General features: G+C 41.1%; 2 protein-coding genes across 2 annotated transcripts; one reads left to right on the top strand and one right to left on the bottom strand.

Annotated features, from left to right (window-relative positions):
- Nucleotides 1-6,911: 6,911 nt before the first annotated feature.
- Nucleotides 6,912-14,643, top strand: LOC117493631 (cytochrome c1, heme protein, mitochondrial). Its single transcript, XM_034144286.1, has 7 exons — nucleotides 6,912-7,070; nucleotides 9,231-9,421; nucleotides 11,973-12,099; nucleotides 12,367-12,524; nucleotides 12,605-12,765; nucleotides 13,446-13,546; nucleotides 13,984-14,643. Exons 1-7 carry the CDS (start codon nucleotides 6,990-6,992, stop codon nucleotides 14,086-14,088), a joined length of 924 nt encoding a protein of 307 aa, XP_034000177.1. The 5' UTR covers nucleotides 6,912-6,989; the 3' UTR covers nucleotides 14,089-14,643.
- Nucleotides 14,644-22,505: 7,862 nt separating this feature from the next.
- On the bottom strand, nucleotides 22,506-59,625 carry LOC117493323 (copine-9-like; the record flags this gene model as incomplete). The annotated part of the gene is given in 10 exon segments (XM_034143833.1): nucleotides 22,506-22,721; nucleotides 24,074-24,147; nucleotides 38,313-38,370; nucleotides 40,804-40,906; nucleotides 44,503-44,630; nucleotides 56,793-56,974; nucleotides 57,847-57,893; nucleotides 59,032-59,093; nucleotides 59,203-59,256; nucleotides 59,550-59,625. Coding segments are annotated over 10 exon segments (1,000 nt in total), but the record flags the coding sequence as incomplete, so codon positions are not given.
- Between the last annotated feature and the right edge of the window lie 2,685 nt (nucleotides 59,626-62,310).

Genomic DNA, 62,310 nt, shown 5'->3' on the forward strand with positions numbered 1-62,310 from the left:
CAGGTTGTTCATACCAGCAATGGGTCTTGCTCGTTCTTTCGCTTCCCGTCTGATGAAAGGACCAGGAGTCTCTGGATCAAGCTAGCTAGTAGCTAGCACGTTAGTTAGCATTACAGCCTTGTCATTTGTATTAGCCTTAACATGAAGTAACATTACGTAACCCTAAATGTTAAACAGTAAGAGTAGTAGTCATATTTCGTGAACCCTTTGAAGAGTACTGTCACACCGGTGTGATCATTCTATAATACACAATTTAAGCCCGGGGGAGAAATGCTAACGCTAACGCTAGCGATCTTCTCTACTTCATGCTATCTGCACAAATGGTTGACATTAAACATTAAAAAGACCAGGCAGTTCAGAGAGAATCAAAGGAAGTCAGGCAGGCAGCTTTGCATGACTTTCTTCAGGACGTGTTTCATTGTGGTGATAGTGAGGGTAGTCAATCGTTTTGTTGACATGACAGTAGTGACGGCCATCTTGGTGACGTGTGTTGTTCTGTGAGACCAGAGATGTAGTTCATTGAGCGTTTCACACAAACAAATGTGTTACTTCACAGTTTTACAACACATTTTTTTTTTTTTGACTTGCAAAATTATCTTTTAAATTGACAAACATCATATGTGTAATTCGTGGCACAATTCAAACGGGATCGAAAGATAATCTTTCTCTCTCCATTGACTTCAATACATAATTTTTCCGAAATAAGGTCCCATGGAGGTCCACCGGAAGGGGAGGGACTTCGCCACTCTATTGAAGAATGAAGAAAAGTGGTCCGGTGAACCGGAAGTTAAAGAACATATTTCAAAATAAAAGACACGAGGATATAATGGCAATGCTGTAAAGGTTCAATCCTGGAACCCAGTAGTCTGACGAGGATACGTTTATTTCTGCATTCACATGCATATATGCGTTTATAGAGATTAATACAAGTATGCAAGCTCTGTGCATAACTTAATTTCGCTGACCTCCGGTTTGTACGACTTCCGGTTTGTACTGTGTCTGTAAATCCAGTGTCCAGCTTGTCGCTGTGTGACAACCATAGACTGGTGACAACGTCATGTTTGTTGCATACCTGCAAGATTTACCTGTGAACTGTCGCCCTACTTTCACCTGCACCCAGCAGCAAGCGGGAGAACGATATATCATACAGTCGACCCCTAAAACAGTTCACTCAGTAATGGAACAGTTGTTAAGCTATTTTGTCCAACTAGTCTAGTATATTATGAATTTGATGTTTGTCTAAACTGCTAAGAAGCTGACAGCTGAGTTAGAACAGAAAGACATGCAGGCCATAATCACTAGACGCTCAAAAGAGGAATGTGTGTGTAAGGCTTACATGAACTGAATTGAAACACTGTCCATTAGTTGATTAATAAACAAGACATTCAAGTCAAAGTTTTAGGCATTTTCATTTTTAGCACGCTGTAAATATGGACTATGAATGAACACATGCAATGTGAAAACACACAAATAGGTTTATTCTCAATACTCATAACAGTATCAGACACAATGACTTTACTGAGAGTGAAGATGACATGAACATAGTTACTGTATGGTACTGAAGACAAAATACAGTATATTGCATTTACCTCTTCCTCTAACTCTCTCTCCAAAATTGGCCTCCATTGTTGTGCACAACAAAGTGTTCAAGCTCAGGTTTTCTAAGTGATCTAATTGGTTACGTGGCTTTTAACATGTTTCTGGGGGCAGGGGTTTGATAATTGAGTGTGGTATTTCAGTGGCAGTGTTTAGCAAACAACACACAGGCTGTTGGTTTTGAATAATGTGTCAAATGTAAATAAGAGTGTGTAGTTATTTGGTCAATCCAGTGTCCAGCTTGTCGCTGTGTGACAACGTCATGTTTGTTGCGATACCTACAAGATTTACCTGGGACAAATGTCAGCGATGTAAACAGAAATGTCGACCTACTTTCACCTGCACCCAGCAGCAAGCGGGAGAAATGTTTCAAGTTGTACTTATGAAGTTACGTCTACAATTAGGAGGTTGAGTAATTAAGCTTTTATTTCTGTAACGTTAAACTTATTGTTTTTCTTCAACAAGTTTGACTACATTGAAAGACAGAGGAGGGACAGTATGTGCATTCTTAGTGTCAGGGTGTTATGCTACAGGTCCATGAAGACAGGCCCCACAGTGAGTTCAGGATGAAGTGTTGTTACTGTCTTAGTTACCGTCTGGTTAAACATGTTCCTGGGGATTTGGCTCATTTTAGACATGTTAGACACAGCCAATAGTAAAACATAAACTTTAATATAACTAGCACAAGGTAGCTACTCCCCAGAAATTGACTGACTGGTCTGTGTGTGCTGCACAGAGGTCATAGTTGTGTTTTGTTCCTGTTCTGTTGTTAAAAAGTTATTTTTCTTCGTTCATAGTATAAAAGTAAATCAATTCATATCAGTATGTATAAGAAGTTGTAAGTAGAAAACATTTAGGAAAAAAGATGACTTCTTATTTACTCCTTAAAATAGCACAATGTTATTAAACCAAAATGTTACCCTAAAAGAAATAATACAAAGCAAACTGAATACGTATTTATTTTGTTTCTCTTCTTACAGGTGGGGCTGAAAGACTCGACCCCCATTGAGCTGGAGCATCATGGCTGCAGGTGTGACGTGTGTTACTCTCCTGCTCCAGTCACATGACTCCCAGTGGGTCCCCAGTACTCAGCTGTACAGAGCAGCAGTGGTACAAACCAAGAACTATGGCAAGTTTGAGAATAATGTCATTAAATACTAAAACTACACACTCATCATGTCTCATACACACATCATCTCATCATTTCTATATCTTGCTTAAACCCAGTGTGTAAAACCAGGCCCGGTAGAGCACATGGCTGGGATGTCCGCAATCCAAAGCAGAGAACAATGTCAGAGAAAGTAAAGTGAGAGATTAGTAGTTATGTGAAAGTAAGCTATGCACACAGAATAGTTTATGTGTTGATGTCTCTGAGAGCTGAGAGGTGCTGGATCTGTCTGCCCTCAAAGTGCCAGGGATCTACAAGGACTTCACTGCTGCTTCTGCACCATAGGTATCCCTGTGAGGTGCCACTAGTGAACTCTGCTCTCTGTAAAGTTCAAGCTGGTAGTCCCCTTGTCATATGAACATCACCATGACAGCTAGAAGTTACACCGCTGCCCACCACCATGCTCCACCACGGCCAGATCTACCACTGGCTGGCTACAGACTACAACCATCTAGAGATGGGCGAGTCCTGATTCATCCGGATCATTAACCCGGATCCTAGAAATGAGCTGGTCGTGACGAGTCTCCCCTCTCCATTAACCCGAGTCCTTTGAGTCCCACACTTGGTGTGACGTACAAATTAAAACTATAAATTGCGTCACTCGCTACTCTCTTTATAACATGTAAAATCACATTACAACGTACCCCAGTCCATCTACCTACCCTTTAGCAAGTAGGATAGCTGCCAGAAGTGATCGTTTGGCTCAGGGGAGGGGACGCGGATCAGTGAAACTTCCTGCAGACTCGTGGGGACTCAGAGGAGCCGACGGCTCCTAACCGTAATAGCATAGCAGATCCAGAGATCCATACTCGTCATGTGCACGAGCATAGCCCCTCCTCCAGCACCCGGCTCCCGCGGCTATATTATGCACGAGTCAACAGCAGACTCAGAGATTCGCAGATTCGAAGATTCGCAAATCCTGACTCGCTGTGCAAAACATAGCAGACTCGTGCGGACTCAGAGCCTTAACCGTATAGCAGCAGATCCAGAGATCCAGCAGACTCGTCATCATGCACGATTCAACAGCAGACTCAGATTCGCTAAATCGCAAAATTACCTTTTTTTTTGTGATCAATATGTTTTATTAAAGAAAAAGACACCACTTTACACACATTTAACACATTCAAACACCAGTATTGCAATGATTACGCAGTCCATGAGAAAATATGGGGGGCATATGATTAGATATAATTATATGTTTAATAATAATAATTGTATAATTAAGACATTTTATATATTCTAACTGTTTTGCAATTTTCTATCATTTGTCATTGTTTGTTTCTTTTTGTGTGCTATGTTCAAAATAAACGTTTTGCCAAGTAAGATCCTTATTGGAAATGCAGCTATTACACGCAGGAGACTGTTGCACAACATGAGAATTTTGTTAGAAGTCTACACTGAAACTTCATTTAGAGCCGGAAACATAATGGACTTAATCAAAATCGCGGGATCCGTGAATCCAGGTCAATGATCGAGAGAGACCAGTAACCTACGAGTTAGTCAGCGGAACTTCACAGACTCAGATTTGCAAATCCTGACTCACTGTGCAAAACACAGCAGACTCGTGCGGACTCAGAGCCGTAGCCATATAGCAGCAGATCCAGAGATCCAGCAGACTCGTCCTCATGCACGAGTCAACAGCAGACTCAGATTCGCCAAATCGCAAAATAACCCTTTTTATTGTGATCAACATTTTTTATTAAAGCAAAATACACTGTGTAGCGGAGGTTAATATAACGTCAGTTTAATATGCTCGTGAAATGCAACAACTTTTCGGTTTCACCGATAGGATTTCTACGGTCTTGGTGATGCTGACTCATATGACTCAAATGACTCGTATGATCCGGATCCCTTCAATGACTGACTCAGAAGACCCTGAGTCCGTAAAAGGATCCGGATTTGCCATCTCTACAACCATCTGCATGCGTTTTTTGTTGTTGAAAGTACTCCGGTGTGAACGCGCTAATATATCTCTCTCTCTCTCACTTTGGCTGTGAGCTGCGGGCGCCTGATAAGCCAACATCCCCCACTTTCATCACTTATGCGGCTTTCACACCAGTGCTTTTCCCTTTCTAGCTCCTAGCTAGAGCTTTTCTGGTTCAGCTCCGGTTTCCCTTTTCAGCTCCCGCTCTGTTCACACCGCCCAGAGCTGCCGCTGCTGCGTCATGACGTCACCGTTTACATCGCTGATTTTCTCCCCAACGGAGCTCACAACAACAACAACGGGGGGGGGACTGCGTCGGGTCAATGATCGTGTTGCTTTTAATCATACGAAGCCAGATTAAATTAAATAACGACTTCTCCAACCTTATACTTTTCTCCAGAGTGCCGTGGTTCATTGTTTATTAATGTGTTTCAGCGGCATTTACCGACCGCTGCAGTGCTGGCTGCTCTTCCACGGGAGTTTATTCTCCCGTTAGCTCCGGGTTAGCTCACACGGCTCTAAAGTATTCACTGTCTGACTGTCACACAAGCAGCTGATACATATCCCCAGTTCCCCTTAAGTGAATGTGTGTCAGTCTGAATTGACGCTGTTTGGCATCACAACGCTGTTATGAAAGTTTCTCTGGTATAACATGGGTGATGTTAGCATAGCAACCGAAGCTAAACTGACTACTTGCTAAGCCGTTTTCTACAGGCACATTTTACCGGCGTATTTTTCATTATGTTTCTACTTGTGATAGTCGGACATGACAACCTGTGCAGCCCATGTATTGATTCCATCCGATAGCTGCTATAATAACAAACAAAACGTCTGCCTGCTCTCTACAATGATCAATAACAGCGAACGGATGGTCAAAGTAAGGTACAAATAAACAGAATCACACGAAGCCTGGTTAGTGTTGCCTGACTTTATAAAGTGTGTTTTTTTTTTTATAAGTGTGTGGTTGCCTTCTAGTCACTTTGCTCAGCGCTACTGCTTGTAGGCAGGCATGACGAGACTCTTCAGTCGACCCATGTTCAGGGGAGGTGGGTTTAGTTTCCTGCACGCCTCGACGTAAGAGAGACGTAAGCGACGCCGCGTCATAGCTCCGAAGCTCTTGCCTCTAGACCGACAATTTTTTGGAGCTGGAAGTGAACCGCATTCCGGAGCTATGACGCGGCGCCGCTGCGGTGTGAACAGGAAAAACCGGCGCTGGCGAGCCGGAGCTGGAAAAGCGCCGGTGTGAAAGGGGCATTACAGCGCCCATCGTACAGGGCAAATGGAAAATGTAAGCGGGGTGAAAAGAGTGTTATCTTTACTTAATTATGAATGTTGTTACATCAAGGCTGAAAATTCGTTTTTTTTGTATTATATTTGTATTTAATCTTGTGAAAGTGCAGATCCCCTGTCCTCCGCCAGGGGGTGCTGCAGCATCCTCAGCACCCCTACTTCCCACGGCCTGGTTGTGCTCTGTCCGGGGTTCAATCAAGTTTTCTCCTTCAAAAGTTATTCAGGGTGAAGGGCTGCCTACATCCATTGGGCTGCATGGGCTCTTCTGGGCTGTATAAACTGAGCTTGTCCTCGTGTAAATGTTAAACCGCATGATGAATCTCGATGGGAGTATATAAAAAGGTTTTTGACATAACTTAAATACATATACATTTTTTAAATAACCTTAAAATCAGACGTATAATACACAATACAATATTTTAAAAACACTATTTTGACAAAATAGCTGATGGCAGTTTAATATTTTCAATGTTTTTTGTTTGTTGTGTAAGATGTTACTTAACAATGCGAAACATGGTTGTGTAAATGATGCGTCAAGTTAGACCTGAATCAGCCCGGATATGTAGTTCCGGTCAGGTGACCTTCAAAATAAGAGTAGACTTGACACTGGGAGAAAGGGGGAAATAATATGTATTCTATAAAAACGGTCTACCAAAACAAGAAGAACATGTTATTGTTTCAAGGTTTCCCTTTATCTATAACTGCCTTCCTTTTAAAAGTGTGATGCTTTAAGGGACAAAGGTAAGCTATTACAACTACTCTCAGACCTAAAGATGTGTTGCAATGAGTATGTTTATATGTTAATTATTAACAATAATATTATAGTTTCTCATTCTTACGACAGTTGATGTGATGGGAATCGGCCTCAGTGGTTTTATTCTGTAAATGGTTACCTAGCTGAAAACCATGCGCTTCACCCATGATGGGTTTATTTTGGAGGTTCCGACGAGAAGGATCATTTGGTTTTACGCGCTAGTCAGTGCTCCCTCCGCTCAGAGGAACGCAGAGAAGATGGCGGCGCTACGAGTCGTGGTGCTATCGGGGAGTGGGAGAGCCCTCCTCAACACATCGAAATCTGTCAAGACCCCCGTGGTAGGTCGATACTTTAGTGCTGGGTCCATTTCTAAAGGCAGGGTGCTATTAGAACAGTTTAACAGTTATTAATGGGTGTCCTGACACCGGGCTAATGTTAGCCTGGATCTGTCAGTGGGGTGAGACAAGGTCACTCGTGTTCCCACAGATTTCTTAGGATGTCGGCATAGCTCTTGTATTAGCTTGTCTGATATGTGTTCGCTCTCTAAACGTAGATATCAACATGGCATCAATACCTCTGAAAACAAACGCCACATAGCCTATACAGGAAACCTGGTAGCTATCGCTTACTGGAGCAGGCTAGCCGGTTAGCTCTTCAAGTCGTGTCAACCACCCGGCAAACGTCCAGGTTCAGTAAAATAAAACGAAAAACGTAGTTAACACTGCATCAATACTTTAATCCAATCCAGAGTGTTTTATCATAGTGTTTGTAATCGTTGTTAGTCTTTCGCAAGTCATGTTGTGTTCATTTTAAGTCAAAGCTATCATCGGCTAAAGTAGTTAGCTCATCGGCTTGCTAACTAGTTAGCATTTCAAGGACTGAAAGGACTTCCTGTGAGAAAGCTGTCTTTAGCCGTTTATTGCTGTACCCTTCATCGGACGGCTAAATGTCATCTGTGAGAGTGTCCTGTGATAAGTTTGAGCTTTCTATTTTTAATCAGTGGAGGTAAATATATGAAAGTTAAATGTCCTTGTGTCATTTACTCAGTAATATCAGTTGTGACCTGCTGGAGTACAAACAGAAACTGATCAGTTTACCCTGTGTGTGAGCTGGTCAAGGTTGTTTATATTATTTCATAATAACTCTAAAGAATGACTGGATAAAAGCCATCTTAGTGTGCTATTCTTTAGTGATTACTTTTGGTCTGCTCCTTATTTTATAGGGCTGCAATTCCATTTTACTTTATTGAATGATTAATCAGCGGTTTATTATTCGGATTACTTGTTGACAAGGCTACCACAATTTCCGAAGGCAAGATTTGACACGTTTGCCTTTTTTATGTAGCAGCAACACATGTAAGACGGTATGGCTCGGGAAATGTCTTGGACACCTGTTTGGGGATAATTTTTCTGTCAATTGATGTACATTTAATTGAATGATCATTTCAGCTCTTGGTTGATAGAATGGCATTTTATCCATATATGCTGGTAAGCAGCTACTCATCTATTGTATACATTGAAACAATATTATCTTTACATTGTTCATGTATTTCCGTCAGTGCAAACTAGTGGTAAAAAACAGACAGGAAAGGATGTAGCACAGTTTCTAGGGGGTGGGGGTGGGAGTGTGTGTGTGTGGGTGTGTGTGTGTGGGTGTGGGTGTGGTAGTGAAGGACAGTTTCATAAGGACAATCACTGAGGAAGGGCACTGTTATAACAAACAGGCTTTCAGTGAAGATGTGTCTGGAGGTGAACTCATAGTATCATTTGAGAATATTGCTCTGCTATTTTGAACATTGCTTTTAAAGTCTTTATATTTACCAAAGTTTCGTCGGTGGACTGAATATCATAGGCAACTATTTGGATAATCTTTTGATCTTTTAAGTAATTTATAAAGCAAAGATGTTGAAATGCACCCGTTTCTGCTGCTTTTCTTTGTTCCGTCACAATAATCTGAAATTGTTGGGTTTTTAGACTAACTATAGGATTTTGAAATAGGCTTTAATTTATAAAACGTATATTTTAAAGACAAATCATTTTATTTTTAACAAAAAATACAGATTTTGGAGTAGGAAGGTAATCAAAGTCTACAACATTATGGCTTCTGATCTATTAACAATTAGTTTGTTATTATTATAGTTTAGAAAATAGCAAATAAAATGAGCATCAGAGACAACTGAAGTGTTTATATGATATGTTCAACCCTAGTTTCAAACCAGAAAAAAACAGCAAATACATTTGGGTTGCGAGAACCAGTAATTTCTAGGAATTTCTGAAATCAGAAGTCCTTTAGTTGTCCCACAGATGGGAATGTTGCACTTTTTGATACAATTTAATCTGAAAATATTTATATTTCTACATGTTGTTGTGAAAACGCTATTGCCGAAACTAGTTGGACACATTCGGTAGCATGGCATATCACCCAATACTACTGTACGCAAATGGATGCTTTTCAGGAACAAACATATATCTTGCTTTTCTCATCCCTCTCGTCCACAGGCCAACATGTCCTTCGCCAGCCTGCCTCGGAGCAGGAAGGTTGCCCTGAGCACATTAGGCGTGGTCACTGCCGGAGGGGCGGGGCTCGCTCTCATGCTGCATCAGTCCGTCAAAGCCTCCGACCTGGAGCTCCACCCCCCTAATTACCCATGGAGCCACGCTGGACCTCTGTCCTCTTTGGACCACGCCAGGTGTGATACACAAACACACACACACACAGTAAAACACATTCTCCTGTCTCACTTTGTGTTGTTGTGCACCCCAAAGTTCCCGTTAGAATATTTTTTTGCCGGTCAACATGTCCGTTAAAGTTGAAATCTTCTGCACAAAATGAGAAAAGTGCCGATCAAAGGTCTTCTTTGTTATTTATTGAGCTTTAAAACAAATTGATATGATTCGATATTAAACAAACTAATTATAGTAGATTAACTACATTATTCAAAAGTGTACAGTAATTTACAAAAACGCGGGAATAATAAACGGAGCGCTCTCTCCTTCTCCTGACAGCCCGTCAGTATCATGCAGCTCGCGGATCCAGTAATGAGTGACCCGACAGTAAAACTAAACATATCTATAACTAGTTTAGGTAGTCTGAGAGGTAATTCAAATAGCTACGTGTGATGTTCTAACCTGAAGTGTGTTTTGCTCTGCTCGCCGCTGCAGGGGATCATCCAGAGCTGCGTGTCGACTCGTCAGCAGCAGCTGATCTCTCTCCCGTCAGATTAGACTTTACTCGCGTTTATCTCCATATCGATCAGTTCTAGCTAATTCATTTGTTATGATGACAGTGACTTTGCATCCTCTCTGGTCGGTGAATGGAAACAGCTTGAGGTCGACACTCACATTTCCGGGCAGAAACACTCACTGTCGCTGCTTATTAAAAGACACCTAAACAATAAGCGTCGCTATGCAACCGGGTGAGGCCACAAAGTATAGCGCAGCATTATGCATTTGTTTACATGCCCACCGGAACCCCGAGGCATTACCAACAGATCAACGCACAATCAACCCATACAGCATACAGTACATCTCTTTCTCCACATTAAGTGTTAGACATTAGAATTGACTATTCTTGTCTGTCACATACTCTTTTGTCTGTCACATAAGTGGCGCAACTGATGCGGTATTGCGCTAAGGGAAAATTATTTTGACCGGAGAGATTTAGATTTGCCGGTCTTCAGCATATTTTACCGGTCATAGTCCGGTAATTACCGGCTAACGGGAACTCTGGTGCACCCCTGTTTTAATGTCTGTTGTGTTCTGGCTAGGGATGCACCAATGTAAATAATGTGACATTCGCAGATAACAGCAGCCGATTTAACGTTTTACTGATTCAAGTACTGTTGCAGAGTTCCCGTAAATGTTTTGGGGAAATCGCTTTTAGGAAAAAACCTTTTATCTGGTTTAAAGGAAACCTATCATGCTATATTTAAATGATATATTGTAGGGCCATACCTATATAAGGTATATTTATACGTTTCTGTTTTCAAAATACCAAACAGATCATGCATTTTAGCCATGCCTCATTTCGCTCTATGTGCTGTTTGCTGTCTACGGGTCTGATTCTGCTGACCACGCCCCCCTGCAGGAGAGGTGAGACTGCTCTGATCAGCTGCTGGGCTGTCAGAAGAGGGGGAGAAAAAGAGATCTCCGTCCTCCGTGTTTTATTATATAGAGTCGTTATTCATTTGTTTTAAAGCTCAATAAATAACAAAGAAGACCTTTGACCGGCACTTTTCTAATTTTGTCCGGAGGATTTAAACTTTAACGGACATCTTGACCGGCGAAACAAACTGAAACTGAAACTCTGCCGCACGGTCCCCTCGTTCCTTGGAAGAGGCGGAGAGGTGGGTGTTTGTCATCTGCTGGTGGACTAACCGGAGAGAATTACAGTGCTTGCCTCGACGGGGAGGGATTGCATTGAATTAAAGCAGCGGGAGCAAACGCTTGCCTCGGGGAGGGAGAAAGAAAGCCACAGCGGAGAATAAACAGATGGGTAACCATGGTAACTATGGGCGGGAAGTCTTCTTCGCTGCTTTTGTGGCAGACTACAGCGCCACTTACAGGCCTGGCATATGTACTACAGCGTCTCCAGCGCTTCCGAACGGCAATGGCCGTGGCTGTCTCCTCCTGATTGGTGGAGTTGGCCCAATAGCCGTAGCGCCACCGTCCTGACGTCAGGACAGTGTTCAAATCTGGATCAGTTTGTATCAGATCCGTTGCAGCCCCTTTTTTAGAGATTTGGGTATGGAGGAAAATAGAGAGGGTTGTGTTTTCTGACACTTGGTGAGTTCCCTGGAACACCGGGGACACATATTCATGTATAAAAGACGTACAAAAGTGCATTTTGCATGATAGGTCCCCTTTTAAGTGTGAAAACTGAGCGCACTGTCTCTGTTCATCTTTGTTTTTCATTCCCTTATACATTGCTTAATCTGCTTGTTCTGTATATTTATTATTTTCACATTTCATTTGATAAAAGGCGAATTAATTCTATTAAATATGGTTTGTTATCCCAAACATGACAGGTTATAATAGATTATGACTGACAATAAGGAAACCCAATACCATCAGATTCAGAATTCCTTTATTACTTTAAAAAGTATAATGTTCAAAAGTAAGTCAACTACATTGTTATACTAAACATTGGTATTGTCTGAGAAATTTCGAACTTGGTCATCCCTAGTTTCGCTCCCCGTGGTGCTTTGTAGAGGATGACCTCTATTCTCTTCCCCCCCGCAGCGTGCGCCGTGGTTACCAGGTCTATAAGCAGGTGTGCTCAGCCTGCCACAGTATGGAGTACCTGGCCTTCAGAAATCTGGTGGGAGTGTCGCACACAGAGGCTGAGGTCAAGACCATCGCTGAGGAGGTGAGGCTGTGTGTGAGAGAGGGGTTGAACCATGTGGAAAATGTTTTGTGGTTTAGGTTGCATACTTTAAGATGTATGGTGTGTGTGAGGTTTCATCATTTGTTAGGTTTCATACTTTAAGAGGTATGGTGTGTTTGGTTTCATACTTTAAGAGGTATGGTGTGTTTGATTTCATACTTTAAGATGTATGGTGTGTTTGATTTCATACTTTAAGATGTATGGTGTGTTTGATTTCATACTTTAAGATGTATGGTGTGTTGTGTTCAGGCTGAGGTGGTGGATGGTCCTGATGATAGCGGAGAGATGTTCACCCGCCCCGGAAAGCTGTCTGACTACTTCCCAAAACCGTACAACAACCCCGAGGCTGCCCGCGCCGCCAACAACGGAGCGCTGCCCCCCGACCTCAGCTACATCATCAATGCCAGGTAACTAACAACTTTTAGTCTGAGAGCGCTCACACCTGATCTCCACATGCACCAGGTGTTCACGTGTAGTGTTCCCGCAGACACGGAGGAGAGGACTACGTGTTCAGCTTGCTGACGGGATACTGTGAGCCTCCAGCAGGAGTGGCGGTGAGGGACGGGCTCTACTACAACCCCTACTTCGTCGGCCAGTCCATCGGCATGGCCCCCCCAATCTACAATGAGGTGCTGGAGTTTGAGGATGGTGAGTTGAGATGTAAAGTGTGTAGTGATTGTGAGGTCAGGCTGCTCAATCAACTAATCCTAGTTAAATTAAATAGTGATCTGTGTAGAAACACAACATGATGGCACTGAAAGAGTTGCAACATTTCAACATTGAGAAAGTACGCCATGTGGAGATGACATCAGTAAAAAGTTAAATAAAGGAAGATAACAAAAGGGTATTATACAAATACCAACAGTAGAAGTAAAATAAATGAGTCAGAACTACAATTAAAATATAACCTAGATAATATTTAGCTTTTTTTGTAAAAAACGAATTGAATTTTAGATGACTGCATTTAAGGTGACAGCAAATTAGCAATGCTAATGTTTGCAGCCGTGGCAACTTGCAATAGTTATTATATTAAACAAGTTATCTATTGTTATGCTAAATGCAACAACAATTGCAAATGAACTGTGCTTTTAATGTCACTGAATCGTTTCAATCAGCAAGATGGGAATAAGAGAAAACCTGGATGTTTTTTTTTCAATACATCACAATCAATTGCTATTGGTCTGGAAAAATTGATTTTTCAAACTATTTTTGCCTATGCATGGAGATTGAACTACTTCATATCCATGCATCGTTTCCAGGCTTGTGCATTGAACTTTGCTGCAGTTAAAATATTTGTGCTGATGGTTGATGTGTGTTTTTTGCCATAGGAACACCTGCCTCCATGAGTCAGGTTGCTAAGGACGTGTGTACGTTCCTGAAGTGGGCCGGAGAGCCAGCGCACGACCAACGCAAACGCATGGGGCTGAAGGTAATATACACAACTACACACTCTTTAGAAGCTGTGCTCACAAAATGGATATGGTGTTACTATAGACCTGCACTTAATTACCTAAAATTAACTTTTCCATATTTTCCGTTCACTAATATTTGCAGAAGTAAAGATATAGCTTGGCTTTTATTGGTTGTTTCTTGGCACATGACAGGTGGAACGCGAGCTGCTGTGTTACAGAAGTTGAACTATTGCACGTGTTTCCATCGAACACAATAAAAAAAAAAGCGCGCAAAAAATACTCATGTGTTTGCCCCCAACGTTGTCTTTGCTATCATCAAACCAAACCTGCATCAGAAACGTGTTTAATCAAAGTTTTCACTGCATACAGACTCAATAAATCAAGTTCAAACAGGATGTAAACGTGGTTTTAGTCGTGGGATTAATCTTTCTGCTCCCTTCCCCCCCCCCCCCAGCTGCTGATGGGCGCCAGCATCGTGGTCCCTCTGCTTTACTACATGAAAAGACACAGGTGGTCTGTGCTGAAGAGCAGGAAGATCGCCTACAGGCCTCCCAAGTAAACGGAAACAAACGCACCCTACCTGGGCCCTAAACATACCAGAGCGGGCTGCGTTCAATGACCCCACAACGCTCACATCACGATAATCATGTGGACAAACAACAACTGACACGCGTGCCTTTCTAAGAGGAGGTACAGAAATAAGAGTGTGCATATATATATATATACATATACAATGTTTATTCCCACGGAAGAATGCCTGTTTTTAGTTGTTGGCGTGGTAGTATGTACTGTGAGAGTTGTGGTGTCCTTGAACGCACCCTCCACACAATGCTTGTTTGTTTGACCTGCATTGAGTCGTTACTGGAGGCAGTTCACGGTCATGTCATCACGTATCAGACACTTTGTCACAATTAACTTATTAGTTGATTGACTGTCCATCTTTGTAAGATACTCAATAATCACACAAGCGCTGAGAAATGGTTGCTGTTAAAGTTTGTAACATCCCGGGAGCATAAATCCATCCCCCCGTCCTCTCCACAGCCACAGTGGATGCAGTGCAACCTCCCAACCTCTGTTTTACTGTACAAAATAAATTATCTTAAAGGAAACGTTAGTGTGGCTGTTTTTTGTTCCTATGCTTTTGTCATGTAAAAATGAAAGAACGATGAGTAAACAATCCCTGTTATACACAACAGTCCTGCCGCAAGTCCTATCTCACAAAGCTTATAATGGTGAATTATAGTTGTATAATTGTTACTGCTGTCCAGCTTCTTAAAGCCCAATATAGGAGTTTCATAAACCCAGAATACAGTGTAAAACATATTCGTAATGTATTCATTACCATGGTTGGAATTGAAATAAAATATGAAAGTGAAAGAAAGTGGTTGCTCACACTCCTTCTGTCCACTCATTAATTCAAATGAATGCCAATTAGTATGATTGTATGAAAATATTTTTGATAAATACAACTTTATGCAACATGTGAATAACTTGTTAGGGCCGCATATCCGTCACTAGGACTTTGCACATTCAAAAATGTGAAAGAATCTTAAGAAACCGTAAATCAGTAAACACTGAAACTTAATTTGATTATTTTACAGTAATAAGCGTGTTCATATTTGGCCTTTTGGTACCATAGTATCGAAGGTTCAAATCATAAAAGCACCTTATAAGTACCTTCTGAATAAGCACTTCCATGATCCGGTTTGTCAGTCACAATCGGTTGTTCACGAATGTTCGGTTCACGTTAAATGTTACGGCCGCAAGGTATTGTGGGACAGCATTATCTCCTTCTTGGGTAAAGCGTGGGTTGCGGTCGAATTGTCAATTTAGCTTAAGAATCTTCTGTGACTACCCGATTTGCATGTCTGCCCGATTTGCACTGCGCAAGCGCGAGTTGGTCCGCCATATTGGACCAATAACACCAGCTACGTACAGCAACCCAAGTAGGACATTTGACAGAGCGCCATTTCGCACAGAAGAAAAAAAACCCGACCACATTAATCTGAATGAGAGAGATTAGTTATTATTATTACAAAATAATTTCACGATTATTTGAGAATAAATCCTTTTAGTGGGTTAAGTACATTCTTAGAATAAGTGAGAAATGGATATTTTACTTCTGTTTGACAGCCTTCACACTGGAAAAATAAACTGTAAATGTATGCAATCATTTATGGCATTCATGATTAATATCTCATTCTTAACTGTGAATTGTTTTAATTTATTTATCATTAGAAATGTATTAGTCTGGACAAACTTTTTCTGTTGAGATTCCTGGAAAAGGGAAATTACTTTTCATAAAAAAAAGTTGATTCAAGAACAAAACTCTATTAGATCAGTACGGTCGTCAAATGTCCTGTTTGGAAGTAGCTGTCCAATATGGCAGACCAACTCACGCTTACGCAGTGCAAATCGGGCAGACATGCAAATCGGGTAATCACACCTTCCTATCGGACTGAAATGACCCGGAAGTACTTCAGTGGCAGCCATGATAAGAGCTGTTCGAATAGAGTGGTGCAGTGACGAGTCCTAAAACCCGGAAGTGAGTTAGCATTTTACCATTACTGTTTCCCTCGTCTCAGAGTCAATGGGATTTCTCCATAGGATTTTGGAAAATAGCTGGAAATAAGATCTGTGGTTGACACAAATTTAAGAGACGGATCACGTTTTGTTCTACGACATTAAATACATCAGCACTCAGCTGGTGATTTTTGAAGAGTTTACATGTCTGAAAAACGATGGTTGTTAACAAGTGGCTGAATAGGACTACAGAAGTTGTCGAGGACGTTGTACGTCATTACACCGAACACGTAAACACTCCCGCTAAGTTTGTTTGCCCTGTTCTGCTTGAAAGCAAGTACCTGCGCTCTCGCAAACTGTTAAAACAAACGCTTCAACTTGTACAATTTAGAATCTGTATTTTTGAATATCGATCTTAAAGGTGGGGTAGGTAAGTTTGAGAAACCGGCTCGAGATACACTTTTTGTTATATTCCATGGAATGCTCTTAACATCCCGATAGCAATGAATATCTTAAGTGCTTTGACACAAATTCCATAAAAAAATGTCATCTGTGGAAGCCGTAGTACTGTAAAAAGCACGACCAATCATTTTAGCCGACCCGGCTAAAATAACTGGATGGCCTACCTGCCTGTCAGCCTTCCATCTGTGCACAAACTTATCTCGTGCCCTCATTGGTCATGTGCGCGTTCGTGTGTGTTGGAGGAGGGGCTCTGTAAGGAAGTAGCAGATTTCTTCCGGCTGTGTATTTTCAAATTCTAGCGCACTCGAGCCGGTTTCTCCAAAATGACCTACCCCACCTTTAAGTTTGGCGTGACGTTGAAGTCGTTCGACCCTGCTGTACCCGGCTGTAGTTCGTTTATAGCATAACGTTTGCTTCTGGTGATTAGATTTATGATTAGAAAAGTAGGGTAGACATGTGGATATTATCCGGCTGAACAAAATGTGCATTTATCTAACAGGTTCGTTTTCCACAGACCTTATTTCGAGCTATTTTCCCAAATCCTATGGAGAAATCCCATAGCTTTTTTGTCGAGGGAACCAATGCCCATCTTACTTCCAGGTAAATACGTCATCCCTGCACCAGTCTAGATGATAGGAAAGGAGGTTTGAAACTTCCTTTATAACCTCCTTTAGTTTAGGAAACACTGGACCTTCCTTTACGAAAGGAAAGGAGAAAATGCTGTCCCACAATACCTTGCGGCCTCAACATTTACCGTGACTCAACATTCGTCCGTTAACGGAACCAACCGATTATGATCGAGAAATGATATCATGAAAGTTACGGTGCTTATTAAGCAAAAAATTCTGCCCCTTCCTTCAGACTTCCTTACACAGCCCCTCCTCCAACACACATAAACGCGCACATGACCAATGAGGGCATGAGATAAGTTTGTGCACAGATGGAAGGCTGACAGGCAGGTAGGCCATCCAGCTAAATAATTGGTCGTGCTTTTTACAGCGCCACGGCTTCCACAGATGAAATGTTATGTATTTATTGTCAAAGCATTTAATGTATTCATTGCTATTGGGATGTTAAGAGCATTCCATGGAATATAACAAAAAGTGTTTCTGAAGTGAATTACCTACCCCACCTTTAAGCCTGCGGGGGCAAAATGCAACATCTTGCAAGAAACAGCGTCTGAGGGCTTCTTAACATTTAACAAACGATGAATGTGTCATATCCACTTAACGGGAAGAAACTCGGCTAACTGACAATATGAACCATTTTTAGCCAAACAAAACACAAGTCTAACGCCGAGCCTCTGAATTAGCCCTGAGCGAAAAAATGCTAACGCACTTAGCACAGAACTCACGATAGAAACACTCCACCACTTATCAGATCTGCACAAACATGACATCAGCTAGCAAACTGAGATTCCAGAAATATAATTATCATCACTGAGCGACCAGAACTCACACAACGTAGCTTTACGGAGCAAACACGCGAATAGTCTTACCTTTGCTGTTGTTCTGATCAAAAGTTGTGTTCAATGGCATCAAAACGATAAAAACGCTGCTGAAAGTTAATCCAATGTGTCTGTGTCACTTTGAAATGATTACTGATAATCCATCTTCATATTTACTAGTTTGAGCCTAGGTTTCAGTTTTCAGTTTTCAGAGCGTAACATAGCTTTCGACTGCGTCACTCTCATTCCTCAATGGTAACGTGTTTTTTATGTGGAAATTCCCCTTCGATTCTATTGGCTCTAACGGTTAAAAAGAGGTGTCAATCACCGAAATCGACCAATGGGTTCCAGAGAAATGGCAAATCCACCCAAATGACCACAATGGTGTTTTTTGTGCTAAATCTCTCTAAAAAGGTCAAATGTCACTTGTTTTGCATCAATCTTGATACAGGGTACTTATTATATGTTATAGTTTGGATTCCTAAAGCTTTTAGTCTACTATCCCATCATTCAAGGGGGGTTTTCACTATAAGTAATGTTTTTCTTTTGGACTCTTTCCCACTGCTGTAGGTTATAGAGGGGGTATACAGGGGTCAGGCTGTGCTTCGTCCTCTAGTACAAGCCTGGCTCAATCAGCCGTTTCTTTAAGTTTGGACCTAAGGCAAAGGGCTGGGGCCCCAGGAAGGATGCGTCCTGATATGACCCTACACACATTCCAAAATCCAGAAGACCTGCAGAAGGTTATTTGGATAGGATGTCACATGACAGCGTTCAGATCTTACGTTTTTTTTTTCCGAATAGAAACGGTTGATGAATAGCAACCTCTGGCAGCAATGACAGCTACAAAGCGTTGCCAAACTTAAAACTAGTCAAGACTTTTATAGACAGTAACGTTCATGCCTGTCTTCATAACTGAGCTAATACTGGATTCACATGTATTCCTGCCAGTCTTTGGCCCAGTACAAACAGTCTCTCCCTGCCGCCATCTAGTGGGCAAAACAAATCCCTGCACTGTGTTCCAAGAAATGAATGTATTAGTAAAATGGGACCCGTTTTAGTAATACATAATTGTTTTTATTTAAAATTGAAATGTGAAGCCAAAACTTAGAAAGTCAACATTTCATTTCCCAGTCAGTGTTTTTTATGTATTTCCACTGAGTGGCAGTGTGCTACAAAAAACGTTAAAGAGATCTCCATCCGTAGCCTGCGAGAAAAGAATGGTTAAATCTCTTCACCACACTCAGTCATATAAGCTGGAGCTACTTCTGTCCCAAATATGAACTATCAGAGGCAAAGCTTTAATAATCACCCTGCTGTGTACGTGTACAATACGTGTTTTACTATTGCTCTGATTTTGTGCGCTAAAAGTAGAATTTGTAATTTTCTCAAATTGATGACTGTTCCAGCCATTCTTCATTTATAGAATAAAGAGATAGTAAATAAATTGCCTAACACATGATTTATCACAATATTATATGACTCACAACTGTTTTTAAATGTTCATTTGATGCATGCTAAAGTCAAAATATAACTCTGAAACAGACACTTATTTTACTCCTTATGACACATGGCCATACCTTAATGGCTGGACACACTCAAGCTGTCATCTCCAACCATTTGGTTAATTTAATTAAACAAAAATAATTAAAGGAAAGAATAAAATCTAAATAGAGTGAGTGAAAGATTACAGATGATTTTTTAAACAATATCTTTATTTGGTTTCTAAGCAAAAACTAGAAAACATTGACAAACCTAATTTCTGACCAACACTGATGGTGACAAAAATAACATGTACATATTTAGAGAATAAGAGAAGAACAAAACGGAAGGGAGGCAGACTTTACAAAATATTCTGTGCAGTACTTTAGATGTATTTACATGTTAGGCTGTTTGAACACAATGGGGAGAAGTAGTGAGCAGCATGTTGTCTGTCCCTCTGTTTAATAAACTAATACTGTACACACTGTATACAACATGCTCCATACAAAAGAGTCCAATACGCTTTGTGACTTTGGGTTGGTGTGAACCATAACACATGCATGCATATATTAAACACTGTGATACAAATATATCCTACTGTTCATCTGTCTCCATGATCATATTGGCAGTCCTTTAAAGGTCCCATGTCATGCTTTTCCGGTTATTAACCGTCCCCTTGTGTGTTATGTAGCTTTTTATGCATGTAAACGGTCTGCAGAGTCACAAACCCTCAAAGTACACCCTGTAGTGAGTAAAACTCTAACACAGAAAAGACCAGTCTATGCTGCCCCAGAACGCCTCGTTGGAGATTTCTCTTTTTCCATTGTTTTCTTCCTGGGTACAGTGACGTGTCCATGCCCAAATGGACCAATCCGTGGAGCCGTTACGTTACGTTCGCGGAGCCGTTACATTAAGTCCGTGGATTGGTCCAAATTGACCAATCCGCGGACTTCCTCACACACACACACACTCAATCTTTTCTCAGCTGCAGCTCCGCCGATTTCTCCTCCCTGAGACGGCGGGACGCGGCGAGGCTGTGAGTCTGTGTGTGAGCACACACACAGACTCACAGCCAGGCTGCGGGTGTGTGTGTGTGTTCGGGCTGGTTTCACTGTGTCTCGCTGTCTCGCAGAGGGCCACTGGGCTCATAGGGAGGGGGGGGGCAGGAGCTCCAACAAGCCGTTTAGGACAGAGAGTGAATACCTGGTGAATACACATACTATACAGAGATGCTGTATGAGAAACCAATGAGAGTTTGGAGAATTGCACAATATAAATCTATTTTAGTATACCTCAACAATGGAAATATGATCAGTAGAAATGGCCATGACATGGGATCTTTAAGCATCCTGCACTAACCACAGAAACAGAACTCTCCTCTGTAGTCTGAAGTCATTTTTGGATATGAATAGAAATACAGAACATCATTGGCAGCATATTAGCCAAATAAGCATGCAAGTAACATAGATTTCATGTTTTGTCATATAAAAATAGAGTCCTCCATCACCCATTCCTGTTAGGATAATGACAGAAATAAGGCCACATATCCGTTTCCTTTCTGACACAATATGCTAAATATCCTGACAAATCCTGCTGACTATGTTTGTAATTATTAGCTTTAGAGACCTCCAAAACTTTCATTTGTTTGTAATTCTGCCTATCCAAGTACCACAGGTCAGATATAAAGGTTGTTTGTGTATGTGAGGAACAGAGAGCCTGTTAAAGCCAAATGATGTTGGGGTTCTGCTGAAACACTGGTTCATTTTTGCTTTAATCCTTATTTAACACAATAAAAGGCTAATACAAAATTAAACCAATTTGTCAGCATTCACTTACTACAGTAGCTGAAGAGAAAAGGCAGCCATGTATCAAACTGAAGTGTCCCTACAGTAGTCAGGCTGAGCGCTACATACTCTCTGAGCTCTCATCACTCTTTCTGTCGGTGTCTTCCCTGCAGTACAAAATGAAAGGTGATACTTTCACACATTCTCTGCTACATATCTGACCTGTGAAATGTGCATTAACCCACTTTAAACAGGTACATGCTCCAGACAGCTTCAGAAGCAGAGGCATTGTTCACCACCGGCGCGGCAATAGTCTGTGCCTCACTAAATGGTAGATGTTACGCTGGCTGGAGGGAAGGGGGGCTGGCAGTGCACGGTATGTTCCGGTCTGTTCTCCATCCCCACACCATTTCATGGCAACATTTTCATGCCCTGCGCGTCCAAGTGGGATTATTTTCGATGTTCTGGCGCTCAGTCTCTAAAAGTTGACCTCGAAATGCAGGACATTCTCCATCCCTTTACATATTAAAACATTTCTTAGCATAGATAAATATGCAGCATGTTCATGAAGCAGTGAAAAGAAGCGGTCAGATACAGGACAGGATTAAACCCAACTGCTCCTCTGTTTCAGACCCTCTGTTTTACTGTTACTGTCTTTCAAATGCCCTGAGAATAAACTAATGAGGAGAGGACCCCCGCCCACTGCTGTCTTTCTTCACAACTGATGAGCTCAACTGGTAGCCCCCCTCAGGATTCATCTCACAACGGACCCTCTCTCCCTGTGAGCAGGAACTGAAGACTGACATCTGCAGGAGGAGTTGTGATAACAAAAAGCTCTGCAGTGCTTTTTTTTCGAACATTAGAAATGTATTTGATGACTGAGGATCAAACTACATTTGAATCCTTTGATATAAATGCAGTTTGTGTGTTTCACCTGCGTTCTGATAGGTGCTGACAAAGTCAGAACCTCAAATGGTAAACTGATCAGAAGAGCATTTGCTATGAGTCCAGTTGGAGGAATCCTCCCCACCAACACTTTTGGTAGTTGTTCTCTTCCAATTATGATCTTCAAAATCCTGAAACATTTCCTGTCCACACACACCACCACACACACACACACACACACACACACACACACACACACACACACACACACACACACACACACACACACACACACACACACACACACACACACACACCACACACACACACACACACACACACACACACACACACACACACACACACACACACCACATCCTGTGAATCTGCTGGCTCTCAGGCGTGCGCTTTGCTCTGCCTGGGGGCGGGGGTGCTGGTGGACATGGAGGGTGGGTCTGAGGCGGCGGGCAGGGGGGGGCGGGGCTCCAGCCCCCGGCTCTTCATGAAGGACAGCAGCTGCTCGGGGATCTCTGCCAGGACGTCTTTAGCCAGCCGGGCCATGCTCAGGACCGAGTTCCCCGAGCGGTCCATGTAGTCCCGGAAAGGGACAAACTGGAGAGAAGGGACACTGGTTGATTGACAGGTGACCATTTTAGAATGAAATTAAACAAAAAGCTGGGTAAAAATATAGGAAAAATAATATGATATGAATGTTATACTAAAGATGATATGGGGTCATGTTTGCAGAGGATATGGAGTCACATTCAGATTGATATTGGGGAGGAAGGGAAATATAAATATTAATACATTATTCTTTTTCAAACACCAGCCTGTAAAGAAAGTTAAATTAAGATAATATTTATACAAACACAAGAAGTTAAAGTAAGTTTGTAATAAAAAGATGAAATAAAACAAATCTATTTTAAAGAAAAATAAGAAGTTTGAGTCAAATGTTCAATAAAAGATACACTTAAATATAATAAAATCAAAACATTTATATAAACATTAGAGGATAAAGTAAACATTTGTATATTGTCCTACAATATATAACGTGTATATTACAAATTATAAAACGGACAAGTCAAATCAAGCAATCTGATTGGTTCTTAGCCGTGGTATACTGAGCGTATACCACGGGTAGAATTGTAGTTACTTTTCACAACAAGTCAGTATCCCTCCGCGTCTGAGAAAAGCTGTATACAGTTGGGCTGAAAAGCAAACTGCCTGCAGTTTGCTTTTCAAACTGGGACAAGAAAACAGCGGAGAAGTAACGGGGCAGAAACCCTCCTTTTTACGCAGCGGTCCAGACATAGACATCAAACCTGCAAAACATATTCAGTGTGCAGTTCCTTTGGCATTAGGGCAGGGATATCTAGATACTTTCCAAGGTTTGACATAATGAATTGTGCTACTTTTAAAGCAAGCAACGATGTTTTCAAATCTGTAATCAAAAAGGTCAGCAAAAACATTTAAGATTAACTTCGACCTCCGGGGGGGGGGTCTTACTATGGAGGAGTGGATTGAGGAGTGCCTATCTCCAGAACAGAGCTTCGCGTCGGGCCGAACCACGTCCCTTAGCTGTGATATAATGAGCATATACCACGGCCTGTCGTGAGCTATTGCTTAAATATACAGTGTATCAGCTATTAGGACATTAATGATGAATTGTACATATTAGAGGGTTTGGCTGCTGATGCCTGAGAAAGGATGAGAGCAGTTTGCTGGAAAGACTGACTGACTGAATGATTTACATTTCTTAAATGTGTGTATTTCACCAACAATATTTATTATTTTATTCTACTTTTTGAACAAAAAATACAAAAAAAGAATACAAATATTTAGCTTTAAACTCAAAGTGTCTTTTTGTGTGACCATGAGCAGGGTCGGATCAGAGGCTTCTTTATGCAGCTGTGCTAACATCTGTAATAAAGGCCTGTCTTAGGTCAGGGTGCATGTGGACTCACCTGGACGATGTCTCTCTCAGCGGAGCGCCCCCTGGAGGACACTCTCACCTCGTCTCCATCCAGCTCCTCCATCGCTGCAGACAACACAGAGCATTTCACAGTATTCATGTCATACTTGTGTTATTCAGTATTCTATATATTCTTAGTAGTAAATACAAATTTAATTTATAAAGAACCTGTTAATGTGTATTGTCTGTGAAGTAAATCAGCCACTGTTCACCAAGTCAACTCCAATTATGGATTATGAGACTATAATATTAAACTGTGCTATCATATTCTCTCTCTGTTTAGACAGTGGAGCCCCGACCTGCTAAACGTTATATTACCGTAATTTATTAAAAGTTAAACTTTCAGTTTTGATAGCCAAAGTAGAGTGTTGTTACTCAATTAATTAATTAATTATTACATTTGCAAGTCATATACACTCCACCAAACACCCTGCATTTGCTTTACTGAACAAATTACACATATATATGTATATGTATTGTAGGAGCCATGAAACGTGTATAGTAATGCGTTTTGTTTTAATATAAGATATGTGTTTGATCACTATTGATTGGTTAGCTTGGGTCACATGGATATGGGCGGCACTCATTATAATCCTGTTCACCTGCGTGAGGTGTGTGTGGAAGAGAGGGTGACACAGGGGCCGTTTCTCAATGTCGAGGAGGCTTGCTTGGTAGCCCATGTATGCTGGGCATTTAAACAGTCCTTCGGCGCCACTCGATGACGTAGTATGCTTGAAATAGTGGCTCTGGAGCAGCTTTACTCGACATTGAGAAACGGCCAGGGTCGTTGTACTTTTTGTTGACCGCAAGTTTAATGATTGCTTTGATTACTATAACAATGTATATGTCCAAGGAAAATAAGTTGATCAACCCAAATTTCATTAAACTACATTATTTTTCAACAGAGTTTTTGATCTCAGCAAGTAATTTTTGTAGCGTGTCACACAATATCAAACAGGCCCGGCCTCAGCCTCTCAGCGACTTTGTTTGTTTCCTGCTGTCGCTATATGTATATTATAAGTACCAAAGTGTCACACATACAAAACTGAAATATATTTTAAAAGCATTTAAAAGTCTGATTGAATATTGCAATATTCATATACAGATCACTCAATCCTGATGTTAAACAGAAGGATTAAACTACTACTTATTACTATATTGTAAAGTAATGACTTTGTATTAATAACAAATCACAAGCAAGATGTGATTGATTGATTCTAGCTCTGTCCATTCATTTGGTATTTTCTTGTATTACTCTTTTAGCCCGTGTGTGAGCAGCATGCAGATCTCCTGTCAGTACACAGAGCCCTCCATTGTTTTAATCTGGACTACTTTCCCTTCCTGGTGTAAACACAGTTAATTACGTCTCAGAGGAGAGCCTTGGCCACAACAAACACATGATTTATTGATGAATTTATTTCCTCTTTACGAATCCTCTGAACAATAAGTGAAGTAACTCTCCACTGCTTTTAGACTGACACTACGTTTTCTTTGTTGGCATGCACACGCTGACTTCAGAGCCAATGCTTTTGTCTTATCTCGGGTGAGTTGCCAAAGGAGTAAACTTATAAAAATTCCATGCATCCCTTTAGGAAGGAGTAGAGAATAGAAATGATCTGCATTATTAACATTTGTCTTCAGGAACAAGGATCGTGCATTCAAATACATCAATCTAAAAAAGAGAAGAGATGCCATCTCCAGTCCTTATTATTATTATTATTATTATTATCTGTATTATTATTATCTTGTTATAATAATACAAGATAATAATCTGGTGGAACAAGCCATTTTGTGTGCGTGCGCGAGCGCGCGAGAGAGAGCGCACCGGTACCGGAGATCGTTGTTGTTAGCTTCTGGTGCTAGCGAGCTACGCTAACGGATATAAGGAGCTTTTTCAACAACAAAGTGGAGGAGAGTCCTCTCCTGTCAGACTGAGAGGCTCAGTGAGCTAAAGGACTCTCTGAGTGTTTAGATACTTAACTTTAGTCTAAGTTATCTCAGTGGGTCTCAAACGTTTTGGTCACGATTAATGTAAACAATTATTTCTGAGGCACACCTTCATATGATCATTATAGATATAAAAAAAACAAGAGAATAAATGAAAAACAGGTATGAAATACTATGACAGTAAAACAAGAATAAAGTTGTTGTGTTGAGAGATGTATCCATAGATCTCTTCATGTTGCTCTCAAAGTGCACCAGATTGATGCTTTTAACTTCAATATTTAAAAAAAAATCTTCCCGGGGGAGCATGCCCCCAGACCCCCCTAGAGGATGTTAGGTCCACACACCACCTATAAAAATAGCACTTTACCGCTGCTTACACCTATATGCCGTGAGCTGATTATCGAGCCTTCATTGTAACAGTCGTGGGTGTACTGTGTGCGTGTGGGGAGTGTTGCAGTAGAAAATTCCACTGTAGCGCCCGGTACATTAATGGGAAACCCTAAATGTTTGAGCACCCTCTATGCAACCCTACCCCACAGCACCCCCAAAAGAAATCTCTGGCGCCGCCACTGAGCCTGCAACCCCGTTTTGAAGAAATGTGCAGTGCAAAACAGGCTCATTGCAGCCACTAATGCTGTGATAAGACACACTTTTTTTTCTTTGAATTTTTTGGAAACTTATTGTTCTAGCAAAGGGATTGCACAATTGTATTATGTATTAATTTTTTTGAGCACACAGATTTATGGAGCATTGTTTTATTATCACTGTTCTAGCAAAGTGATTTTTTTTAAAGGAATGCTCACGTTCATATTGATGTATTTTAATAAATGTTAACTTGGCCCATTACGTGACTATTTGTGTTGGGGGGCCCGACTTTTGTAGAAGGTGTATCAACGAAATGACAGTGCATACATTGTTTGAGACATATTTCGAACTCAGACTTAATTTTAAGGACATTTCGGCCAGGGGTGTGTGGTTAAAACGTAGCAGCCTGCGGTCACTCCAGGAGGCAGCGGGACGTTTAACTCAGCAGCCTCTGCAGCACCAGCGCGCAAAGAGCTGTGCCTTTTACGCACCGCCTACACTGTGTTTACCTTCATTAGAACAGCTAAAGAGCGACCGCAGGCTGCTTACGTTTTAACCACACACACACACACACACAACACACACACACACACACACACAACACTGCCCGATTACTCCCCCTTGTATTAGTTTTATGAAGGAGATGTCCGGTCACTAGTGTGCATGATGTGAGTCTGTTTGTGGCTTTGCCTCAGCTCCGCTCTGTGTTGTGTGTTTCAGTTTTGGGTGTAACGGAGTTACAGTAATGTGTTACTTTTTGCTGTAATGAAGTAATGACGCATTACTAATGACATTTGGGTAATATATTACCCGTTACAATTCTCAGTAACGCAGTTACAACACATTTTAACCCGAAATTAATTTACAAACATCGCAAGACATTCCGACACCAGAGAAAAATTGTGCGGGTAGATTAGTAAGCCTGGTGTTTACCCTTCAGGCTCATCAAGATCCCTCCGCTTCGCGTCGGGTTCCCTGATCCAGATGTGTATCTCTGGCGTTAAACTGTGGAATTCTTTATGATTTTAAGGGCTGTATGAACATATTTAGGTTTAAGAAAAATGTATAAAGAAAGAATAAATAGACAGTATATGAAGACGTCAGGTAACCTGTTTCGCTGATGGTAGATTGTTGTGATTTTGGTGGGGTGGTGTCCGGTGCCTTGCTCAAGGGCACCACGGCAGGGCCCAGGAGGTGAACTGGGACCTCTCCAAGTGCCAGTCCACACTCCATATTTCAGGTCTGTTCGGGGAATTGAACCGGCGACTCTACAGCTCACAGTCCAAGCCCCTACTGACTGAGCCACTGCTGGATGATTTAATAACTCAATTAAAAAAAACAAAATAAATTAAAACATAAAAGTTAAGAGTTAAGCCTCAACAAAATGTCTCTGATGAGCGGAGGGAACACAGTGGCAGCTGCTGATAGCCTGCTCCGTTCCTCAGAGACCCCCAGAGACCCTCAGAGACCCTCAGAGACCCTCAGAGAACCTCAGAGACACCAAGAGACCCTCAGAGACCCCAAGAGAATCTCAGAGCAGACCACAGACAGGGGGCTGGTCCCTGTGCAGTGCAGCAGGAGACACTCACCAGCTCATTAGAGCCTATGTAGGCCACAGGAAGGAAGGAGATGTTACCGAGTTCTGCATCTCTCTATTTATAGTTTTTAACAACAAAATGAAGCAAAATGAGCAAGTGACAAACAATCTGTGGCAGTCCCAAGAGAGACCCTTCTCTTATTTGTGTTTAAAGAGAAAGAAGAGGAAATGATGCTGATGGGAGACTGCTGAGACTCTGCATGGACTCAGACAGGCAGATGGTGGTCTGGGCAGCAGGGGGAAACAGGAAGAGGAGGGCAACAGAGGAAGAGAAAGGAACGGAGGAAGATAGGTGAAAATATGAGAAGAAAGGCAATAGGAGGAGGAGGAGAGAAAAGAGGGGAAAAGAGGAACAGAAATCACTTGACATGCTTACGTAAGAGAGGAAGAGAAATAGATTGAGACAGAAGGTGTATCAACGTGGGACTAAAGGAGGGTAAACCTGGCATGTGTGTGGGGGGGGGGCACAGAGACACAGAGCTCCTGATGATCCACACACACACACACACACACACACACACACACACACACACACACACACACACACACACACACACACACACACACACACACACACACACACACACACACACACACACACACACACACACACACACACACACACACACACACACCGCACTGTTCAGTCCATGTTTGCAGAGGATATGGAGTCACATTCAGATTGATATTGATGAAGAAGGGAAATATAAATACATTATTATTTTTTAAACACCAGCCTGTGAGCGTCAGATTGACAGTTTGGTTTCATCCACATCAGCACATTGTTTTGCCCATGTGTTTCCAAGACCAACAAGACCATTACAATTCAGAAAATTCTCAATTTAAAGTAAAACAATACGATTTTTTTTTTTTAAAAAAACTAACATGAAGAATAAGACAAAAATGTGACGTTTTTGAACGATATTTGAAATAATACATCTGGACCAATCTGTTCACTGTGCCATCTAGATTTAGCGTATTAGAAAGCTCACATTTGCTTATTAGCCATAAACACAGAGTACAGTGGGAACACTGTCAGATATGCAGGTAATAAAGACAAACAATATATATTTGTATCTTATTATGGTATATGATCAAAAGTTACTCCAATTCAAAAAGAGGGGAACATAACCATCCGAACCGAGTTTAATGGCAAACCAAACACACTCTTTCACTAGCATACATTTTAGAAGTTATTTTAGTTACCTACAAAGTACATGCTCTGACTCTGAGATTTGCTTTATCTCTTCACGTCCCACTGGCCCTGTGAGATCCTCAGGCGGGGGTGCAGGGGTCTCTTGGTGGAAGACTAAGGGGACAGAAGTTCTGATACTAGAGCCCCGGCATTAGAATACCCTGCTCAGGATATACAGCAGACAAGTCTGTGGCTTCTTTTGAATCTGAGCTCAAATCTTATTGCACTGCCTGCCCTGATTTCACCCTGAGTTTGATTATTTTTAACGGGTCTGACATTTGAATTTTGAATTTGCATATTGCTCATTAATGCTTGTTTTTTTTAGATTTGTTTGTGAACCACTAATGTTAACCTCATGGTGGTGCTAGAGGAGTCATTACAATGCATCGTCTGACCCAGGGATTTCTCACCTAAAAAGTTTTTCCTCTCAGGAGATGTTTCCCAAGATTAGTGAAAGCTTTGACCTGCTAGACTAGAGGAAAGCCAGGATTATCCCCTCTGGGTACTATTACATCTTTTATAGAACTTCATGGTTATCCACACATTAGTCCTTCAGACATCTCGGTCTGGACCAAAATGGTGAACAGAATGAGAAACAGGAAGAAGCCCCAAGCCTGTTTTTCAGGTCTCAGGCTCGAAAATGACATTCCCAGAACAAATTACTATATCTTCACTTCTAAAAGGGATAAATGAATACTCTTTTTTCTCAAAGCAATGATAAACCTGTGAGTTGGATGTAGAAAAGTCAGAATCAATATAGAATTTTTTTATTTTAATGTAAATTATAGTTTCCGTCCAAAAAAAACCCATTACTTATAGTGAAAACCAGTGCTTGAATTGGGCCGGTACTCACCGGTACGCAGTACCGGGACTTCTGATTTTGACCCATCTGCGTACCGTTACTTCTTACTGTGTACCGGCACCTCATGACGCATCTAATGGCACATTTCCACTACACGGTCCGGGCCTCGGCCACGCTCGGTACGGCTCGGTACGGCTTGCCTTAACAGGGCCGACTCACTTCATGCTGCGCTTCCATTACAGTTTAGGGAACTGGGGTAGTTACTATAGTAACGCAGTGTAGGCGGAGCCGTGACGTCATCTTCAATGAGAACTCCAGAAACACAACACAGCCGTTAGCTGTTAGCACTCAGAGCTCACAGCTCCTTATATATGTTCAGAAACTCGACAAAAGTTAAACAAGTACAAACCACAGACTGCCTGTGTCATGGTGAAATACAGTCGCTGCTTTATTTATGTCTGTATAGGCCGTTGTTGTGAGTGTGGACGGTCGGAGCATATACTGCTTTAGCTTAGCCAATCTCCATCTAGAAAAACACGAATTTTAAAAGTTTTTTCGCCTGCCGTCTGTCTGCAGACTTGACAAAGCATTAATTCATGGTTTTTACTAACCGGTATCAGTATGTTGTTACTTCGGCATCATTTTGAAACGTGTATTACAATTAAATCACGGTCAAATATGTCCATCTTGTTGTAGTTGTAGCCCCGTTGCCAGCGCTCCTCTCTCTAGTTTAGCATAGCCCGACTCAGCCCTGTTTGTTGGCCTCGATAGAACCACAATTTTCTCGGGCCAGAAAAGACGTGAAAAAGTGGCCCCGGGCCGGGCCGGGCCGGAACTAGGCCTAGTGGAAGCGCAACCAAAAACGGGCACGGCACGACACGGCACGCTTAAAGCGAGCTCCGCGCTGTAGTGGAACTGCGCCATAAGTACGCTGCGCGTACTCAAGGACGAGGAGTCATTTAACCAGTCGCCAGTAGGAGTCAGACTTTAGCCATATCCGCTGCCTTTCATACTTTTTTTAAGTACAGTGAGCCTTTCTAAAATATAGAGAGGCGAAGTCCCGCCCATCTACTTCCGACCCATGGGACCTTATTTCGGAAAAGTTATGGGGAGAGAAAGATTATCTTTTGATCCTGTTTGAATTGTGCCATGCATACATACACATATGATGTTTGTCAATCTTAAATAATCATTTCCCATGTCAAAAAAAGTCACAGTTTTGTCGTAAAACTGTTAAAATATAAGACTATGAAAAATACGCAACTAGAAAGACTACAAATCCCAGAATCCCGGTCCCGCATGCTGGCTCTTACGGAACCGACTCACTCCCCTTGTGTGTATGTACAGCTCTCAACATGCCCAGACTTGGAGTGATTTTCACCTCGTTTAATACTTTTCGCCTCATTCTGAAAGAAAGAAGTGAAATGTGCCAACGTGACGGCCGTCTTGGTGTGTGGTGCGAGACGGGAGATATAGGTCGTTGAGCGGTTAACATAAAAAAAAGTGTTACTTCACAGTTTTACGACACATTTTTATTTTTGTGACTTGTAAAATTATCTTTTAAATTGACAAACATCATATGTGTAATTCGTGGCTCAATTCAACGGGATCGAAAGATAATCTTTCTCTCTCCATTGACTTCAATACATACTTTTTCCTAAATAAGGTCCCATGGAGGTCCACCGGAAAGGGAGGGACTTCGTCTCTCTATACAGTAAAGAGACAAACCCACCAGCATTATAGGATATACTACTATTATATATATATTATATTATATATGACCTGATGCAGGCACATGTATAGGCTACGTCATGTTCTCTAGCCCCGGACACCTCCCTGATTAGTCGTTGAAAAACATGCAATTTCTGAACGTTACAGTAAATATTCTGTTTTAAAAAAACAAACTTTTCCTTGTCTATTAAAGTTTTTGTGTTTTCTTTTTAACTACTGAATCAAAGATATGAGGATAAGGATAGAGGGAGTCGTATGTTGTACATATTGTAAAGACCGTTGAGCCAAATTCTTGTTTTTGGGCTGCATCAATAAAATTGACTTGAAACAGTTAGATTTAGAGTACTGGCCACCTTTTTTATTCCAATTCAAGCACTGGTGAAAACCACCCTTTGAATGATGGGATAGTAGACTAAAAGCTTTAGGAATCCAAACTATACATATAATAAGTACCCTGTATCAAGATTGATGCAAAAACAAGTGAAATTTGACATTTTTAGAGAGATTTAGAAAAAAGAAACCCACTTATGGGGCGAAGCCTGCGAGCTAGTTCAGGCAGTCAACTCGAGCACCAATCATACATTAACACGTGACGCACCTCGTCCCTCTTACAACCAAACACATTCTCCTAAACATGCCGGTCTATTGAAGCTGCCAGGTCTTCCTGCCTCTGCCTCGCTATGCTGCCTGCTGCCACTGCTGTGTTCCACTTGCATTGCTGCGTTCATGTTCCTTGCTGCTGTGTGTCATGTTGCTGCTGCTTGCCTGACCCCCCACCACCCCAGCTTCCACCCCAGCTCCCACCTGTAGGCTCGGGGGATAGTTATCTAATCATCACTCAATGTTCTTTGTAAATCTGTGGAGTGATGAGGCCCGAGCCTAGATGCCAAACTCAAACTATATGCTGCTATAATAAACATATTAAAGAAACACGTGAGTTGTCTGACTGAACTGGGGGTCATTTGGGTGCAATTTTTCTATATCTCTGGAACCCATCGGTCGATTTTGATGATTGACACCTCTTTTTATAACCGTTTAGAGCCAATAGAATCGAGAGGGAAGGGTTACATCCATCTAAACATTACCATTGGTGAATGAGTGATGCGCAGCCAGCAAGCCCAAAACCGGAAGCTCTCATACACTCTCGTAGCTCTCATAGCAACTATATATGAAAACTCAATTTTTGCCATAAATATGATGATGGATTATCAGTAATCATTTCAAAGTGACTCAGAGACATTGGATTAACCCAGGCCCGGTTCCAGAACAAAATGAATATTGAAAGCATCAATCTGGTGCACTTTGAAGAGCAAAATGAAGAGATCTATGGATACATCTCAACACCCATATGAAACAGAACCGTTTCAGAACCTCTCCTTCTACAAAGCCACTGACTTCATGTGCTCTTTGCTTGATTCATGCCTTCCCAGTCCCTTATCACGCACGGAGGCAGAGCAGCCGCAGCCGTCTTCGTTGCCCCAAACACCGCCACCCCCTCGGCGGCCCGCAAGTGCCAGGAGGACCTCGGCAAACAGAGCCTGCCCAGGTATATTTTCAAAAGTACCCAACTCACCTGTACAGTGGGGTAGGCGCTCATTTTGCAGCTCATGGTTTCAAAACAGAGATTGGCTGGAATATTCATGTGAAAAAGATGCCATCTTCTGCTGCATGTAGACATTTCGGTTCAAGTACGTCAGATGCCTTCACCACAACCTGGCTACAACAACTGGCGCCATGCTCCGTGGGCGAGGCGGGCAAAGCCGGCGAGTCGGGCGGGGAGGACGTTTAGTGTCCACGACAGTGGCCGCGGGTAACGTAATGTCCCCATGATCTGAACTGTTATTACCTGCAGTAGATGCAGTGTTACTGCTGGCGATAAGGGCTGGTTGTTTTAACCATTTTCTGATGTCCATCATTGACTGCTGTGTAAGCACCTTGCAGATGACGAACGCGCAGCAGCACAGGTCACGCGCACCTGACATAATAACGTTACTTACCGTTTAAATTGACCAAATAAATGCAGCAGACAATGTTATTTAACCACAATTACAATTTATTTTATTTCAACTATATTCTTCTTTTTCTTCTTATTACTACTATTATTATTATTGTTATTATATATGTAATATTTTTCACTTTTTTTTTTTTTCATTTTTTTTCACTTTTCATTTTTCAAATGAGGGTGCATAACGACTCAACTGAGGGTGCAATGCACCCTTATGCACCCCCGTAGTACCGGGCCTGGATTAACCTTCAGCAGCGTTTATCTGCGTTTTAATGCCATTGAACAAACCTTTGATCAGAAAACAGCAAAGGTAAGACGTATTGACCCGTTTGGCCCCGTAAAGCTAAGTTGTGTGTTGTCTGGTTTCGCCTTCGCATGCCCTTGGAGTATTGGTCGTGGAGTGATGATACTTATACCATTGGAATATGTGGAATCTCAGCTTTCATTTTATATATTGTTCGTGCAGAACCGATGAAGTATAAACATATTTCTACCGTGAGTTCTGTGCTAAGTGCGCTAGCATCTTTTCGCTTAGTGCTAATTCAGAGGCTTGTTATTGTTATTACCCTTGTGTTTCGTTTAGCTAAAAATTGTTAATATTGTCTGATAGCTGAGTTCCTTCCCGTTAAGTGGGTATGACACATTAATAGTTTGTTAAATGTTAAGAAGCCCTCAGACACTATAAAACTAATACAAGGGGGAGTAATCGGGCAGTGTGTGTTGTGTGTGTGTGTGTGTGTGTGTGTGTGTGTGTGTGTGTGTGTGTGTGATCATGGTGATGCTTTCACAATAGAGATGGTACCAGGGGCCACAACAATACCCCTGACACTTGTTCTTGACATCAAGTCATCTTTTGAGCTGTTGATTACTGAATCAATTCAGAGATCATTCTGGATAGGATCAAACTTAGTGGAGACGTGTTGTAAGATAGGAGTGAAATGAGATGGACAATACATGTTTACCTGTTAACTTTGGGCTCCTCATCTTTGCATTTATCTATAGGGCAGGGCTTTCATTTATCTTGGAGATGATTATCATAGCCATTGACTAAAAAAATCTGAGTTGGGTTAGGTGTTTCTGATCATCTTATTTTCTGTTTGGTTTTCTTTTACAATTTTTCCTAATAAGCATGAACATGCAAACTAAGTCTTTATTATAATGGATGTGGATTTGTACATAAATGATACTTTACACAAAGAATGAATGACTATTATTTAGTTGAAAATGATCTAGAACGAGAGTATAGCAAACATTGATTATAAATGTTATTGTTATCTATATTGTCGGTTATTAAGACAACATGTGTCAGTGGTTGTTGTAAGTACATTTATATTTGTGCATTGGTTATGAAACCCCAATAATGTATTGGGTCAATTAAAACAATTTGAACAGAATAAGAGGGTTAAGTGGAGGTCTATGGAACAGAGGAAGAGGATAAAAGGCTTTCACGCACGCATGCGTAGCAGGAAGTGCATGATAAAGTGATATTAATGAAAATATGTACTATTACTATGCTTGGGTGTTTTCAAGCATTTAATTCATTTGAGGTTCAAAACACTTTCTGGTGCTGTAATTTGATGTTTATTATTCCTCAATTGAACAATGATAATTCCCTACAGGGATTAATGAAAGGGTTAGGGTTACACACATTTAAACGTTTATTTTCACAAATGTATCCTAAAACATATGTGAAGGTAGGAAGAACAAGCGACAACAGAATTGCTTATGATGAATGCCATTGCACATTCATCATAAGCAATTCTGAGTGACATGTGCACTTTTGAAGCTTTTTAAAGCAGCAGAGAGGCTGAATCAGGCTCACATCAAGCATTTCTGCTGAGTGACAGACTGTGCAAAGTGGGCAGGGACTGGCTGACAGGAAAGTGAGTAAAAGGCATGTACACATGGCAGCTCTGCTCTTGTCATTTCCATTTCTACAGGTGTTGTATAAATCCGGTTTCTACACAGATTAAATTGGTAATTGGATATAAACGTATAAACATGATCTCCATACATTTTGTTCTCTATATCTCTTCCACTCTTACACTTCCACCATCTGTTTTGATATTTATTTTACTGCCACAGTCATTGACTTTTGACCCCATCCTACACACAATAGAATGGAGCAGTGATGACTTATTTTAGTAGGCTGACCCGGAAGTTACCATTGCAGGATGTCAACAAAAAGCATTTATCCATTTTATTTTTGGAATAATGCAGGGAACAAGATCTGTGACAAACAAATAATTCTCTCTCTATTCTCTTTATATAGCTGTAGGTATGGCAGACTAAACTCTGCATTATTATAAACTCAAACTGTTGTGCTGGAAGATCCAGACACTCATCAGCTGCTTGTTCTTATAGTATGTTTCTGACACACCCTGATCCAACAATATAGTAATCTTTAAAGGGCCCATGTCATGCTTTTCCGGTTTATTACCCGTCCCCTTGTGTGTTATGAAGGTTTTTATGCATGTAAACGGTGTGCAGAGTCAAAACCCTCAAAGTACACCCTGTAGCGAGTAAAACTCTAACACAGAAAATACCTCCCCAAAACGCCTCGTTGGAGATACGTCACTGTCCATTTGATTCTTCCATTTCGTTGCGGGTACGGCATGATGTTAAGCCGTACCCGGAACGAAATGGACCAATCCGTGGAGCCGTTACGTTACGTCCGCGGAGCCGTTACGTTAAGCCCCCGCTGATTGGTCCAAATTGACCAATCCACGGACTTCCTCACACACACATCTGTGTGCAGGGAGCAGGCAGCTCAGCTGATTTCTCCTCCCTGGCTGCAGGCTGATAACAGACAGTTGGGATCGCGGCAAACATTCTCTCTGCAGACCCATTCTCACAGCGTTTATCAACCTTTTTTCTTACTCAATATCAAGCCACACTTATTGTTTTTACTTCGGTTGTGACTTTGTGTGTGCTCAGGATGAGTTTGGCTGTGTATCGCTAACAAGGAAACAACGATCCACGGAGCTCAGCGCGATTCACAACGTCCCGACCAATCAGAGCACACTGTGCTCACAGGGAGGGTGGGGGCTGGAGCTATTGGAGCTACGACGAGCCGTTAAAGGCAGAGAGTGAAATTCAGTGAATACAAGTAGTTTACAGAGATGCTGTATGAGAAACCAATGTGAGTTTGGAAAATTGCACAATATAAATCTATTCTAGTATACCTCAACAATGGAATTATGATCAGTGGAAATGGCCATGGCCATGGCCCTTTAAGAAAATGTGAAAAACAACCGTTATGTGTACACTCAGTGTTACTCACCAACATGCAATGTGTGTCTCTTTGTGTCTAACATACTTGTCATTTCCTGGGAATGGAAATGGAAGTGAAAAGGAAATGGGAAAAATTGAAGAAAAAAAGAACAAAGGAATAGTGAAGAAAGGAATGAAAAAGGGAAAAATAAATACCATAAATAACATTTAAGAAATGTAAAATAAATAAAATATAACAAATGGCCTATCTGTTGCAGATGAAAAGCTTGGCTGGGGGGATGAATGTCAGGAGGTAGAGACGGTTTTTAGGTTTGATGATGTATTCAGCTGTGGAGGTACATTATAACTATTTATATTTTCACATTTCATTTCTATCTCTTGGCTTACTCATTGAGGTCTATTTACCTGCCTTTGCACATATTCTGATGTAATGCAACGACATACGTTAGTGCGTAAGCATGAGTGTGTGTATAGCTATCTGTGTTGATGAACTGTATGTGTGTGTGTTAGTGTGTGTTAGTGTGTGGTAGTGTGTGGGGGTGTGTGTGTGTGGTGTGTGTGTGGTGTGTGTGTGTGTGTGTGTGTGTATGTGTGTGTTAGTGTGTGTGTTAGTGTGTGGGGTGTGTTGTGTGTGTGTGTGTGTGTGTGTGTGTGTGTGTGTGTGTTGTGTGTGTGTGTGGCAAATTGCTTCTCTTTGCCATTAAATGTCAATCCCACGCTGTCCACATTGTGTGATTTCATTCCCCTGTGTGAGAGCCAGCAGGCAGCTGTAGTGTGGTTGTTCATCGTTCAGTAATAAATGTTTGCCTACCATCGTCAAACGGCCATGTTGAAAATATCTGTGTATTAGAATGATCAGATGAGATGAGGATGGAAAATTAAAAGACTCTGTGAATGCCCTTTTGGCTCAAGTTGTTTGTTTGTTTTCCTCACACTTACACCGCACAGCCAATCAGAGTGATTAACAGAGTGCTTTTCCAACAGACTGTTGGCAGTGGCAAAAAGTCCTGTTGGTGCTGGACAGAGAACAACATGACTGACAGACACTCACGATGGCTTCATTTTGCCAACAGACAACAATCAGCTCTGTGTATCAGGGCCTTTAAACATTAGAAATGTGCACACACACACTTACCATCAAACTCAGCAGGGCCCACTCCCACTATGATGATGGACATGGGCAGGCCGGCTGCCTGTGGAGACACACAGGAGGGATGTGAGCCGAAAATACAAAGTGGAAGTACAGTTTATACACATGAACTGTTCCCTTTATTATGCAGTCTTCAGTGCTGATGAACCTCTCCCTGTTACAGACTGAACGATGGTGTGAAAGTGACTACAATGTGCAAAGATGTTTTTTCTATCCTGACTGAATTTACTTGAACTCTGTTGCTGTTTTTTAATAAAATGACCAGGGATTAACTTTTAAGCAAACATACTGATGATGATATACGTACCTCTGCCGTAACTATTTGGTATAAAGATGTTGTTGGAGCCAAATTGCTTGTTTAACCATTGTGGATGATCTTCAAATGTTATCAGTATTTGTTTAAACCATTCCGGCAATTGTCATATGGCTGTTTTTAAGGTATTTAAAACAGATAGAGTGAATTGGTTGGATACTATGGACCGATGTTCTCGTTGTAATTTCGTAATTTCATTTTCGTTATTAAATTAGTTGGAACAAGAACTTCAGTGTGGACTGCCCATTGGGAACGAGTCACAATGAAGAACCAAACTTAGCCTCTTAAGCGACCTAATTCAGTGGGAATTATGTCGCTACAGATGTCATGGCTTACGCTAACTTTAGTGATTAAGCGTTTAGCAAACACAACTTGTGCTTCTGGCCATCAGATAAAATATAGATCCAATATTAGTCTCCGGCTTGGTCTCCAGCAACTTCTGAGAAAGTTTCGGTAATATTTCTCTACTGTGTTTCCCAAGCTAGGCCCTTATCTGTATGAGCTGAGCAGTACAGTGTACAGCTTTTTAACTGAAAACTGCTAGAATGGAGTCAGTGAACCAAAAAGACGTTGGAACTCTCAGTAGCTGAGGAGAACTGCAGAGTTATTGAAAATTCTCTGTGGGGTTGTCCTCGATAATGCAACACATTTCAAGCATTGTTAAAATAAACTCATGAGTAGTGCAGCTCCAATGTTCTGTACTAGCTTGCTGTGTGGAAGTGGATATCACTGCTTAGCCTGTTAAGCCCGGTGCCCCTCGGGCGGGGGCAAAAAACAACAATATTCACGAAACTGTGTCTCAGGGCTTCTTAACATTTAACAACCTATTAATGTGTCATACCCACTTAACGGGAAGAAACTCAGCTACCTGACGATATGAACCATTTTTACCGAAACAAAACACAAGTCTAACGCCGAGCCTCTGAATTAGCACTAAACGAAAGAATGCTAACGCACTTAGCACATAACTCACGGTAGAAATATGTTATACTTCATTTGATCTGCACAAACAAGATATCATATGAAAGCTGAGATTCTACAGATTCCAATGGTACAAGTATCATCACTGAGCGACCAGAACTCGCGGCAGCGAAAGCCAGCAAAGACAACACACAACTCCACTTTACGTAGCCAAAACGGCAAATATGTCTTACCTTTGCTGTTTTCTGATTAAAAGTTGTGTTCAATGGCAATAAAACGCATAAAAAACGCTGCTGAAGGTTAATCCAATGTCTCTGTGTCACTTTGAAAAGATTACTGATAATCCATCATCATATTTATGATCAATAAGCCTAGTTTTCAGTTTTCAGAGCGTAACGTAGCTTTTGGTTTGGGCAAACTGCATGCGAATCACTCTCACTCCTCAATGGTAACATGTAGGTGGATTTAGGAACTTCCCCTCGATTCTATTGGCTCTAACGGTAAAAAAGAGGTGTCAATCACCAAAATCGACCAATGGGTTCCAGAGAAACGGCAAATACACACAAATACACACCAAATGACCCCAGAGGTGTTTCTTTTTTTCTAAATCTCTCTAAAAAGGTCAAATTTCACTTGTTTTGCATCAATCTTGATACAGGGTACTTATTATATGTTATAGTTTGGATTCCAAAAGCTTTTAGTCTACTATCCCATCATTCAAGGGTGGTTTTCACAATAAGTAATGGGTTTATTTTGGACGGAAACTATAATTTCAATTGTTTTACTATGTTCAATCTGAATTTACTTTAAAATAAAAACATCTATATTGATTCTGACTTTTCTACATCCAACTCACAGGTTTATCATTGCTTTGAGAAAAAAGCTTTTAGAAGTGAAGATATAGTCATTTGTTCTGGGAATGTCATTTCGAGCCTGAGACCTGAAAAACAGGTCTCAGGGCTAAACAGGTTAGAGACCAGAGTTTTACTTTAGAAACGTGGCACAAAATCAACAAAAGTAAAGTGTATATCCTATATTATGTAGGTTCTTTATAAATAATCTGATTTCAATCAAAATACTTCCCTGTTTATGCAAAAAAAAAACACACACTTGTCTTTCTGTTTCTGGTTTTGTGTGTTTCCCTCTTCAGAGAGGATTTAGCCCTCCTGTTAGGACGTAGTTTAGATTTGAAAGAGAGCCGGTCCATGTGTCACTACACACAGCTGCAGTGTGTCCACTCACATTCACCACAGCCTCTTTGGTCTGATCCATGTCTGAGATGACGCCGTCTGTGATCATCAGCAGCACAAAGTACTGGGAGCCGTCCGTCACCTCTGCAGCACACCTAGCATAACACACACACAACAAACACACACAAGAACAAGTTAATAGTAGACATCACAAGACAATAGAATAGAGTACGAAAGAGAAGATGGTTTCACAAGAAGCCAGTTTACAAGCTAATAAAAAGCGAAATCATCGTTAGCCAATAACAGACTGCAATGAATTGTGTTTGGACTCTTTTGCTCTGCACACAGACAGTTTACCATCTATCCGAAACCCCACTGAAACATGATTAGTTGATGCTACAAAATAACTCCAAATGGAAACCAAAACCCTATATCTGCTTGTAGACATATATCGATTTTGGATCAAAAGAACACTCTGAAAGTCTACATTACATATGACATAAGCTTCCCACAAAGGTACAGGTTCGCTCAGATACAGGGAGATAATCGTTACAATGCTGCCATGCCTACAATTACTAATATTATTTACAAGTAATAATCTTTATATTAAAAGGTGGCATATAATGACTGCTGTATAATTTACAAGTCCAATGCAGTGTACGTATACACTTCAAGTGTCTATAATATATTTCACCCTGTTCCACTACTATGGTCACTGATCTATGTTAGCTAACTTTACATTAATGCTCCATTTATCACAGACTGACAGGGTTGAATATTCTGGAAGTGAAACTAAAGAGTATTTTAATTATACTCTTTAGTTTCACTTCCAGAATATTCAACCCTGTCAGGGAACCTAATTGAAGGAGTTTTAAGTGGAGTTTATATTTTTCAATGTTATGTTTCAAATGTCTAATTTGATCACCACAACTAGGAAAATAAATGCCGTAGAGCAAGCCATCCAAAGCAAACCTTTAGTTTTAAAGCAGAACAAATGTGGAATTTAGAGTTTCTATTGATGTCATCAATGACAGAGTCTAACCCCCCCGGCAGTAGAACACCAGGGCTCTGTGTTGGTGATCTAAAGGAGTTGGCATATTTTACCAGGCAGGGTATCATTAACCTTTACAGAGACACTGACATGCTCTATGGGGAGCACCCTGAGCGCCTCTGCACCTGAAACCCTGCTCTACCCAAAACACTGGAATTCAATACGACTCAAAGCAACCATGTTGGTAATAACTTGTGTATCTACTGGTGCCTTTCATAAACCTGCTTCACGTCAAAAAGAAAATTCTAACAAGTTTCCACCATATCCTTTAATTAGTCAAATTAATGGATAATGAAATGTATTGAACCCCAACCTTTAAAAAATATAAATAAACAGAGATACAATGCATTAATGACTGTTAATGAGCTGTGTGAAAAATGAATACAGAAAACAGAAATTGAGGTTTTAACAGTGCGTAAATACAATGAATAGAGCATTATGTATATGTATAATAAATGATGAATGTAAGTCAATCTGCAGAGTCTATGATAAATAATAAATAAATATTAAAATTATCTTGGCTATTTTGCATACACTTCAGGAACATAAGGTCATCACAGCACAGCAAACTGTGTCCTACACTCCACAACACACCTCCAAAAAACCCTTCCTGTTTGAACTGAGCGGATGATCAACAAGTCAATCCGACACGTACTGTATATGAGAGAAGTTTGGAAATAATAAGGAACACATTTTTCTTTTATGTCCAAACTGATTCATAAATGGGTATTGGAGATCCTGTGTGATCTTTGTGATTTTCTGTGAGCCCTTTATAATAAGCGTTGTGGTTCTTGCGTGCTTAAAAATTAAAAAGCCCTCTGAACAGTTATTCAGGTGTTTGTGAGTTGACTGACAGTTGAAGATGAATCCAAACATAATCTTTGTTTGCTAAAAAAAATTCCACAGGGCCCGTTAGATATAAATATTTGGAAACAATTTACATGTAAACTGTGATTTCTCTTCCAAGACAGGAATGATTGACACTTTTCTGTGAGTGGCTTATCACACTTCATACTTTCTGCCATCAAGTCACTCAGATACTTATGTTTGTATTCATGACATGCATACATAAACAGCTGATGGCACAGGAACAGCCACATACAGTATGCATATGAAACACATGGAAATGAGTAGAATATGAGAGAGAATATTTATGAGTGTGTATGAAGCAGAGGTGGGGACTCGAGTCACATGACTTGACTCGAGTCAGACTCGAGTCGCATATTTTTTGACTTGAGACTTGCTTGACTAACATTGATAAAAGACTTGACTTGACTTTGACTTGGTATTCATGACTTGAGACTTGACTTAAGCTTGAGACAGATGACTTGAAAGGACTTGACTGTTTAAAATTAAATATTTGCGTTTGTTTTTGTAGTGAGATATTACGTTTAGTTTTTTCGAAAAACGTGATTGGGTGATTATAGCGCCATGCGCGCAAACCTGGCAACCCACTAGACGGCAGGAGTGTCAGTTAACATGGCAGCGGCTAGCGTTACTCCACAAATAGTGAAGTTTGGATTCAAGGATTATGTTGTTGATGACGCTAATAAGAAGAGAACAGCGGTATGCAGGGTCTGCAGCATAAAGATCAGTGACACGACCACCACAACATCCAACTTCATTCGTCACTACAAAAAAAACCCACAGAGAAAGGTGCGTGAATGTGTTGTGTTAGCTAGAAAGCTATCGTTAAGTTTAAGCTACGTTAGACTTGGTTTCAAACCGATTAAGCATTGCAAAGAGAAGACAAAACGGTAAATGAACACTAGAACCTCCAAGGGATTCATTTTGACTAACCCTGATACTGACGGGCTGTCAGGAGAGGGAGAGAGAGAGGGAAAGAGATGCCTCGTTTATTTCCCCTGTGTTATTATCAGAAGTTACTGTAAACTGTTGAATAATGTAGTTCATCTACTTTTAGTAGTTTGTTTAAATGTTTTAATGATGTTGTTTTTGTTTGTAGAAGTGCATCATTCCTTGATTATTGTAAAATGAATCTGAACTTTTTGATCTGTTATGATGATAAACTGAAGCAATTTCTAAATTAACCCAATTAAGTGAGTTTTAAATCGTCCTACTTAGTTTATAAGGAAATGATGAAGAGGAACAAATTAAATGATTTGAAAATGATATCTATGTAGGTGCTGATGCTGTTGGCGGTTCTATTGTTAACAGACATTTAAATTAAATATGTGTAATGGCAAATGCCATATATGATTTTCTTACCTGGAATTCTGCCTTTTTGAACAGACTTTTTGATTGAGTCCTAGCTATATTGTCTGCAGTTCTAGGGTTAATATTGATCTAATATGATTGTCATCGGTCTAAATTAGATTTCAAATGATTAACTGTGTATGTAATGAAGATCATAGTGTGGGTTGAATCCATTTTCATAACCACTGTCTTTTAACTGATTTAAATGCGGAAACTGGGCTTATTCATCAGAATTTTGTATGACTTGACTTGACTTGACTTGACCTGAGCAATGACTTGACTTGACTTGCTTGACTCTCACCACAGTGACTTGGGACTTGCTTGATACTTGTAGGTCAAGACTTGAGACTTGCTCATGACTTGCACATGTAGGACTTACTCCCACCTCTGGTGTGAAGACATGTGTTAGAGAGAGGATATAAAGGTTGTGTGCATGATTGTGTGACACATAGTTGTGCATAAAAAGATGTGTGTGTTTCTCACCGAGCTACCTGGCTGATGACCGGGGCGAAGTTAGTGGGTCCGTACAGCTGGACCGTCCTCAGGCTCTGGAAGTAGGCCTCGAGCACGCCCTCGATGGCCACACAATTCGGGTTCTCTGCATTCGAGTTCTGCAACAAAGAAGATTCAGTTTAGAAAAAATCCAACCTATTGAAAGGAAACTAATAAGGATGTTTTAATACACATGGTGAATGTGCACCTTTAAGCTGTCCCTGAAACTATACCCTCACCCTAGCAAAGAGCACATTGAGCATGACCCCCCCCCTAATCTACAAACTGCCATTTTGCAGATGCAATTTAATGTGAAGGCCATTGGCGGTTCAGGGTGTGCACTCAGTGATTACAGTGCATTACATTTCATTCATCTGACGCTCTTATCCAAAGTGACTAAAACACAGATTTTCCTGAAGTGGTAATTGGCGGTATAACACGCTAATGGTGCTTTAGCATCAATAGAAATACGTATTTTAGTTGCTACAACTATATGGTTCTGTGTGTGGTACGTTTATTGGCCAAGGTGCCTTGGTTTTCAGTCTGTGATGGAAGAAGTTCAGATTAGTTTAGATTGATATCAAAGGGGAGGTCATCCACCATTTTTTTGTCAGAATAGCAAACATGCGAGTATCCTCTAGCTTCAAAACAGCCATTGTTCTCTGCTGAATGGATTCCACACAGTGCTGGAAACAGAGAAACTAATGTTGTCCATGTTGAAATGATTGCCTCACACAGCTGCTGCAGATTTAATGAAGTGAGATAATGTTGGTATTGAAGTGGTTGTATGATGTGAATGAAAAGTGTAATAACTGTTCTGAACACGGTAAAAAAGCAGCTTGAAAACCCCCTAGGGGAAGAGAGTGGAAGACACAATACTGTGTTAAAATAGTGAGAACAGCTGGAAGCATTCACAGTGTTGCACTGAGTTTTCTACAGTGCTGTTAATACTACCTGGTTCAAGTGTTTGTCCGACTCTTGAAGTCAAACACTTAATAACATATTGAGGCTGCATGGCCAACAACACGTTTCAGACCCAAACCATGTCCTGAACACAGATAGGAATATTACCATCAAATCTGACTTAAATAAGGTTAAGCTCAAGCTTAATATTTCTAACAAATCTACAATCACGCAGTAATACCTTCAGATTTTCTTTTGCTCCTTGAATGCTCTTTGTGCATCACTGTTGGAAGAGTGCAATTCACTAATGCACCATCATTCCATTGATCCACAATTCATGTTCAGGCCAGCCAATCTGTCCCCTGATTGAAAGGCCCTTAGATCTCAAGACAATTCCTGATTGATGGAGAGCCTCATGGAGTGATGGCTGAAAACCTGGTTACTATATGTGACCAGACGCTCTCTTCCTTCAGGTTAGTTGGTTTGTTTTGAAGATGAGTTGGTTTAACTTTGGTTTCTGACACCTAGCTATGTTCACACACATCCACAAACTAAACTCATTACAGATGAACTGACTGCAAACTTAGTTTAGCTTCCTTTAAATAAATGTACTAGTGTTAAGAGACATGTACGGTTTCCAGATGTTGTCATTCATTGAGCCAGATCATGACAACTGATCCTGATTTAAAACGCTGCAGGATTATTTGGAAACGTACTTTCAATTGTTTTTCTGAAGACTAAAGAAACCCATCCATCCATCCATTGCCAAGCTCTTAACCAGAGTTGTGTCGTGGATGCAAACTTCCCTTTCCCTGGCCACATCAACCAGCTCTGACTCTTCAAGGCGCTCCCAGGCCAGCGTGGAGATATAATCCCTCCACCTGGTCCTGGGTCTGCCCCTCGGTCTCCTCCCAGCTGGACGTGCCTGGAACCCCCTCCTTGGGTAGTGGCTAGGTGCCATCCTTACTATTCAATTTACTGGTCTATCTTCGATCTACTCTCACCATATGGTAATGAAGGGGGGGGTCATGACTGAAAGAACGAGGTTGGAGGTACAAGAGGCAGACTCAAGAAAACTTGATCTTGAATCTGTATACACTCACTTTAAGCGTACACTTGTATGCTGTACAAGTTCATGCTTAAGTGTTTTCTAACATTAAGTGGACATACAGTAGTTTAAAAGGGTTCTACTAAAAAAGAACAATCAAAGAATCTTTAACACCTGAACACTGAATATATATAACAAAGGTTAAAGAAAACATATGATGCTTATTTCCAGGTTCATATTTGTATGTAGTGTCTCTACTGGGACATGTCTCCATGTTTTAATGTTCAAAAGCTCTTTATTGTTCTCATACTGCCTGTGCTGCAGCACCTCTTTTCACCCTCTGTCTGAAACCAGAGCCCAGTCTGCTCTGATTGGTTAGCTGGCTGGCTATGATGTGATTAGTCAACAGTTTACAGATGTCCCGCCGCTTAGCCTATCATGTACAATGTGTTGGAGCGCTAGCCAGGGTGTGTGGGGGAGAAACTCCCTCTGGAGGGAACACAGGGATTTGAGTCTTTGCAGACCATTGACATGCACAGAAACCTATAGAACACACTGGTTTTATGACCTGGATCTGGAGCTGTCCCACCAGCATCCACACAGAGTGTGTGTGACTAGCTTCTTCTGCATGCTGCAGTTTAATTTGCACTTCAGATTATTTGGATATAACTTATGTTCCAGTGTGTAATAGAGACAGCTTACTGTATGTGTTTGTTAACCACAGTGAAGGTCTCTGGTGGATTTTTTTTTACATTGCAGTATCATATTAAGACTTGAAGAATATTATTGCTTGCTCATAAAGAAATGTTTATGAATAATGTGCTACCAGAAGGTCTTAAACTATGAAGAGAAGTGACAGTGTTAATGGTGAGCACAACATAAGAAGGAACTGCTTTTCTGCTACTTTTATTAGATTTATTCGCTGAGGTTCAGGAGAGGGAACCGTGCCAGGCACGAGCAGTTCAGAGCTTAGCACGTGACAGGAGAAACAGACAGCCAGTATAGTGTAGGGCCTGGATGACCTTGGGAAGAAGACTGGACCTGGGCGAAGCCAAGAGGCGTGGGCTCGCCTGTACTACAATCGACAGCACCTCACTCAGAAATACACATATCCAATCATAATATGACACCTTTATTCTGTAATTCTGTATATGAAATGTGTTTTGCCAGTTTCCGGGGTTCTGGAAGGAAATGTTGGACAATTAACTGCTTGGAGTGAAAACTGCTCGCGGCCTGTGGAACACTGATCTCCAGAAACCTCAGCTGAGCATTTGTATTCCTTATCACAACTGAAATAAATCAGTTTTATTATAACCTTACTGCCTGGTCCGAACTCCTTGCTTTGTAGAGGAATTTTGAACATGACAGACTGTAGAAAAACATGTCTGTGCTTGAACAGATTCACCCAAATGCAGCATTCTTCCATCCACATTTGTCTGTTTGTTTTGCATTGACCTGAAACAGTTTCTTCTCTTTTTCACACACTTTAAGGCTCTCTCTTATTTATCTCCAAGATAACTTTTTAATTGTTTCCCTGAGACTGAAGTTTTTGTTTAATAATATGGATTTTTGAAAAGTTTCGAAATGCGTTTCAGAAGATCTTTTAATTAGCACTAGCATGGGGGAGCTACACCGCTGAAGCTCAAAGTTAATCAGTGTCAAATAACCCTCATGAAAAACAAATATTGGATGTAATTGTTAAGACGAGACCTCTTCAAGCTACACTTGCTATTCATTTGATGCAAATGTGAGCTATTTTAAATTGCTTATGCTTTTATTAGGAGTTAATAGAAGTTCTGTTGGTAATGAATTATTCTGACCTTCAACAGGATATATCTAAATAAAGGGACTGTGTGCACCATGCCAGCCTCACTTCCTCAGTGTATTGATATTAACAGTACACTCCTGCACAGGTTATTTTCTCCCTTCACTGAGGATCTGTCCTACATGGGCCATTTATTCTAGGACAACATACAGATGTAGCACCTAATTTCGGACGCCCCTACTGATGTGGGCCCGTGATCGGCACGGGGTGGGCCCTCGCTGAAAGGAAAACCCCCCGCATTACTTGATACGCCCCCTTGATAAATCAATTAAATTATAATGAAACCAACTGCAATGGATCATGGATCCACCAGGGGGAGCAGTGATTAAAAAGCTGCCACACTGGAACTCATGTGAAATAACAGCTGATAGATCTACAGGTATAGCGGATCTTTGTTAAGATCCATATGTCACGGATAGGATCATATTCTGTGCTAAATAAGAGACATGTAATCATTTACAAAACATCACCATGTTTTTATTTAACAAAATAATGTTGTTTAATCCACGTTGGCGTACTACAACTACAAAACCATCGGTTTGTTTTTTCATCAGGAAATGCAGCCCGGCTCAAACAAACTATTTTAATCATCATCCTTGTTAGGGAATAATTTCCTTAGGTATTCAACCTTCGACCCAGTTCATCGTTTTCTCTCTTTACGGTCTTTTTCCCATGGCATAGTTCTACGGCCTTGGGTATTACTGCTATCTCTCTTAAGGAGGAGCAGCTTGGGCGCATTGTTGTTGCCCGTCTATGACAGAGCACAGCCGCCATGAGTAGTTTTACCTGTTCGGGGGGCACGTAGGTTCCCTGGCGCACATTCTTTTCTATGGACGAGAGCTCTAGTTAGATTCAGGGTCCATATTTGTTTAGTCTTACTGATAAAGAATGTTGATTATTACACTCCGAACTAGTTAAAACCTTGAGCTGCAGAAGAGTTCTTCAGAATTGGTTTGGCAACCGCTGTTGTCAACTTGTGACACACTTGTCAATTCTCCGGCCGTAACTCCAAATAACCATCAGTGTTTGCCATCAAAGCTCCAGCTCTCCTCGTGTCTCTCTTGCCCCTTTCACACCAACGCAACTCCGGTTCAAGCTCCGTGCTAGAGCTTTTCTGGTTCAGAACCGGTTCTTCGGTTTAGCGCCGGCTCTTTTCCACACCGCTCAGAGCCCGACTGGTGCTGCCGTTGCTGCGTCATGACGTCACAGTTTACGTCGCTGAGTTTCTCCCCAACGCCGGAGCTCACCTCACAATAACAACGGGCCGGGGGACTGCGTTGCTTTTAATCATACGAAGCCAGATTAAATTAAATAACGACTTCTCACAACCTTATACTTTTTCTCCAGAGTGCCGTGGTTCATTGTTTATTAATGTGTTTCAGCGGCATTTACCGACCGCTGCAGTGCCGGCTGCTCTTCCACGAGTGTATTCTCCCGTTAGCTCCGGGTTAGCTCACACGGCTCTAAAGTATTCACTGTCTGACTGTCACACAAGCAGCTGATACATATCCCCAGTTCCCCTTAAGTGAATGTGTGTCAGTCTGAATTGACGCTGTTTGGTGTCAGTCTGAATTGACGCTGTTTGGCATCACAACGCTGTTATGAAAGTTTCTCTGGTATAACATGGGTGATGTTAGCATAGCAACCGAAGCTAACTGACTACTTGCTAAGCAGTTTTCTACAGGCACTTTTTTACCGACGTATTTTTCATTATGATTCTACTTGTGATAGTCGGACATGACAACCTGTGGCATGCCCATGTATTGATTCCATCCGATAGCTGCTATAATAACAAACAAAACGTCTGCCTGCTCTCCACAATGATCAATAACAGCGAACGGATGTCAAAGTAAGGTACAAATAAACAGAATCACACGAAGCCTGGTTAGTGTTGCCTGACTTTATAAAGCGTGTTTTTTTAACAAGTGTGTGGTTGCGTTTCTAGTCACTTTGCTCAGCACTACTGCTTGTTACAACTTTTATTTGCCGTACTCGCCTTAAGTGTTAGCTCAGGTTTAATCTCGCCCCCCTCCGACGTAAGCGTGACGTATGCGGTTCTTGCTTCTAGACGGACAACTTTTTGGTGCTCGAAACGAACCGGATTCCGAGCTATGACGCTGCTCCGCTGCGGTGTGAACAGGAAAACCCGGTGCTTTTCAAGCACCAGCACCGAACCGGCCCTGAAACACCGTTGGTGTGAAAGGGGGTATCTGAGTCCTGAATCCAATTGCTTCAGAAGTTTCCTCACGATCATTTAATGTATCATATGTTCGCCGAATTGACATGAAAGCACTAATAAATGTGGTTTAAATCCACGTGAGTTTACAACTACAAAATAATCGGTTTGTTTTTATATCACATCCGACGGGGAGGAAATGCAGCACAGCTCTCACTACCGATTTTTAATCATAATTTAATCATCATCTTCACGATCATTTATGTTTATGTTCGCCGAATTGACATGAAAGCACTGACAAATATGAATATACTGTAGTCAACTTCATTAAACGTTATTAACTTGCCCAAACTCAGTAATTCACTAAAAAGAGGTTTATTTTTAATGAAGCCTCGTCATCTCACCCATGGGCAAACGGGCTATAATATTATACTATTGTAATAGTTTACTGTATTATTGGTGTTTAATATTACTGCCATAACAATCACACATTGAGGTTCATTGTTGTGCAATGTTAAAATCAGACCGTTTTTTTTTTTTAAATAGTCTGAATGAAACGGCAGCTCTCAGGTGATCAGCTGTGTGTGACTCTCTTTGTTTACACACCTAATGGCCCATCAGCCACAGCTCCCCCCCCCCCTGATCTCTCTTCTCCAGCAGTAAAGTCAACTGTAGGTTTGCATATTATGCAGTGATCTGTCTCTTCCTCTCTCCCGCAGACAGCTGATCGCTGTCAGACCGGACCTGGCTGTAAAGGACTAGGGGTGTCTAGTTCCCCCTCGACACATAGACTGATCCTTTTTTTTGTCCATGTCTGATTGGCTTAGACCTTTCGCGACTGCAAACATTTTTAAACAAACAAACATTGACCATACTGTTCACCAGCCCCCACCCCCCTCTGTGCAAAGTATCTAGATAGAATACGGCGCTGGGTTTACAGTAGTTGTTATTCTTATTATACATCAATGTAGTCCGCTGTATAGAAAACTGTAGTTTCCCCACAGCAGCAGACGCATATTCATGACGTCCGCTGGCGAATCATAAATACGTCGATAGTGTAAGTGCAGTCGGATTCTCAAAGCACTGCAGTGTCTTCTCCTAAATCCTTTTGAATTCTCCTATCCACTATTCATTACCCTGAAAGGGTCTGTCGGCCATCATCGGTGTGACAAAGCTCTACCATCCCCCCTCTGTTAACAAGAGATAGTGGCCTATGTTGCGGACACTCTTTGTTTCAAATAATTGCCCCATCGGAATGTGACAAAAGTCTCCCAGACTTTTGTCACATTCCGATGGGCAATCGGAATTACATGCAAGGGCAGCATTGCCGGGTCTCTGGAAATATCAAACATTTAATTAAAGTTTTAAAAACAGTGACAGGTTAAAATCAGAGGTGGAAGAAGTATTCTGATTATTTACCTAGGTAAAAATATGTGTTAGAAGTAAATGTCCTGCATTCAAAATGGTCAATTGCCCAAGTGAAAAGTATTATCATCTGAAAGTTAAATGAATCATTATGTTATTAGTATTAAATACATTTAAGTATTTGTACAACTTATATTTAGAAATACTCCGTTGTAATTATTGATGCATAAATGTGTTCATCCATTCAATGTGGCATCTGCTATAATGGGGTTAATGTATGATATTACTTAATAATACATTACTGTATAATACATGATAATGTATGAGTTGATTTACTTCAATCTACTGTACTGTGTACACCACAACAATATTACAAAAAAAGATACTGCATATTCAAGCAAACTATTGTAAAGGTAAAAGTATGAGCATAAAAAATAAAGAAGTGTAAGCATTTACATTATTATATTATTTAATATATAAAGACTATATATTATTGAATTACAATTAAGATCATAAGATTAGATATACTTTATTTGATCTAAAATATTGATGTTTTTTCGTTATAGTAGCCTGTGAAAACCATAACAAATAAGGTGATTAAATGCTACAGTCTTCAGCAAACACAACTGCAGAGCTGCAACATTGCAAACAAACTAAGGTCTACAACACCCATTGTCTTTGTGTATTTGTGAACGAAGAGCCATCTCATGGTTAAATCCTGAAATTGAACAAATGGGGAAATTTGGCAACGCCCTCTTAGGAAATAGTGGGAGGGCTTTAGACCCCATTACACGGGAGCGCAAACGGACCGAATTCGTTATCAAAAAGTATTCCGTTCACACGCATTCGGCTCATTTAACGTGTCCGTTCACACGAGACCACTGGAAATGCTGTAATACATATGCCGGGCCTGTAAGTGGCTCTGTACTTCCGCACGACACCGCTCGTAAGCGCTGGAGACGCTGTAGTACAATATGCCGGGCCTGTAAGTGGTGCTGTACTTCTGCCACAAATACACCAAAAGCAGTGAAGAAGACCCCCGAGCATGTTTGTCATGGTCGCCCTTCTGTTTATGCCCCGCGGTGGATTTAGGCCACATGTAGTTCATGTAATTCTCCATGTCCACTTGTTGCTGATGGTTGTGGTAGAGGAGCTGTAGATTAGCACTAACATCTGTGGCATGGTCAGTAGCAGTAGTCAGTAGCTACTGACCATGCTACAGCAGTGAGCAGCAGAGGTGGGGCTATGGCTTCATCGTTAGCAGGAAATTATCGTATAGGGCAGGGGTCGGCAACAGGCGGACCGCGGTCCGGATCCGGACCCAGGCGCCGACCTATACGGACCCGGACCTATAATCAATACATTAATAGGGGATTTCAATTTTGACGGGGCGATTCTATTTTAACCGCTGCCGACAGGGGGCGAAAGAGACGAGTGAGCGATACAGGGAGAGAAACACAGAAGAAGAGATGAGAGAGCGGCAGAGAGACGCAGAGAGGAAAGTGAGTTAAGAGAATAATTAGTGATACAGGGAGATAAGCGGAGAGGAGAGTGAACAGGCGTGTTAGCGGCAGACAGGGAGAGACAAATAATTACACATGGCGCTCTCAAGAGAGGAAAGTGGACAGTGAGAACAGAGCTTTAACCCTGAGTGGACTCATTCATGTTCATCCGGCCCACTGTGAGCACAGAGCCAGGCCCAATCCAAACCGCCCCCTACAACCCTACCCCTACACACTACCACCCCTCCGTTGTGCGCGTTCGCGCGGAGGGGTCCGCCACATTAAGTGCTGTTCCAAAACCAACGAGTGTGGAGAGGTGTGGAGGGGGAGTGGGCTATCAAGCCCTCAAACAGCGAGTCCGCATCAGTGCTGACTTGAGACCGGTCTCTACCTGACCGGAGTCACGCTGTGTGGTGTCCGTCAGGAAACACGCTGTTTACAAGGAGTTTCCAGGCAAACATCCACTGATAAATTGCGATGTTAACAACCTCATGATAACCTCATATTTTTTTAACTTAGGATCATACCTGTGTTTAGTCTAGAAAAAAGGTAAATGTGTGCATTTATTATAAAGTTGTGTATATTTACAGAAATTAAGAAGCTTATAAACATCAGGTTTAAAACTAAAAGAGCTTTACAAAAAAGTAACACAATGAAAGATGTTTGGAGTTTTATTTGAGTTCTTAATTTACATTTGTTGTCTAAGAGATGCTGATTTGAAACCGTTGTTACATACAGTTACGGCATTTCCTGTTCTTCTGCCGGAGAGAGGGGAGTTTTGTCCCAAAGCTTGCCGCTGTATTTACTCCCTCCATCTGACAGGAGGGAGGCCTCGTTGAGCTGCGAGTGTGGCTACAGACGGAGTTCACTCCGCCACGGAGGGGTAGGGTCGAGGGAGTGGTTTGGGATTGGGCCCCAGTGTGTCTCATTTGTTCAGAGACCGTGGCGCTCATTAAAAGTGCCAAAATGCCACTATGAGACAAAACACAAAGTGTTTGACCAAAACATTCCCTCTCAAGTCAGAACTGAGGTCACAAAAAATAAGCAGTCTCAGAGCCCGATATGATCAGTCCACCAGGATCAAATTAAAATAAATATCGTTCCAGCGCAGGCTAACCGAGGCTAACCAATGAGCACCTACATGTGTGTATGAGAATGGCCCCGACACCCATTTCAGCCCAGATTTAAACTCCTGGCAGGACAAGCTCGAGCTCAATTCTCGCATTGAATTAAAAAAAAGTGAGTGAGGGACTGCACATAAGAGGAAAGAAAGAGAAACTTTAAAACTGTTCAATTGTTATGATGTGTAAAGACTGATATTGTTCTATAATCGTCTGAAACTGTTAAGTCATGATGTGAAAACGGTTAACAAAGAAAAAGGGAAACTCAAGCTGCTGCTACACTTTATGTATTTATCTAAAATTAAGCACTTTTAAGATGCACACATTTTCAAAAGCTATTTCATTTATTTTCTCTATTTTATTTTTAAAATGCAGCCCGAGAGGAACATTACACATATCCACAGTATTTACTGTATATCTGTAGAGTTCAATGTTAATTGACAATAAATATTGTTGTTTTTGAATTGTACTTTCTTTATTTGATTGGCAGTCAGTTGTTGATTACATGCAGACGTTGATAAAGCTACAGGCTACTTCAATATATATCACACTAATTCATAAAGCAACTTAGACATTTTGATGTTCCGGACCTTTGCATGGGGAGATTTTCTCTAACTGGACCTCGTTGAATTTTAGTTGAATACCCCTGGTATAGGGCGTACACACTGAGCCGTTTGGCCCCCCAGAGTGTTCCGTTTGCAGATCTATCCACCTTGGGACCCGTTATCGTTTGCGGGGTCCGTTTCCGCGGTTCCGTTACGGCCTCGTGTGAACGAACTGGCTATACGCGCGAGAAAAGTAGCAGATACAATCCGTTTCGTTCTTGTGTAAACACCGCCTTAATCTCCCAGCTACTGGGATCCGCTGGGTTTTTGGTTGGAATCCGCTGAAACTTTACAAGTGATGAATTTAGATTGCTCTTCGAGCTTCAAGCTGTTTCCAAACAATAGCTTCCTAATTGGAGTTGCCTTAGCATGACGCAGCTCCAGGATTGGTCACGCTGAGCTGAACTGTAATTGGGAAAGCTGATTGAACGGCCGCTCACATGGAAAGGAGTAAAGTTGTATAAAGTGATTAATCCAGATAACCCAGCTGCTGTGGCTGTCAACCCCCTTCCTCCAGGAGGATCATGGGACTTGACAAACCTAATTGAATCAACAGTTTCAGTTCAAAGGAAAAATCCAGAGGCATGTCATTGAGATGTTAAAGCCCATATGAAGAGAGTTAGCCCTAATAACATTATAACCAGGGGTGCACACAACTTTCTCAGTGAGGTACTCAGATGAGTACCTGGACTCAGTGTTTGGTACTCCAACTTCTGACGTGTAATTTGATTCTAACACTGTATGAAATGGATCAATTGCTGCCTATTGGCGCCTAATAAGAATATCAAATAATTATAACATCACAAGGCATAATGTAGCTGCAAGTAAGAGAGCAACCCATGACTCTGGTTTATTTCCAACTTGTCATTCACATTCTTCTGCTCTTAAACTTCAAACTTGATGCAGCAGATTTAAACGTTACACTCAAGAATTGAAGGACTGACCATGATAACGATATGTGGAACTAAATGTAGTTTTTGGCTGAATTAGAGTAAAAGGAAAAGTATTGACTGATACATATCAATAGACTGATCCACTTTCTAATTGGTATTCTTTTAGCTGCAATATACAGAGTTTAATGTATTGTTGGGAAGCACTGTATTAAAAAGCAAACCAAACAAAACAGGGCACACTGACACACCAAGGCAGCCAGCTGTGGCGCCATGTTGGTTTTCTGGGAAAAGAGGATTTGAAAGCAAATACTCTGCATTGAATCCATCCTAGTGTTAGAAGCAGGGGGCAGACACTGTACAGCAACCAGGGAGCAGTGCGTTCCTTGCTCAAGGGCAGGAGATGAAGTGGCACCTCTCCAGGTACACACTCAGCACTTTGTCTGTAGTTGGGGACCCTTCAGTTCCCAAGACAAGATCATACAGACCGAGCTACAGCTGGATGGTGTTACTGTTTCGAACAGGAAGTGCCCCTTTACAGAGTTTGATTTAAATGATTTAGCCAAAGTCAGCCTTGGAGGAGATCCAGAAGTGAATCAGGCTTTACATCAGTGCAGCAAGAGCTTACATCGAACACATGGACACATTTTACATCCTGGCAGTGATAAGGTCTATTCTGAGAGCCAAAAATAAAATAACCAAGGTTAAATTGGCAACATTGTCTCTCTGCTTCAACAAGCTGACTGTTATCCAAAGCACTTGGAACTTAGTTAGCAAAACATTGCCTTGTACTGAATTAAAATAATAACAAAAGTCAATTTTCTCTGAGTGCTTTTAGATGCTTACCAGTGGGAAGGCGTGGGAGATCTTGCCATCCGGAGGCAGTTTCGCTCCAAAGCCGTACGCTGGGAAGAGTTTGTCACTGTCGTAGTCCTGGATGATCTCCCCCACTGCCTTCAGAGCCATGGCGTACGCATTCATCTGGTACGGACTCATGTAATGCAGGGAGGTGGGCTGGGACGGGTTACCTGGAGAGACCACCAGCACACCAACACACACAGGGACGAACATAATGACCAAATACTCAATCTTTGATATATTTAATGCTAAATTCATCAAAGTAATGTTCAGTGGAGTTTATGCATGTGAATGGAATAACTCTATAGCATGCAACAGTATTTTGTGTTATATTGCATCATCATGAACAGAGGCACAAACCTCGAACAAGTTCGATTTATGGTCTTAATCCTTTCATTTTCAACATTTTAACTAGGGCTGTCACATTTAAAAATTAATTCACATTATCAAGTGTTGGAGCTATATACTGATTTATATTATTTAATAGTTAAACATTTATTTTCTTCAGCTCTTTTAAGTCACTGTTTGCTTTTATGAGATTTAATTTTTTTGTATTCATATTTTATTTATTTATAATCTATTTATTCTTGTTGAATTATTTTCTATCTGTTTTACTTTGTGTATTTGTAGATGTTGTTGTTGAAACTTGCTTGTTTTATGTGAGAGCACTTTGTCGATGCTTCAGCAAAGCGTCGGAACATTGTAAGACTTGGTGCCAGATATGATGATGCTGAGATGTTAAAGTAATAACTCCTCTGATTTCTCTCACCTGTTTGTAATGCATTTATGTATTACAACACCACACAAGTAATTGATTGACACCAAGAAATGAACCCTAACCGTTTCACACTCAGACAGAGAGCATTACCAAAGACTCTCACACTGACCAGATCCCAATGCACACGTTTGCACACACATACAAACGCACACACAATCCAATCCAATCTGTCATGTGTGCAGCGACACTCATGTAGATGAAACCTTTTAACTGAACGGAGGTGAGGACATTGACTGCATGCACAGAGATGAAACGCCATCCTACCGTTGGATGCTGTGAAGTCGATGGCCACGGTGAAATTGAGTTGTGTCCTGGAGGGAGATTGAGCACATCGGTGTCAGTCAAAGCAGAGATGATAGCACTGTGGCGGTATCTCGCACATTTACAGATGTCCAACCTTCGCTGAGAGACACTCATCAACAGCTCCATGCTGTCACTATAATAAAGCATGAGGCAGGGGTCTGCACTATGACTCCTAAAAGCTCTGTAACTGTGCTTTTAAATCCCAATGCTGGAGCATCTGACTATTATCATGCTGAAAACTTTATTTTTGTCTTTAATTAATCTCATATTTTGGGCATTATGGCAATTCACTATATTTTCAAATTGTCCTGCCCAATGTTCCATATGCTCCATATTCATTTTTACAATTTTTCTGCACTTGTGATTACTGTTTGGTTATAATCGATCATTTCAAACAAAATGGTGAATCTCTAAAGTATTATTGCGAATTTTCCAAATCCAGAGCAGAGAATCACTGCCTGTTTGGGGCTGGGCTACACTGAAACTATGTTTGTGGAGAATAAGAAGCAGAGGTTAAATAATCCATGACTTTACTTTTGTAATATTTAAAACAGTGCAGCGACTCGAGGGTGAGTGAAGTCTGCTTTCTACAAATAGAAGTTAAAGAGCTTCCAGCTGTCTCTCAAACTCGCAGGCAAAAATGGTAACTGCCAATACAGCTAATATCGTCGCTTTGGTTGTTAGACCTGTGTTGGAAGTCCTATCAATAACCATAAAGAAGGCACAGTGACATTGGGCTGTTCAATGGAAAACCACAGGAGATCAAACAATTGAAAATGAGCATGTCACCTGAGGATAGTATCTGTTTTGTATGATTTGTTGTATGACCAAGCTGACTGTTTGTGTTGTTGTTGTAATGTATTCATGTATTGTATTCATCACAACCACTCTGTCATTGCTGTCATTTTGTGTTTAAGAATCAATAAACAAAGTGTATAAAATAAATAAAAAGAACAGACTAAACTTTTGTTTTCAACATTGTCAACAAAGCGGAAGTCAAATTAGACTTGCATTGTGGGAACATTTGTGAATTCAACATTCATTTCACTGTTCCATTGTCTGATGGAACCCGGCGAAAGACAAGCGTAAACTCCAGTGGTGTCCTTTAGTGAAACTCTGATGAAACATTTAACAGGGAGCTCTTACCCTCCTCTGATGAAATCCACAAACGTGCATTCTGAGTCCACTTTGAAAGACAGCAGAGTCACCTGGAGACGGAGAGGAAGTGAAAACAGGAAGTGAGGAGTGAGTAAACATCTGCTGGTTGAAAACAAGGCTGCTGTGACTCATGGCCCTGAATCACTCGACAGCTCTTACCGTTCCTGAGTTGACGTATTTCTTCTTCTTTCCTTTCTTTTTATGATTCAAAACCTTGATCACAAGATAGAGAAGAATAAATGAGTGTCTATTTGACGCAAGTGATTAGTTATTCAGTGCATGACTGAGCTGTGTGGATGTAGAGGATATTGTCCTCAGATGTGGGCGCTTATTTATAACACAATAAAGACTACTCAAATAAATAATAAATAACACTGACAAGACATTTCTGATGAGGCTGAGAGTTCCCTAAACAATTCTGATATCCTTTAAAATAAAGTTTTGGACAAAGTCTTGGATTCATTTGAGCTATTTGTTGATAAAGTTGAGCTATTCTTGCATTTTACCTCATACACATTGAACTGGCTCTGCCCCCGGGACAGCTCTCTGTAGCTGGTGGTGAACTCCCCGATAAAGTCATGACTGGAAGAAAGACAGATTTAGACAGGAACAGACAATAGTTATAGAAAATCTGCAACATAATTCCCATGCACAGAATAACACAAGAAAATAAAGAATCCAATTATAGTAACAATAAATGATTCCACCACTTCTTGGAAGAAGAGAAAACACATAATGGTGGTCATATCAATCTCCTTTAGGTTAACTGAGGCTATCAGTTCCTCATGTCCACATACAGCTTGCCTGAAGTGTCATTAGAATTAGTTTTGAATCATGTTTCCAGTCCAGTTAACTCTTCTCTCAATGTTGTATTAGAAAGCTATTTGTCTCTTTAGCTGCTAAATGCTCGACCATGTTCTAATGCTAGGTACTGTCCAGTGGCTTATTGGTGCATTTCTCTGGGAACAATGTGCACAGAGAGTAACTTAAAGTCATGGTGCCAAAAGGAGTTTGTTAAACATGGATAACTCCATAGCTTCTGGAGCCGACACCAAGCCTCTCATCATCAGCAGCCTCCCTCACAGCCTGACACCAGAGAGGATTTCTGGAAAGCAGCTAAAATACACAAAGCAACTCTATGTGGCCTTCCTCTGAAAACAAAGTCTTACTTGGTTTTTGACCCTCCTCAAGAAGCTCTGCGCTGGATCCTGAATAACTAAAGTCTCTCTTACATAATCTCAACAAATGTCTCACTCCACTATCCTCACCTCCTCCCCACAGGCTTGCTACTCTCACATGCTTTTTCAAAACCTGGTGACAAAACCTTAATCGTGATTACCACAACACCAAATCGCTGATTTATTAGTAAGTAGAATGTTTGCATGTCAATTAAATATGTTCAAGGTTCAAGGTTCTTTATTGTCAAACTGACATAGCTACAGAGTAATTATGTTGTTGAAAATCTTATGTCACAGGCTTCTCCAACAATGCAACATAATAACAATACAGATAGCAAGAGCAATACAAAAAGAAAAAAAAAAAAAAAAAAAAAAAAAGTCAGTGCTTACTGCGCCCTGCATAATGTGGTGTCACTCTGTATTATTATGTTTTGCTGCTCCGGTCAGCGGTTGCCCAAGTTTAAGGCCCAAGCAAAGCTGTTGCTGTTATGTTTTTATTTCAAATGTGTGCCTTGCTCATGAGTTACCAGTGTTTGTTGCCCTTTATTTGTGTATTTATTTGCGATAGGTGTGCGTCTTTACGCAATGCTGTTGGCCACTGCTGTTTGATTGGATCTATATTGTGTCGCGACACATGACAGTTTTGTGTGCCGTCCCATGAAAATCATATGCCCTCTCTGTAGATTTGTTCTGGCGCCGGGTCTGAGCTACAGGTTGGTTTATCCTGATCGATCCGATCTCCATTCAGAAAACACGCATTTTAAAAGGTTTCTCCCCTGCTGTCTTGTCTGCAGACTTGTCAAAGCATTAATTCATGGTTTTTACTAACCGGTATCAGTATGTTGTTACTTCGGCATCATTTTGAAACGTGTATTACAATTAAATCACGGTAAAATATGTTAATTTTGTTGTAGTTGGTATCTACCAAAGTATTTGCATGAATGTAAGCCCTGCCCCCTCTCCAGCGCGTCTTGTTTGAATGACAGGAGTAAACACAGCTGACAGCCGCGGTGAAACCTGAAACTGGAGCGATTAGAGCGATGCGAATATTCTGGGCTTATATCCATGTAAATACTATGGTAGACTACAACAAAATGAACATATTTGACCGTGATTTAATTGTAATACACGTTTCAAAATGATGCCGAAGTAACAACATACTGATACCAGTTAGTAAAAACCATGAATTAATGCTGTGACAAGTCTGCAGAGAAGACGGCAGGCGAAAAACCTTTTAAAATGCGTGTTTTCTGAATGGAGATCGGGTCGATCAGGATAAACTAACCTGTAGCTGCTCCGTCCAAACTCACAACAACGTCATACAGACATAAATAAAGCAGCGACTGTATTCAACATGACATAGACAGTCTGTGGTTTGTTCATGTTTAACTTTTGTCCAGTTTCTGAACAGATATGAGGAGCTGTGAGCTCTGAGTGCTAACAGCTAACGGCTGATGTTTCTGGACATGTTGCGCTGTCGGGTGCTGACCAATCACAAAGCATCATTTCTTGACTGGCAGCAAAAACAACCAATCACAGCAGTGCTTCTCTGGCTGGCTCTGTCCAATCACAAACAAGAAGTGTTCTCCCTAAAGGAATACCCTTTCCGTATAAGTTGAAATGCTGTGGTGTTTTGGTGAAATGCTGTGGCGTTTTCTGAAATGCTGTGATGTTTTGTGAAATGCTGTAGCGTTTTGTGAAATGCTGTGGCGTTTTGTGAAATGCTGTGGTGTTTTCTGAAATGCTGTGATGTTTTCTGAAATGCTGTGATGTTTTGTGAAATGCTGTGGTGTTTTGTGAAATGCTGTAGCGTTTTCTGAAATGCTGTGGTGTTTTCTGAAATGCTGTGGTGTTTCCTGAAATGCTGTGATGTTTCTGAAATGCTGTGGTGTTTTCTGAAATGCTGTGGTGTTTTGTGAAATGCTGTGATGTTTTCTGAAATGCTGTGATGTTTTGTGAAATGCTGTAGCGTTTTCTGAAATGCTGTGATGTTTTGTGAAATGCTGTAGCGTTTTCTGAAATGCTGTGATTTTTTGTGAAATGCTGTAGCGTTTTCTGAAATGCTGTAGCGTTTTGTGAAATGCTGTGA

Source organism: Trematomus bernacchii, unplaced genomic scaffold (assembly GCF_902827165.1).
Source record: "Trematomus bernacchii unplaced genomic scaffold, fTreBer1.1, whole genome shotgun sequence".
Taxonomy (NCBI): Eukaryota; Metazoa; Chordata; class Actinopteri; order Perciformes; family Nototheniidae; genus Trematomus; species Trematomus bernacchii.

What these genes read in the sequence shown, in the direction of transcription:
- LOC117493631 (XM_034144286.1), top strand. Translation starts at nt 6,990, where the DNA reads ATGGCGGCGCTACGAGTCGTGGTGCTATCGGGGAGTGGGAGAGCCCTC. An exon ending in TCCTCTTTGGACCACGCCAG is followed by an intron (nt 9,422 to 11,972) that starts GTGTGATACACA and finishes TCCCCCCCGCAG; the next exon opens with CGTGCGCCGTGGTTACCAGG. An exon ending in GCAAACGCATGGGGCTGAAG is followed by an intron (nt 13,547 to 13,983) that starts GTAATATACACA and finishes CCCCCCCCCCAG; the next exon opens with CTGCTGATGGGCGCCAGCAT.